The sequence below is a fragment of the Myotis yumanensis genome, unplaced genomic scaffold (genome assembly GCF_028538775.1).
Source record: "Myotis yumanensis isolate MYYU_CA2020_CCGP unplaced genomic scaffold, mMyoYum1.0.hap1 SCAF_10, whole genome shotgun sequence".
In the NCBI taxonomy this organism is placed as follows: domain Eukaryota; kingdom Metazoa; phylum Chordata; class Mammalia; order Chiroptera; family Vespertilionidae; genus Myotis; species Myotis yumanensis.
The window spans coordinates 18,069,177-18,141,265 of record NW_027223761.1 but is presented as its reverse complement, the minus strand read 5'-3'; the positions used below and the strand labels follow the sequence as shown (position 1 = coordinate 18,141,265).

At 39.2% G+C, this 72,089-nt stretch overlaps 8 protein-coding genes across 8 annotated transcripts; 1 reads left to right on the top strand and 7 right to left on the bottom strand.

Annotated features, from left to right (window-relative positions):
- Positions 1 to 7,305: 7,305 nt before the first annotated feature.
- On the top strand, positions 7,306 to 8,969 carry LOC139017893 (olfactory receptor 4S2). Its single transcript, XM_070426506.1, has 2 exons — positions 7,306 to 7,376; positions 7,989 to 8,969. The coding sequence occupies exon 2, from the start codon at positions 8,034 to 8,036 to the stop codon at positions 8,967 to 8,969; it is 936 nt and encodes a 311-aa protein (XP_070282607.1). The 5' UTR covers positions 7,306 to 7,376; positions 7,989 to 8,033.
- A 6,942-nt stretch (positions 8,970 to 15,911) lies between these two features.
- LOC139017892 (olfactory receptor 4P4-like) lies at positions 15,912 to 16,838 on the bottom strand. The gene has a single exon (XM_070426505.1). It carries the CDS (start codon positions 16,836 to 16,838, stop codon positions 15,912 to 15,914), a length of 927 nt encoding a protein of 308 aa, XP_070282606.1.
- An 8,697-nt stretch (positions 16,839 to 25,535) lies between these two features.
- On the bottom strand, positions 25,536 to 26,462 carry LOC139017891 (olfactory receptor 4P4-like). The gene has a single exon (XM_070426504.1). The coding sequence runs from the start codon at positions 26,460 to 26,462 to the stop codon at positions 25,536 to 25,538; it is 927 nt and encodes a 308-aa protein (XP_070282605.1).
- A 7,073-nt stretch (positions 26,463 to 33,535) lies between these two features.
- Positions 33,536 to 34,465, bottom strand: LOC139017890 (olfactory receptor 4C16-like). Its single transcript, XM_070426503.1, has one exon. The coding sequence runs from the start codon at positions 34,463 to 34,465 to the stop codon at positions 33,536 to 33,538; it is 930 nt and encodes a 309-aa protein (XP_070282604.1).
- Positions 34,466 to 44,818: 10,353 nt separating this feature from the next.
- LOC139017889 (olfactory receptor 4C11-like) lies at positions 44,819 to 45,993 on the bottom strand. Its single transcript, XM_070426502.1, has 2 exons — positions 45,093 to 45,993; positions 44,819 to 44,820 (listed from the first exon to the last, which is right to left on the bottom strand). Coding segments are annotated over exons 1-2 (903 nt in total).
- An 8,463-nt stretch (positions 45,994 to 54,456) lies between these two features.
- Positions 54,457 to 55,422, bottom strand: LOC139017888 (olfactory receptor 4C15-like). Its single transcript, XM_070426501.1, has one exon. It carries the CDS (start codon positions 55,420 to 55,422, stop codon positions 54,457 to 54,459), a length of 966 nt encoding a protein of 321 aa, XP_070282602.1.
- Positions 55,423 to 63,931: 8,509 nt separating this feature from the next.
- LOC139017886 (olfactory receptor 4C3D-like) lies at positions 63,932 to 64,858 on the bottom strand. Its single transcript, XM_070426498.1, has one exon. The coding sequence runs from the start codon at positions 64,856 to 64,858 to the stop codon at positions 63,932 to 63,934; it is 927 nt and encodes a 308-aa protein (XP_070282599.1).
- Positions 64,859 to 70,290: 5,432 nt separating this feature from the next.
- LOC139017887 (olfactory receptor 4A15-like) lies at positions 70,291 to 71,307 on the bottom strand. Its single transcript, XM_070426500.1, has one exon. The coding sequence runs from the start codon at positions 71,242 to 71,244 to the stop codon at positions 70,291 to 70,293; it is 954 nt and encodes a 317-aa protein (XP_070282601.1). The 5' UTR covers positions 71,245 to 71,307.
- Positions 71,308 to 72,089: the final 782 nt, after the last annotated feature.

Genomic DNA, 72,089 nt, shown 5'->3' with positions numbered 1-72,089 from the left:
CTATTGGTATTTAAAACAGAGGGTCTCACTGACCCCAATATGTCAATTTTTAATCTGTGCTAAAGTAAACTATATACATCCTTAAACTATAACATGCTACCCCCTGCCTATGGTACAAAGTTTATAAATACAATATACCAATACAAAGTTGAAGCCATTAAAAAGAGTTTAATAACAACTAGGCAATAATTGACTCTAGAGTGCTGATGGAATCTATGAGATTTAGAAATGACACACAAAATCAAACATTACAGTCAATGCTTTGCTTGAGAAGGGGTGACAGAGGAACTTTTTATGTGCTGCTGAAGTTGACAAGTTTACTTTCGACAAGTTGCAGGATCCTAAATTCCTGAAATACAGATACTATCTTACATTCTGCTTTGAAATAGTAAGAAGCACTTTCACAAATTTAATTTTGAATTCTAGCCACCTCTCCCTTATCTGTGTGATTTTTGGAAAGTACTGTTTTTCCTCAGATCATCATATTGCTGTTGGGAGTACATCTATCTCCCAACACTGTTGTGAGAATTAACTAGATAAAGTGTATCTCACCCAGTTCATGGGAGGGGCTCAATAAACATTTCAATTATTTTGCCTTTGTTCTATCACTTGTCAACTACAGGTTATCATTCACTTAACCAATAATCAGTAGGCTACCATTCATTTAGTCAATAACCAGTAAATGTGTATTGAATTATTAAAATAAATAACTTCAATGACATAAAAGAGTATATAAGTAAAATATTCAATAATTGAAATTATCATCACCATTATTACAACAACAAGAGCAAGTAAATAGAGATAAGGTAAATAGAGATTCAAGTTTTGAGATGCTTCTTTTTTATTTTATAGTGGCCTTGCCTGGAGTCTTTGGTTAAATTAATTCTTGGGCCAACTTTTTTGGGGAAGAGAAGGGAATAGTGATCATGGTAGTGCTTATGGCTTGAAGCTTATTTGTCCTTTCATTTGGGTTTTCTCACTTTCTTGGTAACCTGTGAACCACTTTTATTCTTAATCAATGCTTTGTCATTTTTTACCAAAAGTTTTGATAATGATTTCTTCTTATTTGAAATTGGCTATCCAGCTAAGCATCAATTACCTGTCACTGTCTCCCTGTCCCTTTACAACATCCTGTCACACCCTCAATAGGGAACTTCTTGAATTTATTGCTTTCATAATCTCAAAACATATTAGTCTATAAAATTCAGAAAAGATCCCTATATTTACCTTTAACTGCAACCAAACTTCTATCTACACAATAAAGACAAAATATATTCCACTGGTATCACACATTCAGGCAGGATCATGGAAAAGAAGGAGAAATAATTCACCACCAGTGCTCTTCTAGTTCAGCTGTCATTTTATCTCTATTCCTTCCTCTCAGTATTGTCTCTCTTTCCTCATTAAAATTCTGATCATTCAACCGCTGCTCAGAATCTATCATTTCAGCTTCTTGAATTCACAGTTCCCTCAGCATAGTTCATTAGCCATTCATAGAAAAAAAACTATATTATTTCAGAGACAATTGACACGGGTTACTCAACCAATATTCACATGAACAATGAGAGGTCAGGTGTTCAGAGAAACAATTTGAAGGCAAGGAATACTTTTAATATCCAAACAAGTCAAATCACAATCTATATTTCTAGCACTATATTATGTTTAGAGATGTCCAGGCTCACATGATTAAATACTTAATAGAAAATACATTCTAAAACTGAATTTCTTTGAGCATTGACTATTCCTTGCAAGTTGTTTTTTATTTACCTAAGCTCACCAGGTGGATTTCCATTAGATCCAAGTTATCAGACCTGCTGCTAGAAAAGAATCTGGATTATAAATAGTATGCAAGTGCAATTTTCTCTGTAGAATTACATTATCTCTCTCCCTCCCTCCTCTTCCTTTCTCCCTGTCTCTAAATGTGTGTGTGTGTGTGTGTGTGCGTGTGTGTGTGTGTGTGTGTGTGTGTGTTTAGGTTTTACTAAGGAAGACACTATTGGATGTTTCTATATAATTTCTTTAATGCTCAAATATTTACTAGAAAATATTTTATAACTGGACTACCAGGTTCAAGGAATGTGAAAGCATATTAAGGTAAATGGTGTATGAGGAGGGTTATGCAATTAACACAGAATGGGAATGTCATGATCCATATGATCCATCGTAAGTTTATCTAGTCTACTTCTCTCTAACACCAGAACACACACACACAGTGATTTGCATTTCAGATGAATAATTGAAGATATGAGTTATTAAAAAAAGAAATAAGCTAACATGGAAATGAAAGAATAATGAAGGCTGGAAAACAGGATTAGAAGAAGCTACATGGAAAAAAATCAGAAGGGTTTATGTGGTTCAAAAGTACTTTTAGTCTAATTAAAACTGGGAAACTTAAGCAAAAGTTTTAAATTTTCTGGGATAGCTTCTGGTATGTGTCCAAGGCTTTTTTTGTTGTTATCATATTGTGTCTCACAAAAATAGTATGAAGTTATGTATCCCTATTGGAAAAATGGGGAAGAAAAATCTAAGATCAGAAAAATAAACAAATGTCTTGAGGTTGCTCTGCTTAGAAGGACCAGAGGGAAGATTTTAAACCAGTTCAGGTGTCTCCCAAACGTCATATTTTAAACATATTTGTAAATGACCTAAAGCAGGAAACATTAAGAAGTTGATGTAGTGATCATAAACTGCACTTATGTTAGCTTCAAGGTAGGTGGTGGAATATAATGATTAAAAGTATGACACCTGGAGGTGGACTGCCTGAAGCCAAATGATAGCTCCACCACTTTCTTAACAGTTTTATTGAGATATTTTTGACATACAAAAATTGCATATATTTATGGTGACAGAAGAAGGTTTGACTTTGGGTGGTGGGCACACAGTGCAATATACAGATGTATCATAGAATTGTACTTGAAACCTATATAATTTTGTTAACCAATGTCACTGCAATAAATTTAATTTTTAATTGCATATATTTAATGTGTACAGCTCAATGTTTTGACGTATGTATCATGTGAAATAATCACAATTAAACTACTTAAAATATCTATTGTCTCTACATAATTGTGTGTGTGTTGAAAAGAGTTAAGCGCTATCCTCTTTGCAATTTCAGGAATACAATGTGGTATTGCGAACTATAGTCACCATGCTATATAGTAGAACTCTCTGCTTTCCACATAACGGAAAGCCTGTACCCTTTTACCAACATCTCTCCATTCCCCACAACCCCTAGGCCCTGGTAACCACCATTTAACTCTCTCCTTCTATATCATTTCCACATATCAGTGAGGTCATACCGTATTTCCCATTCTGTGTCTTGCTTATTTCACTTAACCTAATGGCCCCGAGCCCCAACATGATGTCGTAAATAGCAGAATTTTCCTCTTTTTTGAGTCTGTGTATGTATCACATTTTCTATGTCCATTCGTTAGTCAAGGACAATGAGCTTGCAGCCATACCTTGCCCGCTGTGAATAATACTGCAATAAACTTAGGAGTGCAGATAGCCCTTCAAGATCATCATTTCATATCCTTGGGATACATACCCAACAGTAGGACTAATGGATCATATAGTAGCTCCATTTTTTATTTTATGAGGAAACACCATACTCTTTTTCCATAATGATTGTATTAATTTACATTTCTTCCAGAAGTGTACAAGGGTTCCTTTCACTCCACATCCTCACCAACACTTACTATCTTTTTTTAAATTCTTTATTGTTTAAAGTATTACATATAGTATTACATATGTCTCCTTCCCGCTCCCCCACCATTGACCTCTCCTCGGCCACCCCCACCCCCCAGCACATGCCCTCACCCCTCTAGTGTCTGTGTCCATTAGTTATGTTTATATGCATGCACACAAATCCTTTGGTTGATCTCTTCCACTCCTGCCACCCTCCCCTGCCTTCCCTGTAAGGTTTGATGCTCTATCTTGAGTCTTTTTAATAATAAGCACCAGTACTCTGACAAGTGTGAGGTGCTATTTTTCATCTAGCTTTATTGAGATATAATTAATATATAAGTTGAGGGTATACAACCTGTTAATTTGATATATTTATATATTGCAAAATAATTGCCACCATAACATTAGCTACCACCTCTATCACATCACGTAATTGTCATTTTCTTCTTGTGGTGAAACATTTAAGATCTACTCTCTTAGCAGTTTTCAAGTATATAACAGTATTAATGGTATTTCAAATATATTAATACACTATAGTCACCATGCTGTATATTAGATCTCCAGAGCTTATTTGTCTTATAACTGGAAGTTTGTACCCTTTGAACACAATCTTATTTTCCCCAGCCCCCAGCCAATGGTAACTACCATTCTTCTCTGTTTTTATGAGTTTGGCTATTTTATATTTCACATATAAGTGATATTATTCAGTGTTTGTTTTTCTCTGACTTATTTCACTTACCATAACCCCTGCAAGGTCTATTCATGATGTCACAAGAGGCAGGATTTCCTTCTTTTTCATGGCTGAATAGCATTCCATTGTTATATAAACTTTTTTTTCCTTATCTTTTGACAGAGACTTAGGTTGTTGCCATATCTTGGCTATTTTGAGTGATGTTGCAATGAACATGGAACTGCAAGACTCTCTTTGAGATCTTGTTTTAGTTCCTTTGGATAAATACCCAGAAGTGGAATTGCTGAATCATATGGTAGTTCTATTTTTAATTTTTTTAGGGACCTCCACGCAGTTTTCCAGAGCAGCTGCACCAATTTACATCCTCGTCAACAATGCACAGGGGTTCCTTTTTCTCCACAGCTTCACCAACACTTATCTCTTCTTTTTTTTGATGATAGTCATTTAACAGGTGTGAGATGCCATCTCATTACAGTTTTGATTTGCATTTCCCTAATGATTAATTATTTTGAGCACCTTTTCATGTACCTGTTGGCCATTTGAATGTCTTTGGAAAAATGTTATTTGTTTTTTGGTTATATTTTGGATAAAACCCCTTAGCAGATAGATGGTTTCCAAATATCTTCTCCCATTTGATAGGTTGACTTTTCATTTTGTTGGTTGTTTCTTTTGTTATGCTTTCAATTAGAGTTATAAGCCTAAATGCAAGAATTGATTGGGTTTTAAAATTAATAAATAAAAATAGCTTTAATATTTTTCAACAAATCAAAAATGAGTCTGGAAATTAAAGCTCATTTTTAGTTCTCTGGTGTGGTTCTGCTTGTGGAGGGAGACTAGGGGAAAGGCGTTCCCCAAGGTCATTAACATTTTGCTTCACTTTCTTTATATAGACTTTATAAAAGTAGAGAAAAGACCATTTGTTGCCAAAGATACTGTGAAACGGCAGATTTCAGTCGGTGAGAGACAAAACCTGAGTAACAAAGACTTGATTTCTATCAGCCTTTGACTTTTGGGGTCAGGAATTCTCTGGTAGTAATTACTCACAAAGCAATTCCTAAGGCTTCATTCTTGCTTTATTTTGGACAGCTGCACCAACATTACCTCAGAAGAGATAGGAAAATAAAGCAAGACTCAACCTCTGGACAATACTGGTGAGATTTTCTTTCTTCTAAAACTGATCTAAAAAGTTTGTGGAAAGAGGGAATTCAATCAAATTGCTATATTTTGAAAACCTGTAATATAATTGCAAGAACCTTATTCTCATAAATAAGGGGAGAATAAAGTTATTGAGATAATGATTAGATAATAAAGTGAATCTAGACATGTCTATGAGATAGGACAGCATGGTTGTGAATAAGCAAATGCCAATAATTTCAAAGGAACATGAGGCATCATGTTTGAAATGCTCAGAAAGTGGAGGAAAGAATTCTTCTAGATGAGTCTTGATTTGAAGAGAAGGAAGAATTCTTCTAAGACCTTATGGTATGGACAGTGGGGGCACAGTTCCCAAGCTTGTGTTTACACACCCAATTTCTTCTAGATGAGAACCAAGCAGCATAATTCACAGTTGTCAAAAACTGATACTTGAGCTCTCTTAAATCGAAAGATTTTCTCAGTAGAAAATATTCTTCTTTTTTAAAATTCAGAAAGAAAATCCAAAGAAGGATGAGCATATAAAAGCAGGGGGAAGTGTTTGAGTCTGAATTTGAATTTGAATTTCTATTACTATTACTATTATTATTATTATTACTATCACTATCACTATCACTATTACTATTATTATTATTATTACTATTACAAGAGAAGGCACATCTGTAATGACTGCTCTACTTACTCTTATATACAGACCTGAGGAAAGCCAGCCTGTAGTTTCCCCAAAACTGGACATGCCAAGTACAATTTTGCTGCAAAGGGGCAGCTGAGGGCACTGAACTTGACAGATCTTGGGATGTCATGCCTCAGATGGACAACATTTCTAATGACTACCTAAGACAATCCATACTAAACAATAACTAAAGGAGTCACTTCTGTGGCTTTGCTTGATGAATATCTTGCAAGCCCCAGTGAGTCCAAACTGGTGCACATACCCCCTTCCACACTTACATTCTAGTGACCTCACTAGAGTACCTGAAATTCCACCACTGAAGATTTATCTATTTAAAGTAAATATTGTCTTCTTCCTAAACCCCATTAAAGTATCTTTGAGCGAAGATCTCTTCCAGAAATACTTAATTCATGTTTATCATTATAATGCAGAATTAATGATTATGTACAAGTATATAATTATAGTGGGAGACCTAATATAAACTAGCATAAATTGAAAGTTTAAAAAGGATGCATGCAGAGATTCAGACAACAGTGTGGTGGTAACCAGAGGGAAGGGTGGGGGGGTTAGTAAAGGGTAAAGGGAGTCAAATACATGGTGACGGAAGAACATTGACTTTGGGTCGTGGGCACACAATGCAATGTACAGATCATGTAAATAGAAATGTGCTTGAAATCTATTATTAACCAATGTTACCCCAATAAATTTAATTTTTTTAAAGGTGATCTTAAAAAAAAAAAGGTGCATGAAAGAATGCTGAGGTTAAGGGCAAAGTCCTTCCTTTATTTCTTTGTCTTTTTGTGTGTGTGTTATTGTTGTTTTTTTCCAGTTCACAGACAAATGCTTAAAATACCAAGTCTCAGTGATTCCTGTGGAATCCTCAAACACTGGGTTTGAAGACAGAAATTACCTGAGACTTCACTTCCCTTCCTTTCAAGTCAAACAGGCCCTGATCTCTCTCCAGAGGGTTTTTCTGTGGCTTTATCTCCTCTTCTCTCTGCCTCCTTATCAGGGTGTTAAGGCTATTTCAGGCTGACAGAATATATTTAACTTTATGGTACGAAGATAGATGATAGTGAAGAGAAAACCTTTCCATTTCACGGATGGGATAACAGAAGCCCCATGAAGCTAAGGGATTTCTCTGGAATTACAGCACCATTACCTCAGAATCAGGTTTGTATCATGTTGGCCCTCTTTCTATGGCACCGCACCACTCTTCACTATAAGAACTTGATGGCAAAGAGGGGACAGTAAATTCATATACACAAAGATCAGTGTTTCATAAGAAGAACAGCCTGTAGAAGTCACCCTTTCTCCACTACTTGAAACCCTCATGGATGTATTGGGGGGGAGGGGCGGGAAATGTGGGCATGTGTTTTTGTTTCTGTGTCAAAAATTAGACAAACTTTTCCAGATATATAATTGTTACCATATCTCCAAACACAAAAGTTGTTTCAAAATTAAGCTGGCTGCCTTCTACAGAATAAGAAGTAAGTACATTTTTAGAAACAGATCAAAATAACCTTAATAAAGGGTGAGGGAGGTAAGACTCTTGACCAGATGTGTGACTTAGAGGCTTTGCACTATCTCCCTGGAGTTGGTTTTCTCATCTGAAGTGAAGGAATGGACTGTCACGCTCAGGTAGGGTGCTCACACTCCAGTTTCTTCCTGTAGGCCTGCCAAGCAGCAGTAATAGCCATTCTTCTATTGTCAACGACTGTGATTATTTGTTTGTTCGAGTGAGAAATACTAACTCTGTTGGTCTCTGTTATGTTTCTCTTTCAGGTAACTGAATCGTCTCTTGGGACCTTGGTCTGCTAGACTAATTCAATGGGAAAAAGAAACAATGTAACTGAATTTGTTTTCTGGGGCCTTTCTCAAAACCTAGAGGTGGAAGAGGTTTGTTTCGTGGTGTTTTCTTTCTTCTACTCCGTCATTCTCCTGGGAAACCTCCTCATCATGCTGACAGTTTACAAGGGCAACCTTTTCAAGTTTCCTATGTATTTCTTTCTCGGCTACCTCTCTTTTGTGGACATCTGTTACTCTTCAGTCACCGCTCCTAAGATGATCGTCGACCTGTTAGCCAAGCGCAAAACTATCTCTTACGAAGGGTGCATGCTGCAAGTCTTCGGGGTTCATTTCTTTGGTTGCACGGAGATCTTCATCCTCACGGCAATGGCCTATGATCGCTATGTGGCTATCTGTAAACCCCTACACTACATGACTATCATGGGCCCGGACAGATGCAATAAAATGCTGCTGGGGACCTGGGCAGGTGGGTTCCTACACTCCATCATCCAAGTGGCCCTGATAGTCCCACTACCCTTTTGTGGACCCAATGAGATCGATCACTACTTTTGTGATGTCCACCCGGTGCTGCAACTTGCCTGCACAGATACATATGTCGTTGGTGTTGTTGTGACAGCCAACAGTGGTACCATTGCTCTGGGGAGCTTTGTTATCTTGCTAATCTCCTATACTGTCATCCTGGTGTCCCTGAGAAAACAGTCAGCAGATGGCAGGCGCAAAGCTCTCTCCACCTGTGGCTCCCACATCGCCGTGGTCATCATCTTTTTTGGTCCCTGTACTTTCATGTATATGCGCCCTGACACTACCTTTTCAGAAGATAAGATGGTGGCTGTGTTTTATACCATTGTCACCCCCATGTTAAACCCACTGATTTATACGATGAGAAATGCAGAAGTAAAGAATGCCATGAAGAAACTATGGGGCAGAAAGGTTTTCCGGGAAGCTAATGATAAATAGTTGGAAGTAACAACTTACGCTGGATACTCTTAAACCTCATCATCTGTACAATGAAGACAATAATAATCTTATGGGGTTTGGGGGAGGAAAAATGAGAGAATAACACTTTCTACAAAAGTAAGGTATTGTGTGTCATCGTTATTATTATATTTGTCCTAATATTTCATAATCAGACAATTTTCTAAAATATTTAGGCCAGAGAAATCTTATTTAAACTCAGAAGCTCACCATGATTATACTTAGCACCATTATTTTCTCCCCATTTTTACCTTTGTGACACTTTCTTTAAAGAATGAGAGTTTATTGTGAAATTCTTAAGGGTGTTTTCTAGTGTTTAGAACTGTGATTGGTGTATACAAAGCACTCACTGTGTATATGTTGTATGAATGAAATGATACGTGGAAAATGATAGAGATCTAAACTAAAGCATATTTATGTAAGTCCTCCCAAACAGAGTGAAAATTAAACCTAATAATGTTAGAATGGAAGGGGATTTGTCTGCAGAATGTAAAAGAGATAAAACTAGGGCTTAAAAATAAAATACTTGGGCCTTGGTCAGGTAACTCAGTTGGTTAGAGGGTGGTCCCATATGCCAAAGTTGCAGTTCAATCCTGGTCAGGGCACATATAGGAAGCAGCCAATGAATGCATTAATAAGTGGAGCAACAAATCAGTGTTTCTCCACGCTCCCCCCCCCCCCCCCACTTATGTCTCACTCCCTCCCTCCCACTTCCTCTCTGTCTCTAAAAAAAAAAATCATCAATTTCAGCCTCTGGTCTTGGGGAAAAGCTTTTCCTTTATCTAGGACTCATTTTCTTTACTCAAACAATAGAAAAATTGAAAAAAATTACCTCGAAGATCCCCCTTTTAATGATAACATCCCATTAATATGTTTCTTCTCACTCTAATCTTCACTTATATTGTCACCTGCTGTCCCTATTAATGTAAAGTGACTAACAGAAAATAAATAAAGAAACTGAATAAAAATTATCCATTTGTAAGAATAGGTGACTGTCACTCAACTGACAGGATAAACACAATTTGCTGAAATTCAAATTTGGGAACTGTATTCTCTCCAATGTTTGGACCAAATGGCTCTACTAAAACCTGATTTCCAGCTATGGATTCCAGAAAGACTCATTCTGGACAGACAAACATGTCTTTCTTATGTGAACTGATACTTGCCCTAGTGCTACATTTCTCCTTCACACAATCTGAGCTTTATTTTTCTATAGCAAATGACATTAATTACCTCTGCAATTGTTTCATTGTATTTTCCACAAATCTGATTATTTAAGTTACTGACTATACCTGGGTATATGTTTATGCTTGTGGAGTGTGTGTGTCTGTATGTCTATCTGTGTGCACATGTGAACTTCATATAAAAGACTGTGAATAGTGCTTTAAAAAATTATCTCTGATGTCAATGCATTCATAAAATTAAAGATAAAAAATTATATATCAAAAGGCAGTCAATCCCAATCAGAGGATCCCAGAGTCTCCTGTTGGTTCCTTGGAACGAGATGACCAAGAATCCTGAGAACTCAGACTCTGCACAGTTTCAGCGGGGTTGAGTCTGGTCAACAACACCATTTTATTTCATAGAAATATAATCACACCATCGACTGCCAGCTTTACAGTTTTAAAACCTTGTTGTTACAAAATGGAAGTTGGGACTTTGATTAGAGCCTTCATTGATGAAAACAAATGACAGCCTTTCTCATTTTCTAGATGAATAAATTAGCTTTCACATAGTAGAAAAATTAAAGTTGTGTCTCCCTGCATTTTCTAATCAGTGATTATAGGATAAAATATTTTAAACATGTTTCCATGCACTACTCAATTTAATATGTAAAGAGAACTTTGATGTGCATGTCTTCATATGGCATCCCTTTGCTCATTTAAACATATCCAGGAGGTTAAAACATTTATCACAAGTCAGAGTCACCAGAATGTCACCATTTGTATAGTACCTGAGAGGGAAAGCCTCATTTTGACAATGTTCTGTTCTGTCCAGCTCCTGCATGGGGACCAACTGTTTTTTGGATTTTTGTTTGTTTGTTTGTTTTGTGTAATGGTACCTCATCACTTTAATCAAATCTTCAAAATAGTCTTTATTCTACATTTTTAGTATAAAAAAAATCTGCAAATCGAGTACACAGAATAGAGAGATACAACACTGAACTTCCATAACAGTCAACAATATAGAACATGTACAGAACACAGAATCTCAATTTCAGCAGAGACTAAGATAACACTTCTATTTTCCATGTGAAAATAAGAACCTCATGGAGTACATTGGAACCTACCCTGAGGTATGCAATTAAGCCTAGTCAAGCCCAACCTAGATCAGCTAAACCCCAGCTTCTCCAACAACACATGAGCAAGAATTAAATGCTTGTTGTATAAGCCAAAAGTTTTGAAATGGCTTGCTACATGGCATTATTGAGCTGGCTGATCCAAGAATATGATCAAACTGTAGAAGTGGAAATCGGCACAAGTGGAATGAGGCACATTCTTAAATTAGTAAAACCTCCAGTGTATTTAGTGTTGGGTATTTTGAAAGGAGCAGTAGAAAAAGCCAACGCAGAGGGAATGGACATGGAAGAGGGCACTTAACCTTGGTTATGTACCTAAAGCACAAATTCCAAATACCTTCCTACACAGCCAATCTCCCTCCCACTATTTTGCCCATGGAAAGCACATGGGAAAAGAAGACACAATATCAACCACCCTTGGGTAGATGCCTGTTCACCCCTCCTTTGTTGATAAATTATAAGAAGAGAGTTAACAAAAGACTAATATGAGCCATGTTCAAAAAGCCTGTCTTCTTTGGAGAGAAACCAAATATTAAATTTGTCACAATAAGCCAATTTAATTCATTATGTGGACATTTAATTCATTATGTGGATGAAAAGGGGCCACATACTAACCTGACTAGTTCAGGGAAGGCCTGTGTGGCAGCCTTGCAAACCCTAGAGACCTAAAGTAACCAACCACAAAGGATGGTCTGAAATTAAAATTTTTTAACTAAAAGCAGTTGATGGCAGGTGGCCATGTCCTAGACAACTAAACCTGTTTGTTGTCTTTTGTATCTATGATAGCATATCATTGGAATGTCAGGGTAATTTGTAACTTCCCTTTTTCCGGACCCCTCAAGGCACAACCAATGCACCAGGACACCAGGATGGAGACCACAAATTTCTTCATTGTTATTGTTATCATGTTAATTTATGACTGTTAACTATCCTGTACCTACCTATGTAAAAGAAGCATGTGTCTATCATTTTACTTTTTATCCAATCCCAGAGGTCTCCCAGCTTTGCTTTTCTCCCGCCTCCCTAATCTATCACTAGTGGATTTCATGTAACCCACTTACATCTCCTCCCTTGATTATAATGTATAAAAATAGGTGAAAAAAACGCCATTCTCCTGAGCATTATCTCCATATGTTGAGATTCTGCTTCTCAGCAATTATTGACAGATTGGCTCAAATAAACTCAGAAAAATTCTTTACAGGTTTGAAAGTTTCTTATGTTAATAACTAGAGGCCCAGTGCATGAAACTCATGCATGGGTAGGGGCCCCAGGACTGGCCAGCAATCAGGGCCAATCAGGTTCCCTGCCTCTCTGCCTCCTCTTTCCCTCTCTCCCTCAGTGCCCCACCGCCATTGCTGGTCACTGCCATGTTCCATGCCACCCCCTGGTGGTCAGCACAAGTCATAGCAAGTGATTAAACTCCTGGTCTCCTGGTCGAACTACCGAGGGGACACTTTGCATATTAGCCTTCTATATATATATAGATAATTTCTTTATTATTTTTTTATCCTCACCTGAGGATATGTTTCCATTGATTTTTAGAGAATGTGAAAGAGAAAGGGAAAAACAGAGAGAAACATCAAAGTGAGAGGAACACTTTGATTGGTTGCCTCCTGCATGAGCCCTGACCTGGACTCCGGCCAGGGAGGAGCCTGCAACCTAGGTACATGCTCTTGGTCAGAATTGAACCCAGACCCTGCCATCGACAGACAAAGGCATTATCAGCTGAGCCAAACTGGCGACGACAGGATATGACATTTCTTAGCCCTCCAGCAGCGGACCTTCTTTCTTTTCACCAGGAGTGTGATGAGAAACCCTAGATCACCTTTTTGGATTCTCATTACCCAAGTTACTAAGAATATTACCAGTGGCATACAGGGAGCTTAGCCAATGAGCGGTCAGAGAAGGTGTTTACTCTGTAGTTCACACCATTCGCCAGCTTGGCCTCCCCGGCCCAGGCCTGACGCCTCTGGCCCAGGCATCAAGCCTGGAAAGGGGACCCCCATCTCCCCCCGATCACTGGCTCTGCCCTTGCCCAGGCCTGATGCCTCGGCCAGAGGTACCAGGCCTGGGCAGGGGACCCCCAGACCCCTCCGATTGCCAGAACCACTCCCCGCACAAGCCTGACGCCTCTGGACCAGGCTTCAGGCCTGGGCAGGGACCTCCATCTTCCCCCAATCACCGGCTCTGTCCGCCGCCCAAGACTGACGCCTCTGGACCCGGCTTCAGGCCTGGGAAAGGGACCCCATATCCGCCCAATCTGCCCTCACCCAGGCCTGACGCCTAGACCAGAGACGTAGACCCCCATCACCCTCCGATCACCTGATCGGCCCCTTGCCCCGGCCTGACACCTCCGCCAGAGGTATCAGGCCTGGGGAGGGACCCTCATCTCCCTCCCATGACCGGCTCTGACCTCACCCAGGCCTGACACCTCACCAGAGGTGTCGACCCCAATCAACCACCGATCACCAGATCAGCCCCTTGCCCCAGCCTGACTTCTCCGCCAGAGGTATCTGGCCTGGGCAGGGGACACCGATCTCCCTCCCATGGCCAGCTTCGCCCTCGCCCAGGCCTGATGCATTGGCCAGAGGCGTCAGGCCTGGGCAGGGGACCCCGAGACCCCCCCGATCACCAGATCCACACTCGCCCAGGCCTGATACCTTGGCCAGAGGCGTCGACCCCCATCACCCTCCAATCACCGGATAGGCCCCTTGCCCAGGCCTGATGCCTCCAACGGAGGTGTCAGGCATGGGCAGGGGACCCCGATCACTGGCTTTTGGACGGCTTCTGGGGCTTCTGGGGCCAGCCTGCAGCACAACGGGTGGCAAGCAGGCAGGCAGCTTCGGGGGTCACACACGGGGGCCTGGATGGCAGCTCTCGCACTGGCAGCTGCACTGTCCCGCCCTGCCTGCAGTATGCACATTAGCCGCCATATTTGTTGGCAGTTAATTTGCATGTCGTGCTGGTTAGCCAATGGGAGGTTTAGCAAAGGTACGGTCAATTACCATGTTTGTCTATTTTCACATAGGATTACCATAGAATGTGGCCTACATACACATCAATAATGGGCTTATTAAAATAAGCATCAGAATAAGACACCTGCCCATACAGCTATAGACTTTTCTGCTCATCTTCACCTTTATGAATTGAATAATTCCAACAGGAGGTATTTGCCATAAGGTCAACATCAAAATTAAACCCTGACTTGTTCTACTTTTGTCTTTATTTCCTTCTCAGTATACATCATTATTTTTCTTTCACCTCTTTGGCTCTAAGCTCCTTACTTTTTCAGGCAGTACACATGTGAGGATATTTTTGGAAGAGAGAAACTATTGTCAAAACCTTCATCAACCTATGGATAACCTCTGCAAATGCCATCCTCACCTGAACACTTGGATTCCTGATGCACAGAGGACAATAATACATGAAGTATACACAATACAATTTCTTAGTGGGGACTGTGGGGGTGAAGAGGATGAGCATGAGGATATATAAGGTCTGTGTCTCTCATATTTGAAATCTTGGTGCCCCCACCCTCTAGGCCCAGTTCCTCAGGTGTACATTGCGCTAATGGACAACCCTAGATAAAGTCAGAAGTTCATTCCAATTCACAAAGCTGGAGGATTCTTGCATAAATTAAGGAACCACATCAATGTACCAAAAATGATGTTGGCCTACTCCTGTTTTCAGTTTGCTATACCTGCTTCTTTGTTCAATCTTCTTTATTGCTTCCTAGTATCAGAGCCTGCCTGAGTGGAAAGGGGACAGATTTGCATTGTTTTAGAAAACTTCAGCATATGCCATTTGCATAAGGAGCCCTGAGGATTAACAAAATGCACCCAGGAATATTCGTCCCTTTAGCATTGTGCCCTCTTAAGCTCAAGGCCTTACACAGGATGGAACATTTTCCATGTTGCTCATTTATAAAGAGCATCAATTTGTACACTCATGGAGAATTTTAAAATGAAGTCATAAATACAGTCAAAGAATTACATTGTGGGATTGAAAAAAGATGGTCATCATCCCACTTGAAATTCCCAATTACAGGAACACACCACTGGTAGGCTACAAAGAGCTAATTACAATTACTTCTGTAAGTATAGTGCAAACAGTATAATTACATTGCATTGCACCATTTTAGAAGTGTGATTTGTTAATGCAAGGAGTTAAATATTAAGCAACATATGAAAGCATTTTTATTGCAATGGAAACTCAAAAAAGAAAGTGTTTAGGACCTCCATCTATCTGTGAAAGGTGTCGCAGTCAAGATATCTGTTTCTGGAAGCAGGGCACAATTACCAAACCATACAGTCTTTACAATTTTCCCTGATAAAAGTGCTGTCATGCTCACTATCTCTGAGATTATGATGGGCAGAATATCCCAAATGCCCGACATAAATTCCAGAATGTCAGAGCTTCAGGGGACCTGGAGATTGCCTGATCCACTCCGTTGAATTCAGGCTTATAAAGGTGAAGGAAGAGAAGGAAAGTGGCTCAGGGACTTGTCTCTTTAAGCCTGAGACCTTTGAAGGCAGCATGCCAGCTCTGGGCAACTGCTGTATTTGCTGACATTAACAATTCTATACATACAAGGAGGCCTGCAATGGGCTCACACACCACAGGCTTCATTTACTTTCCAATAATTTGTCTCGGCACCACACTTTCCTCATGGCATTCTTCATGTCCGTGTTTCTCAACGTGTAGATGAGAGGGTTAAACATGGGGGCGAACATGGTGTAAAACAAGGCAAAGACCTTGTCGTTACTGACAGAATCGGCTGTGGGGACATAGGTGAAGATGACAGGCAAGAAGAACATGAACACGACAGTGATGTGCGAGCCGCAGGTGGAGAGGGCTTTGCGGCAGCCCTCGGAGGAGCGTGTCCTCAGGGTGGACAGGATGATGATGTAAGAAATTACCAAGGCAAAAAAGGTCAGAATGCACAGCACCCCGGTGGTGGAAATGATCGCAATAATCATCAGGCTTGTGTCGGTGCAGGCCAGCTTCAGCAGGGGGAATACATCACAGAAATAGTGGTCTATCTGATTGGGGCCACAGAAGGGAAGTTGGACAATAATCAATACATGCAGGATGGAATGGATAAATCCCCCAATGACAGAGGCCATCACAAGGACATAGCACGCCTTTCTGCTCATGATGACCATGTAGTAAAGGGGTCTGCAGATGGCTACGTAGCGGTCATATGCCATGGCCACCAAGATGAAGATCTCCGTGCCACCAAAAAAATGTGCATAAAACAACTGGGCCATGCAGCTGTTGTAGGAGATAGTACTCCGCTGGGCCAGTAAGTCTGTGATCAGTTTGGGGGCCACCGTGGAGGTGAAGCAGACATCCATGAAGGACAGGTAGCTGAGGAAAAAGTACATGGGCTTTTCACTGAGGCAGCTGCCCCTGATGGTGACAAGAATGAGCAGGTTTCCTGAGAGAACAGTAGTATAGCAGAGTGAGAAGAGCACAAAGCAGGCAACCTTTGCATCCTCACCACTAAATAGTCCCAGGAGGACAAACTCTGTGATGTTGTCCTGTCCCATGGCTTCTGTGGGTTTGACCAGATAAAGGGAGGAAGTTAATATACCTGAAACACTCAACTTTCTGAAATTATTGACTTAAAAGTCACTGATCTAGTCAAGAAATGTGCATTGATCATTTATTATGATGCAATCACTATAATTGGTGCTAAGGTTAAGCAGTGTACAAAATATGATCTCTATCTACAAGTACACTGAAGTTCATTAGGACAAACAGCAGGTAACAATAAAAAACAAATAATCAACTAATTGCAATTATGATAAGTCCCACGTCCCACATGTACCATGAACACAATGAATACCTAAAAGATGTAAAGTCTTTTTTCTGAAAATTTTTGAGATCCAATTTTAGTATTATAACTTAAGAGTGATTTTCAAATTTGTTCTTCAAGAGCTGTGACATCACTATAATTCTCAGTCCTTTCCAATGACTAAACCTGTGCTAAATCCTGAAAGTTCAGTATTGTCCTTAGACTTCAGTGAGCTCATAATTTTAAATATTAGACATCTGGGTGACAATTTCAGAAAGTGCTCATAGAACCTTTATACATTTTCCGAGGTAAAGGCCTTAAGCAAAGCAAAAGAAAAACCTCATAGACACAGACAACAGTGTGGGGATTACCAGAGGGAACGTGGGGTGGAAGGAGGGAGAAGAGGGTGAAGGGATGTTAAATGGGGATAGAAGGAGATTTGGCTTTCGGTGGTGAACACACAATACAATATACAGATGACACATATGTAGAATTGTACATCTGAAGCCTATAGAACTTTATTAACCAATGTCAACCCAAAAAATTCAAGAAAAGTTTTTCTAAAAAGAACCTTTTCATGAACATATTTTTTAAGTGGGGGGAGAAAAAGAGCAACAAGCAGGTCTTTGGGGGGGAGTGTTGCTGCATTGTAGGGACTTTTAATGCATTTACCGCTTCCTGAAACTGACCTAATTTCCCAGTTCACTTTCCAGTCTAACCCAGGAGTTCTCACCTTTTTTGTCCTTCAGTCACCCTTTCTGCTGCTTGCTTTTAGGACACACTCTTGAAGGAGCAAACTGCATCCAGAAATCCTTTTTCACTCCATCCATTTCACCACCTTGCAGCTCCTTGAATTGAACCACTTTTTTTCCTTACCAGGCTTACTGCACACTCATTGGCCCAAGTCCTTGGAATATTTTAGTTACAAGGAAGTGTTTCTTTGGTGCAAAATATTATACATCATCTCTTACTTCCTCTCTGCAACCTGATCTGAAATATATCACAAAATTGCTAAACTCAAAGCTCAGTTTTACAAAAAATTAAATCCTACACATTGATTAGCCTGTTTACGAAGGGTTATAATGTTAATTGAAAAATGTCTTTTACTTCATCTGAATTCCTATGAAATTGTTTTAGAAAAATGAACATTTGGCATGAAAAGATAATTTTAATAGGATTTTAGGGAGTTCATGGATTTTTTGTTTGAATTCCATCCATCAACCCCAAGCAATTCCCTGTGATCTAAATTCTTGCAAAATCTCTGGAACTATCACAAAACTCCAATTGCAATTGTCCTGAGCTGTAGTACAATTTGTTTAAAATAAACAATTAAAAGTTCTTTTTAACTGTGCGTTACCTATTGTAGCCTGAAAAATAGAACCCCTTACTTGAATATAGAATTATATTTAAATATATAAAAGGATTGCAATCATAAAAAGATATACCAGGTTTATGGTTAAGGAATAGCAATATAAAAAGATGTCAATTCTTCCCAAATTAACCAATACAGTCAATAATTAAAACAAAAATTCTGACAACATTTTTTGTAAAATTTGAAAAGTAGGTTCCAAAATTCAGAAACACTTCATATTCAGAATAGCTAAGCTAACCTTTTAAAGGAAGACAGAAGAAGGTAGGCATTCCTCCTCAGAACAGAAATATGTTATCAAGCTATGGCAACAATAGAGTTGTTAATAAAGACACAACAGTGGACTTAAAGGCAGTCAATAAATCAACACATAAATATACTGGAATTCATTCCATGTTTAAGTTGGGATTTCAAACTGATGTGAAATAATGGACTTATTGGTAACTGATGTTAGGACTTTGAATCTCCTTCTAGAGGAAAAAATATATTCCTCAAAGGCACAAAAAATTATGTTCTATATGGCTAAAGATGCAAATGTACCAAGTAAAATAAGAAACATATTTAAGAAAAATTTAGAATGGGTTTATATCTTAAGTAGGAACATTTCTTTAAGCAAAGCACAAAAGGCAAATTTGTAAAAAAAATATATATATATAATACGTCTAAAATTTCTGTGACAAATTACATCTGAATCAAAATTTTTAAAAGTGGCAAAATGGGGGTATTTATGAATCCTGTAAATCAATAATATATAACTAAGTAACCCATTTTTCTAAAACAGCAAAAACTTTGACTAAGCAATATACAGAAAGGAAACTCCAACTGGCCAAAGCATATATAAAAATATTCAGGGAAATGCAAACTAAGAAGTAATGAAATACTATTCCCACTTATCAACTTCATAAAAGTACAATTTTAAGTCTGTTCATATCAAACTTTATGAGCAACTGAGCAAAACTATCCACAAAGCATTCAGAAGTGTGTTTGTTGAAGACTCATTTAAATTTGGAAGACAGAAGTGATCTAAATACCTGACAATAGAACAGAAATAAGATGTGATATGTTCTTCTTATGGAAAAGTAGACAGAAATTTAAATTTTGGCTCCATATGACACATCAACCATGATACAAATCAATAAGATCTATTTTGAGTATGAAAACAGATTTAGTCACAGGAAAGAACTGAAAATTATAGTGCCCTCATCACCCTTGAAGAACAGATGACCTCAGTGCTATTTTATAGATACATAGATATCTATTTCCTCTCCAGGAAATAGGAATATTAGTTTTCATGGATTCTTCCAGCTGCAAAGAACTAATGTTTTAAAATCAAGTGATATACTAAATTATTTATCCATTAATTTATCAAAGTCATCAATTAGTTTTCCATGTTTTACAGTATTAATTCTTTTTATTATTGCTGTCTTTGTCATTTTTTCAAACTTTTATAGTTTTGTATCATTGCTTTTCTATCTCAACTAGAGTACAAAACACCACTATTTCTCATAGCCTCCTGTCCTAGCATCTAACAATCCCAAGTTTCAAGCCAGATTTCAAGAGAGCATTCCCCTTGTTCATTTCCTGTTAAAACAGACCTCTTAAAATCATTTTGTAAACTATTAAAATGCCAATTTTGACATGAATTAGAAGCCCATAAAAGTTATAAAAGAAATAGTTACCAAGGAGATACATTTTTAGAACACATATTTATGGAAAATATAATTTCCTAAAAAAAAGAAGCAGATAAGGATTGATTATTCCATAGCTTCTCAAAGAACTAACTTTACTTAGACTCAGGCATTCAAAAGCATAAAAGGAAGAAAAAAAAGATGGAAAAGGAAAAGAAAAAATAAGAACTCACATATTGAGTATCAGTTCATTCCAATCAATATCTGAAGTAAAATCCTTGTCTTCTTGAACTCATGCCAAAAGACCAAAAAAAAATCTATTCTAAATCAAATAGATCTCTTAGGGTAGAAAGGCAATGAAAAAAAGTCTCATGCTTTGTATCCAGCTTTCAAATTATATTTAAAATAAATATATCTTGAAAATTAACTTTCTGTATACACATAAAAGGAATGAGCATTACATCACAAACTGCCGGGGAAACGCACAAAGCTCTCATCTTTTTTCCCTCCAACACAGTAATGAGCAGCAAGGCCCAGCTCCCTCAGTGCACGGGGCTTGGAGGCACCTGGGGAAGCTGCAGTCAGGAGTATTTAAGGGCATGAGAGGACCTGGGTGCCATCTCACAGGCAATCCCCGTGGTGATTCTTGGACAAGACCAGTGAAAAAAACTGGTGATTTTAATTTGCTCTTGCTTCGACTTTTCAAGTGTGCTGTCAAAGAAATCCTTTTAAATTGCTTCAAATATGTGATGTTAAGTATTAGATGTAAGCTTTATGGTCAGTGACCAAATGGTCTTAAAAGTAGCTTCATTACTTTCTATGCAGAAATATACCCTAATACACCGATTATATTTCTTAAGAGCCTCCTTTTGCTTCCATGTCCAAGGCTAATATTTATTAACTAGAGGCCCGTTGCACGAAGATTCGAGCAACAGGTCTTCCATCCCTTGGCTGCCAGCACTGGTTTTCCTCTGGCACCTGGGACCCAGGCCTTTGGTCCAGCTGGAGCATAGAAGCCAAGTCTCTTCAGTCTTCAGTCGTCTTCAGTCTTCACTCTGCGCTTGCATATGCAAATTAACCCGCTGGCAGGGTCTGGCGGCGGCGTCTGACGCTGCCTGCCCCGCTTCCCCGGGTTCCCGATTGGGGCCTGCACCCCACTGGCTGTGTCTGGCGCTGCCCACCCCACCTCCCCAGGTCTCCAGTGACCAAGGCTCCAGTTCCTCCTTGAGCAGCGGCCAGCTCGGGCAGGATGCTTGGCTTCCTCCGTCACCGGGGCAACCCAAGCCTCCAGCTCTGTGGCTGCTGCCACCTTTGTTGGGTTAATTTGCCTACTTGCCCTGATTGGCTGGTGGGCATAACGGAGGTACTGTCATTTGCATGTTTCCCTTTTATTAGTGTAGAAGAGGCCCAGCTCACAAAATTCATGTGCAGGTACGGTCCCTTGGTCTGGCCTGTGATCAGGGCCATCTTCCACAGCTGCCCGCAGCGGGCCATGTCCCCCCACCCACCCCCTGGTTCCCCATTCACCATTAGGTAATCAGTGCCTGATGGATGGGGGGAGGGACCAAGAGGTGGTCAGTGCACCTCATAGTGACTGGTCCAGTGGTTGTACTGGTCATTCTGCCATTAGGGTCAATTTGCATATTATCCTTTTATTATATAGGATTAGAGGCCCAGTGCACAAAAATTTGTGCACTGGAGGGGGGATCCCTCAGCCCAGCTTGCCCCCTATCACATATGGGAGCCCTCAGGGGATGTCCTACTCCCTGATCCCTGCTCCCCTTTGGGAGCGGGCCTGGGCCACAGTCTGGCCTCCCTTTGTGGGAGGCAACCGGGCTGATCAGGGGAAGGAACCAGCCCCATCACCCCACTGTTGCAGCCACTGCCAGTCACCGCAGTCACCAAGGTGTTTTCATCAACACGGACTCCAGTCCCTTTACCATGAAAAAATGACAACTTCTTTAGGCATTTTCAAGATGTGTCTTTCATAGGATATGACATTTCTTTTTTTCTTTCTTTTTTTATCCTCACCTGAGGATATGTTTCCATTGATTTTTAGAAAATGTGGAAGAGAAAGGGAAAGACAGAGAGAAACATCAAAGTGAGAGGAACACTTTGATTGGTTGCCTCCTGCATGAGCCCTGACCTGGTCCCAGGCCAGGGAGGAGCCTGCAACCTAGGTACATGCCCTTAGTCAGAATTGAACCCAGGCCCAATAGTGGGCAGACCGAGGTATTATCTACTGAGCAAAACCAGCTAGTACAGGATATGACATTTCTTAACACATTGTATGCAGGAAACGTATTTATATGTTTTACTTATATGTTTTACGTTGACTGGTGGTAGAGCGCGGGACACATATTAATACGTTTTTTATAGACTAGTGGTAGAATGCGGGTAACGTATAAATACGTAATCTAAAGTTATCGTAATTTTACTGAACGTTGCCATTTGTGCAAAAAATTAGCAAAAATGGCCCGCGCCACCTGTTGGCGCGTGATAAAAACTACCCACAAACAATGTGTTAACCCTCCAGCAGCGGATCTTCCTTTTTTTCTCCAGGAGTGTGGTAAAAAACCCTAGATCACCTATTTGGATTCTTATTACCCAAGTTACTAAGAATATTACCAGTGGCATACAGGGAGCTTAGCCAATGAGCGGAAAGAGAAGGTGTTTCCTCTGTAGTTCACGCCAATCGCCAGCTTGGCACTCCCGGCCCAGGCCTGACGCCTCTGGACCAGGCTTCAGGCCTGGGAAGGGGACCCCCATATCCACTCGATCACTGGCTCTGCCCTCGCCCAGGCCTGACGCCTCGGCCAGAGGCGTCAACCCCCATCACCCACCAATCACCTGACCGGCCCCTTGCCCATCTACCTCCCATGGCCGGCTCCGCCCTCACCCAGGCCTGATGCGTCAGCCATAGGTGTCAGGTCTGGGCAGGGGACCCCCATCTCCCTCCGATCGCCAGATAGGCCCCCTGCCCAGGCTTGACAACTTGACCAGAGGGGTAAACCCCCATGACTCTCCAATCACCTGATCGGCCCCTTGCCCAGGCCTGACACCTTGGCCAGAGGAATCAGGCCTGAGCAGGGGACCCCCAAACCCCTCTGATTGCCGGCTCTGCCCCCCACACAAGTCCGACGCCTCTGGCACAGGCTTCAGGCCTGGGCAGGGGACTCCCATCTCCCCACAATCACTGGCTCTGCCCCCCTCCCAGGCCTGATACCTCTGGCCCAGGCATCAGGCCTGGGCAGGGGATGCCCCCAAACTGCTCCGATTGATGGCTCTGCCCCCTACCAAGGCCTGATACCTTTAGCCCAGGCTTCAGGACTGGGCAGGGGACCCCATCGCCCCCCGATCACTGGCTCCGCCTTCGCCAAGGCCTTATGCCTCGGCCAGAGGGGTCAAACCCCATCACCCTCCGATCGCAGGATCAGCCCCTTGCCCAGGCCTGACGCCTCCACCAGAGTTGTCAAGCCTGGGCAGGGGTCCCCCATCTCCCCCGATCACCGGCTCCACCCCCCACCCAGGCCTGATGCATCTGGCCCAGGCGTCAGGCCTGGGCAGGGGACCCCCATCTCCCTCCACCCCCCCCCCATCACTGGCTTTGGGCGGCTTCTGGGGCTTCTGGGCCCAGTCTGCGGCCCAACGGGTGGCAGGCAGGCGGCTTCTGGGGTCGCACACCAGGGCCTGGATGGCGGCACTCGCGCTGGTGGCTGCACTGTCCCGCCCCGCCTGCAGTATGCAAATTATCTGCCATCTTGGTTGGCGGTAAATTTGCATATGGCGCTGGTTAGCCAATGGGATCGTAGCAAAGGTACGATCAATTACAATGTTTGTCTATTATCACATAGGATTACCATAGAATGTGGCCTACATACACATCAATAACAGGCTTATTAAAATAAGCATCAGAATAAGACACCTGCCCATACAGCTATAGACTTTTCTGCTCATCTTCACCTTTATGAATTGAATAATTCCAACAGGAGGTATTTGCCATAAGGTCAACATCAAAATTAAACCCTGACTTGATCTACTTTTGTATTTATTTCCTTCTGAATATACATCATTATTTTTCTTTCATCTCTTTGGCTCTAAGCTCCCTAATTTTTCAGGCAGTACACATGTCAGGATTCTTTTGGAAGAGAGAAACTATTGTTAAAATCTTCATCAACCTATGGATAACCTCTGCAAAAGCCATCCTCACATGAAAACTTGGATTCCTGTTGCACAGAGGACAATAATACACGAAGGTATACACAATACAATTTCTTAGTGGGGACTGTGGGGGTGAAGAGGATGAGCATGAGAATATATAAGGTCTGTGTCTCTCATATTTGAAATCTTGGTGCCCCCACCCTCTAGGCCCAGTTCCTCAGGTGTACATTGCGCTAATGGACAACCTTAGGTAAAGTCAGAAGTTCATTCCAATTCACAAAACTGGAGGAGTCTTGCATAAATTAAGGAACCACATCAATGTACCAAAAATGATGTTGGCCTACTCCTGTTTTCAGTTTGCTATACCTGCTTCTGAGTTCAATCTTCTTTATTGCTTCCTAGTATCAGAGCCTGCCTGAGTGGAAAGGGGACAGATTTGCATTGTTTTAGAAAACTTCAGCATATTCTATTTTCATAAGGAGCCCTGAGGATTAACAAAATACACCCATGAATATTCATCCCTTTAGCATTGTGCCCTCTTAAGCTCAAGGCCTTACATAGGATGGAATATTTTCCATGTTACTCATTAATAAAGAGCATCAATTTGTACACTCATGGAGAATTTTAAAATGAAGTCATAAATACAGTCAAAGAATTACATTGTGGGATTGAAAAAAGATGGTCATCATCCCACTTGAAATTCCCAATTACAGGAACACACCACTGATAGGCTACAAAAAGCTAATTACAATTACTTCTGTAAGTATAGTGCAAACAGTATAATTACATTGCATTGCACCATTTTAGAAGTGTGATTTGTTAATGCAAGGAGTTAAATATTCAGCAACATGTGAAAGTATTTTTATTGCAATGGAAACTCAAAAAAGAAAGTGTTTAGGACCTCCATCTATCTGTGAAAGGTGTCGCAGTCAAGATATCTGTTTCTGGAAGCAGGGCACAATTACCAAACCATACAGTCTTTACAATTTTCCCTGATAAAAGTGCTGTCATGCTCACTATGTCTGAGATTATGATGGGCAGAATATTCCAAATGCCCGACATAAATTCCAGAATGTCAGAGCTTCAGGGGACCTGGAGATTGCCTGATCCACTCCGTTGAATTCAGGCTTATAAAGGTGAAGGAAGAGAAGGAAAGTGGCTCAGGGACTTGTCTCTTTAAGCCTGAGACTTTTGAAGGCAGCATGCCAGCTCTGGGCACCTGCTGTATTTGCTGACATTAACAATTCTGTACATACAAGGAGGCCTGCAATGGGCTCACACACCACAGGCTTCATTTACTTTCCAATAATTTGTCTCGGCACCACACTTTCCTCATGGCATTCTTCATGTCCGTGTTTCTCAGCGTGTAGATGAGAGGGTTAAACATGGGGGCGATTATGGTGTAAAACAAGGCAAAGACCTTGTCGTTATTGACAGAATTGGCTGTGGGGACATAGGTGAAGATGAGGGGCAAGAAGAACATGAACACGACAGTGATGTGTGAGCCACAGGTGGAGAGGGCTTTGCGGCAGCCCTCGGAGGAGCGTGTCCTCAGGGTGGACAGGATGATGATGTAAGAAATTACCAAGGCAACAAAGGTCAGAATGGACAGCACCCCAGTGGTGGTTATTATCGAAATAATCAACAGGCTCGTGTCGGTGCAGGCCAGCTTCAGCAGGGGGAATACATCACAGAAATAGTGGTCTATCTGATTGGGGCCACAGAAGGGAAGTTGGACAATAATCAATACATGCAGGATGGAGTGGATAAATCCCCCAATGACAGAGGTCATCACAAGGACATAGCACGCCTTTCTGCTCATGATGACCATGTAGTAAAGGGGTCTGCAGATGGCTACATAGCGGTCATATGCCATGGCCACCAAGATGAAGATCTCCGTGCCACCAAAAAAATGTGCATAAAACATCTGGGCCATGCAGCTGTTGTAGGAGATGGTCTTCTGCTGGGCCAGTAAGTCTGTGATCAGTTTGGGGGCCACCGTGGAGGTGAAGCAGACATCCATGAAGGACAGGTAGCTGAGGAAAAAGTACATGGGCTTTTCACTGAGGCAGCTGCCCCTGATGGTGACAAGAATGAGCAGGTTTCCCGAGAGAACAGCAATATAGCACAGTGAGAAGAGCACAAAGCAGGCAACCTTTGCATCCTCACCACTAAATAGTCCCAGGAGGATAAATTCTGTGATGTTGTCCTGTCCCATGGCTTCTGTGGGTTTGACCAGATAGAGGGAGGAAGTTAATATACCTAAAACACTCAACTATCTGAAATTATTGACTTAAAAGTCACTGATCTAGTCAAGAAATATGCATTGATCATTTATTATGATGCAATCACTATAATTGGTGCTAAGGTTAAGCAGTGTACAAAATATGATCTCTATCTACAAGTACACTGAAGTTCATTAGGACAAACAGCAGGTAACAATAAAAAACAAATAATCAATTAATTGCAATTATGATAAGTCCCACGTCCCACATGTACCATGAACACAATGAATACCTAAAAGATGTAAAGTCTTTTTTCTGAAAATTTTTGAGATCCAATTTTAGTATTATAACTTAAGAGTGATTTTCAAATCTGTTCTTCAAGAGCTGTGACATCACTATAATTCTCAGTCCTTTCCAATGACTAAACCTGTGCTAAATCCTGAAAGTTCAGTATTGTCCTTAGACTTCAGTGAGCTCATAATTTTAAATATTGGACATCTGGGTGACAATTTCAGAAAGTGCTCATAGAACCTTTATACATTATCCGAGGTAAAGGCCTTAAGCAAAGCAAAAGAAAAACCTCATAGACACAGACAACAGTGTGGTGATTGCCAGAGGGAACGTGGGGTGGAAGGAGGTAGAAGAAGGTGAAAGGACCATAAATGGGCATAGGAGATTTGGCTTTGGGTGGTGAACACACAATACAATATACAGATGACACATATGTAGAATTGTATATCTGAAGCCTATATAACTTTATTAACCAATGTCAACCCAAAAAATTCAAGAAAAGTTTTTCTAAAAAGAACCTTTTCATGAACATATTTTTTAAGTGGAGGGAGAAAAAGAGCAACAAGCAGGTCTTTGGGGGGGAGTGTTGCTGCATTGTAGGGACTTTTAATGCATTTACTGCTTCCTGAAACTGACCTTATTTCCCAGTTCACTTTCCAGTCTAACCCAGGAGTTCTCACCTTTTTTGTCCTTCAGTCACCCTTTCTGGTGCTTGCCTTTAGGACACACTCTTGAAGGAGCAAACTGCATCCAGAAATCCTTTTTCACTCCATCCATTTCACCACCTTGCAGCTCCTTGAATTGAACCACTTTTTTTCCTTACCAGGCTTACTGCACACTCATTGGCCCAAGTCCTTGGAATATTTTAGTTACAAGGAAGTGTTTCTTTGGTGCAAAATATTATACACCATCTCTTACTTAACTCTCTGCAACCTGATCTGAAATATATCACAAAATTGCTAAACTCAAAGCTCAGTTTTACAAAAAATTAAATCCTACACATTGATTAGCCTGTTTACGAAGGGTTATAATGTTAATTGAACAATGTCTTTTACTTCATCTGAATTCCTATGAAATTGTTTTAGAAAAATGAACATTTGGCATGAAAAGATAATTTTAATAGGATTTTAGGGAGTTCATGGATTTTTTTAATTTGAATTCCATCCATCAACCCCAAGTAATACCCTGTGATCTAACTTCTTGCAAAATCTCTGGAACTATCACATAACTCCAATTGCAATTGTCCTGAGCTGTAGTACAATTTGTTTAAAATAAACAATTAAAAGTTCTTTTTAACTGTGCGTTACCTATTGTAGCCTGAAAAATAGAACCCCTTACTTGAATATAGAATTATATTTAAATATATAAAAGGATTGCAATCATAAAAAGATATACCAGGTTTATGGTTAAGGAATAGCAATATAAAAAGATGTCAATTCTTTCCAAATTAACTAATACAGTCAATAATTAAAAGAAAAAATTCTGACAAAATTTTTTGTAAAATTTGTAAAGGTGAATCCAAAGTTCAGAAACACTTCATATTCAGATTAGGTAAGCTAACTTTTTAAGGGAAGACAGAAGAAGGTAGACATTCCTCCTCAGAACAGAAATATGTTATCAAGCTATGGCAACGAAAGTGTTGTTGATAAAGACACAACAGTGGACTTAAAGCCAGTCAATAAATAAACACATAAATATACTGGAATTCATTCCATGTTTAAGTTGGGATTTCAAACTGATGTGAAATAATGGACTTATTAGTACCGATGTTAGGACTTTGAATCTCCTCCTAGAGGAAAAAATATATTCCTCAAAGGCACAAAAAATTATGTTCTATATGGCTAAAGATGCAAATGTACCAAGTAAAATAAGAAACATATTTAAGAAAAATTTAGAATGGGTTTATATCTTAAGTAGGAACATTTCTTTAAGCAAAGCACAAAAGGCAAATTTGTAAAATATATATAATACGTCTAAAATTTCTGTGACAAATTCCATTTGAATCAAAATTTTTAAGAGTGGCAAAATGGGGGTACTTATGAATCCTGTAAATCAATAATATATAGCTAAGTAACCCATTTTTCTAAAACAGCAAAAACTTTGACTAAGCAATATACAGAAAGGAAATTCCAACTGGCCAAAACATATATAAAAATATTCAGGGAAATGCAAACTAAACAGTAATGAAATACTATTCTCACTTATCAACTTCATAAAAGTACAATTTTAAGTCTGGTCATATAAAACTTTATGAGCAACTGAGCAAAACTATCCACAAAGCATTCAGAAGTGTGTTTGTTGAAGACTCATTTAAATTTGGAAGATAGAAGTGATCTAAATACCTGATAATAGAACAGAAATAAGATGTGATATGTTCTTATTATGGAAAAGTAGACAGAAATTTAAGTTTTGGCTCCATATGACACATCAACCATGATACAAATCACTGAGATCTATTTTGAGTGTGAAAACAGATTTAGTCACAGGAAAGAACTGAAAATTATAGTGCCCTCATCACCCTTGAAGAACAGATGACCTCAGTGCTATTTTATAGATACATGGATATCTGTTTCCTCTCCAGGAAATAGGAATATTAGTATTCATGGATTCTTCCAGCTGCAAAGAACTAATGTTTTAAAATCAAGTGATATACTAAATTATTTATCCATTAATTTATCAAAGTCATCAATTAGTTTTCCATGTTTTACAGTATTAATTCTTTTTATTATTGCTGTCTTTGTCAATTATTTGATCATTTTTTCAAACTTTTATAGTTTTGTATCATTGCTTTTCTATCTCAACTAGAGTACAAAACACCACTATTTCTCATAGCCTCCTGTCCTAGCATCTAACAATCCCAAGTTTCAAGCCAGATTTCAAGAGAGCATTCCCCTTGTTCATTTCCTGTTAAAACAGACCTCTTAAAATCATTTTGTAAACTATTAAAATGCCAATTTTGACATGAATTAGAAGCCCATAAAAGTTATAAAAGAAATAGTTACCAAGGAGATACATTTTTAGAACACATATTTATGGAAAATATAATTTCCTAAAAAAAAGAAGCAGATAAGGATTGATTATTCCATAGCTACTCAAAGAACTAACTTTACTTAGACTCAGGCATTCAAAAGCATAAAAGGAAGAAAAAAAAAGATGGAAAAGGAAAAGAAAAAATAGGAACTCACATATTGAGTATCAGTTCATTCCAATCAATATCTGAAGGGAAATCCTTGTCTTCTTGAACTCATGCCAAAAGACCAAAAAAAAATCTATTCTAAATCAAATAGATCTCTTAGGGTAGAAAGGCAATGAAAAAAAGTCTCATGCTTTGTATCCAGCTTTCAAATTATATTTAAAATAAATATATTTTGAAAATTAACTTTCTGTATACACATAAAAGGAATGAGCATTACATCACAAACTGCCGGGGAAACGCACAAAGCTCTCATCTTTTTTCCCTCCAACACAGTAATGAGCAGCAAGGCCCAGCTCCCTCAGTGCACGGGGCTTGGAGGCACCTGGGGAAGCTGCAGTCAGGAGTATTTAAGGGCGTGAGAGGACCTAGGTGCCATCTCACAGGCAATCCCCGTGGTGATTCTTGGACAAGACCAGTGGAAAAAAACTGGTGATTTTAATTTGCTCTTGCTTCCACTTTTCAAGTGTGCTGTCAAAGAAATCCTTTTAAATTGCTTCAAATATGTGATGTTAAGTATTAGATGTAAGTTTTATGGTCAGTGACCAAATGGTCTTAAAAGTAGCTTTATTACTTTCTATGCAGGGATAAACCCGAATACACTGATTATATTTCTTAAGAGCCTCCTTTTGCTCCCATGTCCAAGGCTAATATTTATTAATTAGAGGCCCACTGCACAAAGATTCGTGCAATACGTCTTCCTTCCCTTGGCTGCCAGCACTGGTTTTCCTCTGGCACCTGGGACCCAGGCCTTTGGTCCAGCTGCAGCAGAGAAGCCAGGCCTCTTCAGTCTTCAGTTGTCGTCAGTCTTAGCTCTGTGCCTGTGTATGCAAATTAACCCGTGGGCAGCATCTGGCAGCGGCGTCTGACGCTGCCCAACCCGCCTCCCTGGGTCCCCAATCGAGGCCTGGACCCAGTGGGTGGTGTCTGGTGCTGCCCACCCGCCTCCCCAGGTCCCCTGTGACACAGGCCCCAGCCCATCCTTGATCAGCAGCCAGTGTGGGCAGGAAGCTTGGCTTCCTCCTTCGCCAGGGGCAACCCATGCCTCCAGCTCTGTGGCCGCTGCCATCTTTGTTGGGTTAATTTGCATACTCGCCCTGATTGGCTTGTGGGCATAGCAGAGGTATGGCCAATTTGCATTTTTCCCTTTTATTAGTGTAGAAGAGACTTGGCACACAAAATTTATGTGGAGGTACGGTCCCTAGGCCTGGCCTGTGATCAGGGCCATCTTCCACAGTTGCCCTGCAGCAGGCCCTGCACCCACCACCACCCACCCCCTGGTTCCCCATTCGCCATTGGGTGATCAGTGCCTGATAGACAGGGGAAGGGACCAAGACGTGGTCAGTGCTCCTCATAGTGACTGGTCCAGTGGTTGTTTGGGTCATTCTGCCATTAGGGTCAATTTGCATATTACCCTTTTATTATATAGGATAGAGGCCTGGTGCATGGGTGGGGGCTGGCTGGCCTGCCCTGAAGGGGGCCCCAGATCGGGGCGGGGGGTCCCCAATGTGGGACAGGGTCAGCCTGGGCAAAGGGCCACGGGTGATTTGCAGGCCAGCCACGCCCCTGGCTTTGTCAGGAAGGACATCTGGAAGACATCCATTCTATCTGGTCTAATAAGAATATCACCCTTTTATTAGTATAGATGTTGACGGTGCTCAGCTTTTTCTTAACATGCTTAAGGTCAGACTTAAATGTCCCTATTTCCACAAAGCCTTTCCTCATTATGTTGTCTTTCCTATAACCGTATTTCGTACCCCAAGTTATCCCATCGCACTCCCAGTACCTAAATGACCCCACTTTCCATTTTCACAGGTTTCCATTCTTACACAGAGACATTATCATCTTTTTTTCATCCTAAAGAAGTTCTAAAGTTCCTGGTATGACAAAATTTAATACAGATTTAGTAATCTTAATATAATTTAGTAATTTATAAATAGAAACGGAAGTTCCAAATTTAAAACAAATACTCATGTTGACTTTTCTATGTAGATAAAAATGCAAATAAGAAAATATTGAAATCAGAAAGATTCTTAGTGATCATGTAATTAGAGACTATGATATTGACAGATGGTGACAAAAGGTGTTATCCATCTCTATTGCATTAATATATTTTTCATCCAAATATCTCAGTCTCTCTGAAGTTACTGTCTTTTCTGGATTATATTAAAACTCACTAAAAATAATTCATACCTGTGATGTAACTATTCTGCTTTACCCTAAAATTCTTCCTCTGATTATAACATTTTTTGTCTTTAATTTGTTATTATTTTAAAATTCTCTACCATCAACTACTGTCTCCTTTACTTCTAAACCACATAAATATATCTACCTTAATTTGGGCCACTATGTGACAATCATAATAACTCAATGTTATAAACAAGTTACCATAATTGGTATGATTAAGAGAAAACTTAGTACTTCCCAAAAATTCAAAGGGATCATTTTTGGAGGGAAAAAAAAAGTAGTTTTTAGAAAAAGAATAATGAGTGCAACCTCAATAGCTAAAAGCTTGAAAAAAACAAAACTCCTTCAAAATGTGAACTTTCTCACCATGTTCTGTCACTGTACCAAAAGGATCTAGGTAAACATGAGAAAAATTTAAAATATTCTCCCAAGAACTAAAGGGAGGTTAACTAGATTATATATATATATATATATATATATATATATATATATATAGTCCCTTAAAACATGAAGATCCTACTATTATTTTAATATGATGCTTTCTTCTGAGTCAGGAAGAACAAGCAAGTTGAAGGTCTATGCTCAGACATTCAGAACACAGTGTCTAATAAATGAGACACTAGGAAGGAGAGCCTGCTAAACGATGGACATAAGTACATAATGTGTAAGTATAAACAGAACACTACAAGCCAACATGAAGCAGGGCAGGGAAAACACCAGGTCAAAATCACAGTGACAGTAGGCAGGCAAGAGAGGCAGGGAACAGTGATGGCTGTTTGTTCCTGGGCTGGATCTTCTTCTACTTAAAATTGACTGGAGTCCTAACTGGATAGCTCAGTTGGGTAGAGGTCATCCCCATACTGTAAGGTTGTGGGTTTGATACTCAGTCAGGGTACATAAAAGAATCAACCAATGGCCCTGCCAGCATGGCTCAGGGGTTGAGCCTCACAGTTCAATTCTTGTTCAGGGCACATGCCTAGGTTTTGGGCTTGACCCCCAGTGTGGGGCATGCAGGAGGCAGCCGATCAATGGTTCTCTCATCATTGATGTTTCTATGTTTTTCTCCCTCTCCCTTCCTCTCAAATCAATAAAAATATTTATTTTAAAAATAAATTGGCTGATGAATGCATAAATAAATGGAACAACAAATCAGTTTCTCTCTCTCTCTTTTACTCTCTCTCTCTAAATCAATAAATAAAAATTAAAAATATATAAATAAATATAACTGACTTGACACCACCCAGTATATGTGTGCACATTGCCTTTCTTCCTGAAGAAATTAATTCTAATGCCCCAAGTTAGCATTATATTAACTCCACAATAAGAAGATAATATTCTCTGTAGGCTTCTTCTAGATCAGCCCAAACTATGAAGAAAAATTTGAAATTCCAGTCATCATTTGTCATCTGAGACGAGCTTCTTGCTCCAGAACTTTCTCATGGCATTTTTCACCTCTGCATTCCTCAGTGTATATATCAAAGGGTTGAGCAAAGGTGTTCCAAGTGTATAAAACACAGCTATCATCTTGTCCAGGGGGTAAGTGGTCGCAGGGCGGGTATATATAAAAATGCAGGGACCAAAGAACAAGATGACCACGATGATGTGGGAGACGCAGGTGGAGAGGGCTTTTCTCCTCCCTTCAGCACTGTGGTTTCTCAGAGAACGCAAGATGACCACATAGGAGAACATCAACATGACAAAACTCACTGTACAAATGGTCCCACTGTTGGACACCAAGAGAAGATTGATCACATAGGTGTCTGCACAAGCAAGTTGCAACAAGGGCTGCAAGTCACAAAAATAGTGATCAATTACATTGGGGCCACAGAAAGGTAAACTCAAGGCCAGAAAAACCTGAGCTAAAGAATGCACACAGGACCCCACCCAGGCCACAGCCACCAACACGCCACAGACCCGTTGACTCATGATGGTCATGTAGTGCAGGGGCTTACAGATAGCCACATAGCGGTCAAGAGCCATGAGGATCAGGATGAAGATTTCCAGGCAGCCAAAGAAATGGAATGAAAAGACTTGGACTATGCACTCATTGAAAGAGATAGTAGTGTTCTTCAAAAGGGCGTCCACAATCATTCTAGGGGCTACGGAGGTAGAGAAGCAGGTATCAGATAAGGACAGATGGAAAAGGAAGAAGTACATTGGACTTTCAAGTGTCCGACTGGTCTTGATGGTAGTAATAATCAGAAAGTTCCCCAGCAACGTCCCCAAATAAAAAAGCAAGAAAGTGGCAAACACTATTTTCTTCCTAACAGGATCCTGGGTCAATCCAAGCAGAATGAACTCAGTCACATTATTATTCAGCTGCATGATTTCTTGAAAGAGGACAAGGGTGAGTGTAAGATATTTTATCTGCAAAAATAATAATGATAAAGGAGTTAATTCATGACATAATATGTGATTTTATGAAATATCTTAAGAAAAATAAATATTCCTCATCATGGACATTGTAGCTGTGGTTTCTTACTATGTCATCTCAACTCTTTGAGCCTGAATTTGTAATGACTACTTTATAGGGTCCTATGAGTCTCAAGTAAGCTTGTGAATTTTGTACCTTCGTATAGTACCCTTTAAATACAACTCTCCTGTGGCAGCCTTTGGTGATCATTTTGTGAAAAATGAAATTCTCTCTCCAGTTCTCTAAAGGCTCGCTTTGCAGCTTTTCTTATATTATTACATACTCTGCTGAAATTCAGTTAGCTTCCTTTTTGGAATAAGAATCTTTGGAAACTACATATTCTCTGGATTATATTCTCCGTCATGCCAAACCCAATGCCTTGTGCCATGTAGGTGCTTAGAGTGTCTTTACATTGAACTTTCTCTATTACCTCTTAAAATATCATATCTGATTATTTTAGTACTATTCTAATTAGAAAACACATTCACATCATTAATCTAATGTGGCCTCCTCCTACCTATTATGTATAGTAGACAGATAAACATGCTCCCAACTTATAAATTTTTTTAAAAAACCTGAGATCAACTTTAAATAAGTTAGTAAGTCAGCTCCACACCCTGGAGAAGAAAAGCCCACACAGCCAAGTAAGACTTGGGGATTTGGACACCCAGAGAAAGGATTACCTTAAGCATCTGATGTGTTTTACAAGAATCCTTGGCCTTGAAAGAATGCAGGGAGAGCTTTGACCCTGTTCCTATCTTCCCGACACTGATGTTTATTTCAGGGCTTGTCTTTGTGGATGACCACATTCACTATTTCCAGAGGTGCGTTAACACCTTTCATCTTGGGTTCTGAAAGGAACTTGTAACAAAAATGGGTAACAATGATCTGGAGGCACAACCACACTAGCAAAATAGAACATCTTCTAATAACTTACCTGAACTTTCCAAGCAAGTTTATCCAACTTTAGAATAGCTAAGTATGTTGAAATCATGATAAACAGACCACGTGTTGGGTTGGAGATAATGGGGAAGAGCTTAAAGGAAATAAGCTGGGAAAAGGTGGAGAATAGATGAGGATGGAACACAGAGACTTTCATCCTAAAAGTCCGTTTTATTGCAGAGGCCACAGTGAGAATCAGTATTTTCCTTAAGGACTCTCTTTTAAACTACTCAACCCTCCCTGACTCAGTTCTACTGCACTTCTATCTTAGGGAGAACCCCTATGCTCATTTTATTTCTATGCAAAATTTACCATTCTCTGTGGGAAAATTAATAGATTGTACCAAAAATTTTATCCCTCAAAATCCCAGGTTAAAGAATGATAAAGTCTCCCTCCCATGCATATGACACATTACTTTTCACCTTCATTATAGTTTTTAACCTTAACATTGTCCGGTTTCTCTAAACTTTCCATGAGAAGCAGTTGTTCAGCTTTCCATACTAAATCCCAAATGCACATCAACTGCAAATATGTCCTTATGATACAGTATGAGCAGCATGCAAAGCAGAATGATTCCAGACTGTGATTTACAATCTTCCATTTAAAGCTGTCACCTGGGGATGGAAGAGGTAGCATTCTCTAGCAGCTCTGTCAGGCCCCTACCTCTATTAACAGTTTCTCTAACTTCTAACTAGACATATTCTCCTTTAACTTGTAATACCCATAATGAGGATGTATCTTGCTCAGCTACTGAACATGAAAAGCATTGTGAACTTTTCTGCACTCTGCCATCTCAAGAAACTTTAATAAACCTTCGGCACGGAATTCATTTTTCTCTCCCAACACAATGATGGCTTTTCTCAGACCTAGTGCTCATAAAACATTTATTGAATTCAAAAGGTTGTGTTATATCAAAACTTATTTTCATTCTACTTATTTACTACATTAACAATAAACTTTTTAAAACATGTTTTTCTTTTCCTGTCTCAGAGGAAGTACGAGCAGTATAAGACATATAGAAATAGAAATAGATTTTCAAATCATGTTGGATTGTTCTGTAATAATACTCCCCTGACTATAAAGATGTCAGTCATCTGTCACTTACCTGTTAGAACACTCTAAGTCAGTGTCAAGTATGTCCATCCCTCTTGGAAAGCAGGAAGAAGAAACAACCGTGTCTTAGGTGAAAGAGGAAGTGGAACGTCAAGAAACTACTCTGCTCCCATTGAGTGCCCTTAGCTGTCCCTCCATGCATTAGGAGACAAAAACTCTTCTTGTTCTTATCATTTATTTGCACATATAATCCAGGGAAGGCAGTGTGGTGCCTGAAGCCAGAGGTTCAATCCTTACCTAATTTATCTGTATCATATTTGAAGAAAAAATTTAGAACACTAAAATAGACTGGTGTCCTGTGAGAGGAAGAGAGTTTCTTTAAAGCAGAAACTTTCCCGTGTGCATTAAATATTATTAAAATATGTGATCTAGAAAGTTAGGTTTGAGGTATATGATTATGCCTCTATTAATAAAATGTATATTTATAATAATGTTTCCATCTATATCTACATACCTATGTTAACTAAAGGTGACTTTCAGAGGTTCAGAGAGCCATGAAAATAAAGGATCTTAGAGTATTACATGATATCATAAAGTTCTTCATTCCCCAAAGCTTAGCCTGAGCTCAAAAGCCTAGCCAAGTAAAATAAGATCTTCTGTTTGGAAAATGATCATGAGATGTATCATCTTTACTCTCTTATTGCTGTGTTACCCTGCTATATAAATAGGTGAACTTCCAGAATCTTGAGCCCCAAGTGGATCTGGTATCTTCCAATGGCAGACCTTGTCTGCAGGTACTTTTGCCTACAAGAAATTACTTAGAAGTGAAGAACTAAAAAAAGACAGCCTAATTAAATGTAAATTTACCTTAACCCTATATTGTAATTTAATCATCCAATATGAGCATGTGGGGGAAGGGGAGATAAATAGGTGAGGATTCTTAGGGCGGTGAAACTACTCTGTATGACACTATAATGATGGATGTGTGTCATTATATACTAGTATTTGTCCAAACCCATAGAATGTATAGCACCAAGAGAGACCGCTAAGGTAAACTATGAACTTGGATGATTATGAGGTGCCAATGTGGGTTCACTGAGGGTAACTAATGGACCACTCTGATAGGGGACATTGATGATGGGGCGGGGGGCTATTCAGATGGAGGGGGCACAGGGTAAATGGAAAATATCTGTACCTCCTGCTCAATTTTGCTGCTCAACCTAAAAATGCTCTAAACATAGTCTTCCATTTAAAAAATACAAAGTGATTTATTAGTGAATATATAAACTTTTACACACATATGCCAAATATTTCTCTAAGGTGTAATTTTTGGGGGTAATAAGCTATATTGAGGTGATGACAATAATGTATTCTTTAGGTCAGCCTTAGTTACAGCTGCCTTGGACTCCAGCCCTGCCTTTGGCTCATGAAGCAGGGAAGGGAAAAGTGTATTCCCTGACGTACATGGCAAACTGTGGTCAGCATCACCTTCCAACATGGTCTCTTGGTCTCTGAGGCTGATGCAATGCTTTAATTATGTAGAATGCTTGGTGCCAAAACCACTTCCACACTAACAGGCACTTTTGTCTATCCACTCCCCAGTGATAACTTCTAGCAACCAATGGTTCTTGGCAAGAAGTTTTAGCAATAAATCTTACCATTTAGCTACTGAAAATGGCTCCTACTAGCAGACACAATTCCCCAACATAGTGAGAGAATTCTCTGAAGACATTACATCAGCCATCTTGAATGGCATCTTTATCTCGAGTACCTTGTCCATCACGAACTGTGGCTGAGGCCTCTTTCCTTTTCTCTCCATCCATGAGTACATGCCAACCCTCCGTCCTCACAAAGAACATCTTCCTAAGATCACACTCCTCACCCTTCCACACTCTGAGCATGAGCACAGCACCAACTTCACATTCAAAACCTGTGGGTCCCTTTGAAGTGTCCATGGCACATAAGGGTACCTTGTCAATGTGTGGACAGTTGTTTCTCAAATTTGAGTATTTTGCAGAGGCTTTTAATAAAAATGCTGTGAAGGTCAGCTTTGACCTTGGTGTTCAGCCAAAATTATTTATCAGCCTAAACTTCAGCATTTAAAAGGCTGAAGAGCCCAATGCCTACATTAGTGTCATTTCTGACATCTATGCCTGTCAGGGATATGATGGCATATGTTACGGTCATATCCAATCTGCAACTCCACAATCCATGTGTCCTGTTCTACCAATAAAGTGAATAAAGGATGATTAGGATGGTTAGTGATAAAGGACTACATGTGCTAGAGGACTCTTTCCACCTTTCTTTTTATCTTTAAAATCCCAATAACTTCTCTTTCCTCATTCTCAACCAATCTCTTTCTACTTCACAAAGACACCTTGAAGCAATCAGAAAAGAATTTCTACAAACTTGCATCACATCCTTTGTCCACCCTCCAGCATTTGTGGCCTCATATTCAGACTCCCTTCCTGTTGTGGTAGAATCTTGATCCCTATAAGCTAGCTGTTCTGCGACCTAAACGCAACACTCCTCTTGGAAAAGTTGCTATGGAAAGAATTCTCCCCTCTCTGCAGAGCAGAGATTATTTGACTTGAGCACCACCTCATTGGAAGATCAACTACTTTTGCCATTAATTTTTCCCCTTCATAGTAAAATATGTTGGAAGAATTTGGTATTTTTTCTTATTTATTATACTAGAGGCCCAATGCATGAATTCGTGCACCAGTGGGGTTCCTCAGCCTGGCCTGCGGGATCGGGCCAAAATCTGCTCTCCGAAATCCCCTGAGGGGTCCCAGATTGCGAGAGGGTGCAGGCCAGGCCAAGGGACCCCACCGGTGCACAATAGGGGCCAGGGAGGGACGCAGAAGTTTGGCCAGCTGGGGAGGGACTGCGGGAGGGTTCCAGGGCATGTCCAGCCTGTCTTGATCAGTTGGACCCCAGCAGCAAACTAACCTACTGGTCAGAGCATCTACCTCCTGGTGTTCAGTGCACATCACAGCGACTAGTCGACTGCCCCCTGGTGATCAGTGCACGTAATAGCAAGTGGTTGAGTGGCCTTAGCATATCATTAGCATATTACACTTTGACTAGTTGAACCGATGACCAGATGATGGGACACTTAGCATATAAGACTTTTATTACATAGGATTATTTTTCAATTATGGTTTATAGTCAACATTATTTTGTATTACTTTCAGGTGCACAGGACAGCGGATAGACATTCATATAGGTTACTAAGTGTTCCCTCCTATAATTCAAGTACCCACCTAGCATCACAGGTAGTTACTATACTATTGATCCCCTGGCCATTCAAGATTCCTGTCCTCCAAGTCCATTCTAAACCAATACCAGGCAGGTTCCTCCACCACTCCACCCTAACAAACTTCCTGTGAATATTGCAAATGATCTCTACATTACTGAATCCAATGGCCAGTTCTCAGCCATCGTCTTACGAGATCAGTATTAGATTTACATAACATTCTTACTTTCTGGACATTCTTTATTCACTCAGCTTCCAACTTACCTTAGTCTCTTGGTTTTCGTCCTATTTCACAGGTCACTCCTTATTCTCCTTTCTTGGTTCAGGTTCTTCTCTCTGACTTGTTAAGGTTGTTCTACACCAGTCTCAGTCCTAGGTTCTCTTCTTTTCCTCTGTCTGTGCATATTGCCTCAGTAAATGCATCCAGTCCCATGGCCTTAAATGGCAGAGAACTGCTGAAGACCCACAGATGTATATCTGCATCCCAGACCATGCTCCCTAACTCCAGACTCATATAACTAACTGCCTGTCCAAATATCCACTTTGTTGTCTAATCAACATCTCAAATTCAGAATATATAAAAAACTGAACACCTGCTTACAACCCCTCAACCTTCACACCACCATGACCACCATGCTCCTTTCTCAGTTCATGGCAATTCCATCCTGTCCATTTCTGAGGCCAAAAGTCCTTTTAAGTCACTCTTTACTTCTTTCTTCACACAATCTGACACTAAATTCTGCTGGTTTTCCCTTGAAAATACACCCAGAAGCCAGCACTCCTTGCTATTTTTACCAACACCAAATAGTTTTTACCTAGAGCATTGAAATTCACCTATAACATTCAGCAAAATGTTCCTCTGTGAAAATGCAATGTAAATGCTTGTCAGAGAAACATGTAAAGAGTCTCTAAGTGGGATATTTTATGCTAAATTCTCACTATACCATTCTTTTTCCCAAAAGCTCTGCATGTCTCCCACCTCCCTCTCAACTCTGAATCTGTTGAAGGTTTATTAATGCTAAAGTGGGACACTGCTGGGTGACTGCAGTTCTAAGAACTGGTTTGCCTGTCCGATTTTTGAGCTATTACACTTGCTTCCAGGAATTCCAATTCCTGCAGAATATTATAAGCGATACTTAAACTATTTAAAATGGCAAAAACTGAGTTATTGCCAAAAATGAGAAGTAGCAGAAATTAGAATCCTATATAATAAAAGGCTAATATGTAAATAGACTGAACGGCGAAACAACTGGAACAACTGGAACAACCGAACAACCGGTCACTATGATGTGCGCTGACCACCAGGGGGCGTGCATGGAACATGGCAGGCGTTGGCCACAGCACAATGGTGGAGCAAGTGAGCAGTGGCTCCAGACAAAGGTGGGGCGCCGGTCATTGTCATCAGGGTGAGCCTCTGGTGGTTACTGAAAATTCTTTGCTCCCGCGAGCCATGGTCCCCTCTCTCCCCTGGCGCTCGCACCTGCTGCTGGCACCAGCCTCACTCACACCCGCTACCAGCACCAGAGCCAACGCTCACACCCACAGCCAGCACTGGAGCCGCCACTCACACCCACTGCTGGCACCCAGCACCAGTCCTGAAAGCTCGGCGCCATCAGGTGGTGCAAGCTGCAGCTGCTGGCCCCGATCTCCCCTGAGGGCTCCTCCACTTCCCCCTGCTCCTGAGGGGTGATCGGGGCAGCAGTCACCACTTGCACCCACTGATGGCACCAGTCCCACTAGCATCTGCTGCTGGTGCCATCCCCAATCATTCCGTGCCATCAGCGGGTGCAAGTGGGGCTGGCACCATCAGCATGTGGGAGCGGTGGCAGTGGGCAGAGAGGGGATTGGGAGCACAGAGGATGGGCCGAGACCCACCCCTGTGCCCACCGCAGCCTCTTGGCCCACAGTTCCTTTCAAGGTGCACAAATTCATGCACTGGGCCCTTAGTAAGAATATAAGATTCCTAACTTCTTTTCATCATTTAACAGTCATGTCCTGCCTAGGAGGCTTTGAAGTTTTCTCTGTTCACAAGGTAAGGTTAAAATGTAAAAACCTTTGTCCATCAATGTGTCTTTTTTTATTTCTACTTTTATTTTTTATTTATCTTTATTGCTGAAAATATTACAGATGTCCCCCTTTTTCCCCTATTGACCCCCCCTCCACCCCCATGAAATGTGTCTTTTATGTGAGTAGAAATGGATGTTTCTCAAATCAAAATATACAATCCCTTTCAAAATAAAAAAAATTATCTTGAAGTCCAGCGTCAACACAAATTATTTATGAATTAACATTTCTTATATAACAGGCTCTCAAAGCTAAAATTTTGACTAAACACAACAGCTGTGAAGTTACAAAGTGTGTCCAAATTATGTGTGCCTCTCTCCAAACTAAAGGAAATGATAAACGTAAGTATCCTACAAAGGATATAAACCAGGTCAGAGTGTAAAGTGGGAGAGTGGTTTTGAGAATAGCTTAGGGGAAATCACCCCAAAGTGTGTGTGTGTGTGTGTGTGTGTGTGTGTGTGTGTGTGTGTGTGTGTGATGAAGGGGGATTACAGAGTGCTATTCTGAGAACCTAGCATGTTCCTCCATATTGCTCAGCCCAAGGGACTGAAACTCTAGGCAGGAAGAGACTGTCTGACTTACAGGTGGATTCGGGTGAGGGTGGCTAGTGGATATCAGCCTACATCAGCAGTGTTTCTACATAATAGCATTCCTAGGGCAGAGATACATGATCCTTTCCCTGTGGAATGCCATAAAGGAGCCATAGGAGGTCTTCTAGGAACCAGCCCAATAGGGCCACTTGAAATTCCAAGTACAGTATTTTGAAGATAACCACTGGCATTCTAAGAACTAAGCAAGAAGTCAACAGAAATCATAACAGACATTTTCCTCCTATGTCAATGGTACTAGGATTAAAAGACCTACAAAAAGTCCCCAAAAGGAAGGGGAATAAAAAGCTTTCAACATTTGCCAGGCAGCCCAGTAACAGTAAGCCACTTGTTAAGATACCTGGTCATGTAAGACCTTAATGTCCCCTGACTGCTTCTCCCACCTTCTCTAATTGAGCCCATATCTAAAATCTAAGGGAATCTGGGCTCTATATTACCTAATAATGAGAAGAAAATTTCTGAAGCTTTCTGAGTTTTCACTTAGGCACAGATAAATATTTCCTTACACCATAGTAAATTTGAAGGAATAATGAGAGATAAAAATTAAAGTTTCATTTTGAGTATGTCTTGGTTACTTAAGAATCAATTGCACTTAAATATACTATTCATACGACCAGATTCAAATGCTTTCAAAACAGAACTGTAAGACATAAAATTAGGAAAATTGTTCACTCGGAAGAAGCATGAAATTAAATTGCCACTTGTGAATATGGTATTGAGAGCTCTGACAAATGTCCCATCTGGGACTCAAATTTTTATCTGCCACTGCTTGTCTAAACCAGAACTATTGGGAAGCTTTGGTGAACATAACATTATGTCCTCAATTGATGGAAATGCTTTACAGACTTTTGAGTTCATTGTGTTCCTTTCTCATTAGCCCATATGACTAAAAATAATACGTTCTGGTGCCAATTTGATGGTAATTATAAACTTGAGTGCTGAAATGGCATGGCAGTACTTGATTAGGAGGTGGAGATGGTAGTGGTAGTGTGTGTGTGAAATATACATATAGATTATGTTCTCCTCAAAAATGAAAACACACACTTTATTTTTTATTTCAATTAATGTTATATCTTTTTAATACATTTTTATTGATTTCAGAGAGTAAGGAAGAGGGAGAGAGAGATAGAAACATCAATGATGAGAGAGAATCATTGATGATAGAGAATCATTGATCGGCTGCCTCCTGCACTCCTCCTGCTAGGATCGAGCCTGCAACCTGTGCATGTGCTCTTGACCGGTATTGAACCCAGGACCCTTCAGTTGACAGGCTGATGCTCTATGCACTGAGCCAAACTGACTAGGGTGAAAATACACATTTTAAAACATTCTTATATAAAACTAAAAGAGCAGAGTTAAGAAATATTAGACCTGACTTTTGATCCCAGATTCTTCCAAAAAATCTGATTTTTCAGTTTTGAGATAGAAGAAAAAAGCTTCATTCCTGTCTTTCCTGGTACCCAAATAAACTTAATAGCCCAGGAAGATCAATGATAGAGGAATATCTTGAGATTTCATTTTTCCTTCAAATGTTCACATACTCAAAAAATGATGCTCAAGAAGTAAGGAATGCCCTAACCGGTTTGGCTCAGTGGATAAAGCGTCTGCCTGCGGACTCAAGGGTCCCAGGTTCGATTCCGGTCAAGGGCATGTGCCTTGGTTGCGGGCACATCCCCAGTGGGGAGTGTGCAGGAGGCAGCTGATCGATGTTTCTCTCTCATCGATGTTTCTAACTCTCTATCTCTCTCCCTTCCTCTCTGTAAAAAATCAATAAAATATATTTAAAAAAAAAAAAAAAAGAAGAAGTAAGGAAGATAAAGCTCCTTCTCTCACATCTGGACAAAATCTCCACTTTCCTTTCTTCTTTTCTCTCTCTTCATCATGCATTGCTCTCTGTCCTCCCTTCCCCGCTGTACCCTTCCTCTGCCAAACTCTCTTACTGTCTCTTTCTCTCCTTTGTGAAGAGCACTGTGAAGACCCCAAAGAGCAACTAACTGGCTGGTATTGCCTACCTCATCCAAATATAACATTCCTCCCTTGCTCACCACTCACAAAATTAATTTTGAGAGATTTTCCAGGGACATTCTAGGTTCTCACTGATGTTTGTAGCTTTCATTGGAGTTAGAGGGTTCACCAATGTAGATACCCCCAGGGAAGTAGGCTCAAGCACAGATTTCCAGAGCAGCATTTTCTCAGACATGTTCTCTTATCTTCAGGTTGTCAAGACAGAAATCTTGACTCTGCAAGTGTCCAGACATTCAGTAGGACAAGAATGAAACCTATAAAAAAAATGGTGCATACACACACAGACTTACTCTGTCATTAGTCAGTACTTTTCTTTCTGAAGAAAAATTTGTATACAAAGCCAAATTACCTACTGAGTATGGTCAGATGCTGATAGAAATCAAGTAAGGATCAGCATAGATTGTTCAAAATAATTATGTACTTTAAGTAGTAATCATATTCTAATGCAATCTTCTCAGATTTCTTAATTGTTTATTTCCCAACAAGAATATTTTGCCTTTCCTATCCATGAAACAAAACTAAGCTGTTAAGGCAGTATATATTAGAATCCCCATACATCATTTATCAACTGGAGTCATCCTTTGCTACACCATAATTTTTTCATGGCGTTTTTCACTTCTGCATTCCTCAATGTATAGATCAGAGGGTTGAGCAAGGGTGTCCCAATTGTATAAAACACAGCCACCATCTTGTCTATTGGAAATGTGGTCGGTGGGCGTGTGTATATGAATATACATGGGCCAAAAAATATGACAACCACAATAAAGTGGGAGGTGCATGTGGAAAGGGCTTTTTGCCTTCCTTCTGCGCTGTGGTTTCTCAGAGAGTACAAGATGACACCATAGGAGATAAGCAGGATTATAAAACTCAGCATGCAAATGGCTCCACTGTTAGAAACAACTAGCAAATTTATCACGTAAGTGTCCATGCAGGCAAGTTTCAACAAGGGCTGCAAGTCACAGAAATAGTGGTCAATCACATTGGGGCCACAGAAAGGCAAGTGCAAAGCTAGTACTATCTGTGCTGAAGAGTGGATACAAGATCCCACCCAAGCCAGAATCACCAGCACAACACAGACTCGCTGGCTCATGATGGTTGTGTACTGCAAAGGCTTACAAATGGCGACATAGCGATCAAAGGCCATGAGGAGGAGCACAAAGATCTCCATGCAGCCAAAGAAATGGGCTGCAAAGACCTGAGTCATGCACTCATTGTAGGAGATGGTCTTCTTCTGAGAAAGGGCGTTCACAATCAATCTGGGGGCTGTGGTTGTGGAGAAGCAGGCATCAGCAAAGGACAGATAGAACAGGAAGAAGTACATGGGACTGTCAAGGGTCCTGCTTGTTTTAATCGTCACTACAATGAGAAAGTTCCCCATCAGTGTCGCAAGGTAAAGCATCAGGAAGACCCCAAATACTGCTTTCTGCTTTCCTGCATCCTGCGTCAACCCAAACAAAATGAACTCAATCACACTATTATTCATCACCATAGTAGTAGCTGAAGAAGGTAAGGAGCAGTTGACGCAGGTTTAATCTGCAGAGAGAAGAAAAGACGTGTCATGTTGAGGAGATTAGTGAGCTGAACTCTGAATTCCTTGTTTCTGCTCCATCCTGTTACCTCCAACTGCCTTTAATCCCCCATGAATCTTTGTAACTCTGTGATGTCCAGGCCTCTCCCAGATCTACCTGTTGTTCAGAAACTTATCACATTGGACCAAAGTGTCTGCATTTGGGGAATAAAACAAATAAACGTCCTTTAAAAGGCTTGATTCCTACCAAGAGTGAGAACTGCACAATTTGTACTTTTCTTGGGCAAGTGACTTAACCTCTTTGAAATTCAGCCTTCCTGTGGAAAAATAGAGGGCAAATACTTGCCCTGCCTTATTCCAAGTTTTCCTAAAATTTAAAAGATATATATATTATACCCATACATATGCACACACATACACACGCATATTTCGTGTATTATATATCTTATCTATGAGCTTTGAAATCTGATCAACACTATTCCAATATAATGATTGTTCAGTTCTCTCATTTTTGTATCCATTATCCCAGAACTCTTTGGGACACTGGTGAAATATGCTTTATTTTAACAGTCTTTTACCAATGCCTCTTGTGTAGCTTCACTGACTGTCTTGATATAACAAATGTCTGGACAATTCTTTGAAGTTGACATAATTTGGGAAACTTTTTTTTCCTGCTTTTTCTTTTCTTCTGTTAATCCTCACCCCAGGATATTTTTCCATTGATTTTTAGAGAGAGTGGAAGGGAGGAGGAGAGATACAGAGAGAAAAACATCAATGTAAGAGAGGCACACATCCTGACCAGGGCCAGGGATCAAGCCTGTAACCTAGGTAGCAACCTAAGCACGTGTCCTTGACCAGAATAGAACCGAACCCTTCAGTCCACAGGCCAGTGCTCTATCCACTGAGCCAAACCAGCCAGGGCAGGGAACTACTCTTTATTTACTCTACTCTTGAATTTATCTCATTAGAATATTGAGCCTCTCTGCTGATGAATTTGCCCTGACATAAAATTTCTAATATGCCTATAATCTAAGTAGTGTTTTTACTCGTATATATTCCTCTTTACTCTGAATTCCCTTTGATAAAGAATTCAGCCCTACCTGGTTTGGCTCAGTGGATAGAGCTTCAGTCTGCAGACCAAAGGGTTCTGGTTTGATTCCCATCCAAGGCACATACCTCAGTTGCAGGCTCCTCCCCGGCCTGGGCCCTGGTCAGAGGGCATGCAGGAGGCAACCAATCAATGTGTTTCTCTCACATCGATACTTCTCTGTCTTCCCCTCTCTCTTTCACTCTCTCTAAAAATCAATGGAAAAATATCCTTGGGCGAGGACTAAAATAAGAAGAAAGAAGAAGATCCCATAATCCCAATATACAATTTTATGATTTTTTTTATTTCAAGCCCTTATTCATCACATATATAGTTTGTATGATTAAAATCATCATATAATATCATTTTGTGTTTTCATGTTGGCTTAGAATTGTTTTAACATTTCTTACCATGCTATTATATTTTCCATAGTTAATTGTCAATTTAACAATGTTAAAATGTATAAATTTGTCCATTAAGATACTTACGTTGCTTCCAGTTGTCACTCATAAATAACAATTTTATAAACAACTTTAGAATAATTTCCCAAGTATGATAGTGCTCCCCCAAATGCTAGATATTATCATTGCTATTGATAAGAATTAAATTTTTCAGTATCTTATACCCTTTTATTAACAATATTTTTACTATAGAATAATCCATGATGATGATAAAATATTTAAAGAAGAAGAATGCAAAGGAAAAGATTAAAATCTCTCCCATAATTATTTGAATCTATAATCTTAGTCTCCAGAAATAACTCCTTTTGATTTTTTGTATGTCTTCCAGAAAATTTCTATAAAGTTATTTATATGTGTTTATTTATATGTCCTTTTTTTATGGTAGTATGGCCATTATTTAAGATTGAATATTTTGTAGAAAAGCTGGTGGTGCACAAGCAAAAACAATCAAACAAACAAACAAACAAAACAAAAGCAGGTTATCTCATATCTTGACATTATCTTATTATCTGACTGACTTGGTTAATAGGCATTTTTATTATATTTATATAAATTTTTATTAGCAGACATATTTAATATTTTAATCCTTTTTCCTTTGAAGAATGTTTTACCTTTTGTCAGCTCACTTTTTGTGATCTTGATTACCTGGTATAGATATTAATCTAGAAAAATCACTTATTTCTTGGCCTGTGGGCATCCCAAAAATGATGTCACAGTGGCTCTGACTTGTCACCTCTTTTCTTAAAGTATCAGAGTGCTTGCTCCCAATTAGTTTCAGAGGGGCACAGCAAGATTACATCCCCCTCAATACGGTCCTCTGCTGTCATCAGTGCTGTTAAGACTTCATATTTTAGAGCAATTTTAGGTTCACAGCAAAATTGAGAGACAGCTACAGAGATTACCCATATGGTCCCTGCCTCCACACACACATGACCCCCAAGCACACACCACTATCAACATCCCCACCTGAGTGCTGCTTCTGCTATAATTGATGGATCTACAATGACACATCACAATTACCCCAAATCCATAGTTTATCTTGGGGCTCACCAGGGTGGGGTATATTCTGATCTGGATAAATGTGTAATCATATGGGTCCATCATTATAAAAACCTACAGGGTATTTTTCACTGTCCTAAAAACAGAGTCATTTTTATATTCACAGAACATAGAACATAATTCCTTTCACACAATACCTAATACTGGTACTTGATAAATTCTAAATAAAATGTCTCACACAAGTTAGAAGAAGGAAATAACACTTTGATTGAGCTATCTATGTGAGTTTTCAATGTTATATTTATTAGCTCATATCAGACCGATATTTCATAAACGTCGGTATTACAAATGGCCAATCCTAGAATTCTTTAAGCGAATCCTCGCATGGGTCCTCTCTTTCTAAACAGAAAGGACACAGTTTCAGATACGCCCTCTTCTCCTACTCTTTCTGTCCTCTCCTCCTTCTTACCTCCTCATCACCTCTTGAAAATAAAAGGCTTTAAAAATATAATGAATCATGAATGTAATAAAATGGTTACTATGGTTTTCAAATGCAGTTGCTGAAATACTGACCATGGCTTTCAGAGCCCTCTAACTCTTGCCAACTCTTTCTTCCCACTTTTTCCCCCAGTATTTCTCCTTATGCGTGTTTCAGCCAAGCCTGGCACTGCCCAGACCATCTGTTCTCTGAATTTTCTATTTCCCACAGTGGCTAGCAGACCTCCCTCAACTGTAACCTCCCTCTCCATAGCTACCTGTATACAGAGTGCCTAGCTGAATGCCATCTTCTCAGCAAAACATTTCCTGGTTTTACCAGTTGAATCACTTTCTTGCTAATGGCCTTCCAATGTTAAAGAGTGTGTGTGTGTGTGTGTGTGTGTGTGTTGAATCATGCTATCCTAACGGTAGCCGTTTTCTCTCTTTTGTTTTAATGTCTTTTGTTCATTTGATTTTACAATATCCCACAAGGCAAGTTCACATTGTCCTATTTTGTGAACTTTGGGCTAAGCTGGGAGGCAGAGGTTAGCAGACAGCAGTCAGAAAGGAGCCAGGTTCAGAACTCAAGCTTTTGTGCTCCATGGCAATTCCCTGACATCCTGCAAACTTCAGGACAGGCAGAGAAATCAGCATTTTATATGTATATGTGGAAACTGATAGTGAGGAGGGATAGAGAGGTTAGAGAATGATGGCAGAAATCAGAGCCCAAAGGGGGAAATGTGCATGTGGGGAAACGAAGGAGGAAGGGGAATTAAGGGCTGAGACAGAGGAAGGAAAACCCACAGTGCAAAGCGAGCATAAACCCATGTTAGAGATAAAGAGTAATTTGCCCTAGGATTTCACTAGACAATTTTGCTTTGCTCTCTCCCACTCCTCATATTACCCCTTTCTCCAACCCCAGAAAGAGGATGTGATTTTGGGCTGTAAGTGGGGTGACAGTGGATCCTATACAGCCAACATTATTATCATTAATATTAGAACAATTGACATCATAATATTGTAGAATCAGAGTATCGATCAGTATCAATGCATACTGATTGCCTATTATCAGTATGCACCTCTATGATTTTCCTGTCCCTACGCTTTGCAAGTCAGAAATCTGCAGGTATAAGATACTACACCTCTACTCCCTTCGATGTACCCCGTTTGCAGTAAGAATCGGGCCTAAGACAGTGCTGCCTCAAGCAGAAGCCAGTGAAAGTTGGGGAGCCCTGGCGCGTCAGAATCTTCTCATCACGGTCGGGAACATATTCCTGGAACTCCAGGTTTTCCAAGAGACAGAACTGCATGATGGCAACTACCCTAAAACCCAGTCCTGAGTGGGAGGCAAGAAAAGAAAAATGGTGTGGTGCGGCTTGAAGACTCACCTTTAAAAAAAACAGGTGATATCCAACAGAGAGCTCACAGTTTTCACTCTTCCAGTTCTGATCTATTTTACATGTGTTTGCAACATGCAAATTGTACTTCAAATGGATCTGCTTGGCTTTCTGTTGCAGGATCTATGGGGAGGGGACATACTCCATGGATGGCCAACTCTTCCTAAAAAATGTGAACTAGACTCTCCAAAAGGGTCTGGAACACCCGCAGAAAGTTTCTTACTTCTACTCTTAGAACTTCTGAGAATAAAAAGGAAATATTCCCACTACTCTGTGGTAGAAACTTCTCAAAAGCCAAGTCTAGTACTCCAAAACATTCCCCTGCAGAGCACATGAATTAAAGAATTCTTTTTCCTTCATGAGATATTTATAGGTATTTCATCAAAGTTCACAAATGCCAGCCTCTGGAGAGATGAGGACTCCACCCTTCCCACCCAAACCTGACGGATTGGCTCAGTGAGTTAATCAGCTCAATTAATCCTGGATCACAGCAAACCATGGGGCCAATTCATCCCAAACAAGGCTGTCAGCGGGCAGATTCTGTCCTCAGAGCTCCCCTCCCCTCCTACTCTGCCCTAAGGGACTCTTCCCATTTCAGTTATCAAATGCTCCACCCATGCACCCTGCTCTAAGGAAAAACCATGCTTTCTAAGTCACATTGAGGCATAGACTACTAAAAGTTACCAAAGGCTCTGTCCTTCAAGTCAAATGTTTTCTAATGGCAGACAAAGCTCTGAGCCCAGGAGAAGGTTCAAACAAATAGGATGTAGTTGCATTCTAGCTCCATCATTTGTTTCTTGACTGTAGTCAAGTTTCTTCTCCAAGTTTCCTATTCTAGAAAATGTTATCATTAGAAATAATAATTATGACAAGTCATAATGATATTGATAAAATATAAGTAATTACAATGAAAACTATTCATTAAAAGTTCTATCATTTCTAAAATAATGTGAAGTAGGTAAATCAGTAGGTAAAGGAAGGAAGAAGAAAGAGAAAATGAAAAAAACTTTTTTACATATTTTATTTATAAATTGATTTCTTAAGAATAATTTATATACAATAGATACACTATTTTAAAAGAATAGGAAATGAGTTTAGACAAATGTATACACATGTATACCTGTCACCACATGGTAGGAGTTTATCGATTTCATTCTTCTATTCAAAGAAGCATATTTTAGCTTTTTGTGTTCTCTTCATATTTATATATTTGTTTGTCTTCTGCTCTTTATTATTTTGTTTTATTTTTAATAGTCAATGTTTTTATTTAGCACAATGCTAGTAGTTGCCATCTTTCTTGTTTTCTGTTTTCTTAATTAAATTTATGGAGGTGACATTGGTTAATAAGGTTATATAGGTTTCTTTTTTTTATAGACACAGAATTTATTTTTTAACCAAATAAGTAGCATAGTGAATTCTTATTTTTTATTTTTTATTAAATTTATTGGGGTGACATTGGTCAACGTAATCATATAGATTTTAGGTGTGAGGTTCTCTGAATAAGATTATAAAGGTTTCAAGTGTACGTTTCTATGACACATTGTCTGTAAATCACATTGTGTGCCCACCAATCAAAGCCAAATCATCTGTCACCATATATTTGACCTCCTTTACCCTTTACTACCCCTGATCCCCTACCCTCTACTCTGGTAGCCACCATACTGTTGTTTGTATCTATGAGTTTCAGTTTTATATCCCACATGTGAATGAAATCATATGGTTCTTAACTTTTTCTGTCTTATTTCACAGCATGTTATTCCCAAGGTCCATCCATGTAAAAGGCAGTATTTCATCTTTTCATTTGGTTTTATTATACAGTTCCTTCTGAGAATAGGAAGGCAGTCTGTTCCAAGTCTCCCAGCTTCTGGTGGTAACCTTTGGAGTTCCATGGCTTATAGATTCATCACCCCAATTTCCACCTTCCTCTTCAAATGGAATTTCCCTTGTGTGCATCTGTCTCTGTGTCCAAATTTCTCCATTTATAAAGACACCTTTCATATTGGATTAGGGCTCATCCCAATGACATTACCTTAAATTGATGGTCACATTCACAGGCATTGGGAGTTGGACTTCGACATCTTTTGTGGGGATGCAATTTAATCCATAGTAAAAAGTGCTCTTCAAAAATTCATAATTTCCCAATTCCACACTCCAGAAGGAACTGTTAGTCCCTTACATATTCTTCCAGGTTTTCCTATGTAAAAAACTGGATCATTTTCCATCATTTCTAAAATTACAGCAATGTAGCACAGATTCCTAATAAAACTCTAAATTGGAGCATAATCTGATTTACTTAGCTAATAAATTTAAAGTTATGATGTGCTTTTATGACTAATTTAGCACAATGTTTTTTTATATTTTTACTTCTTACAGGTCATCTGTTTGAATTATGTGTGATGAACTAGAGATGTTATAATAATTACAAGCTCTGATTGGCAGTTATAATTATCTATGATGACTATAAAATGAATAATGAAGTAATTATTACTTAATTTCAATAGTTTAAGGTCCTAATAAAAGACAAACAACAAAAGGAGGGAGCTTTTTGCTATGAAGACAGGAAGAGTGAGCAAAATATCATAAGAGGAGAAACATATCAGTTCAGGGAAACATGGAGATGATCTCCATAAAAATTACATTATTATTAGATCAAAAAGTTGTAAGAGGTAAAATTATGGACAGATATTGGGCAACCATGAAAGCCAGGTCATGCAATTTTATTTTGTTTTATTTTGCATAAGCAAAGAGAAGATTTGGGAACATGAAAAAACAGGAAAGGAGGTCTTGACAAAATGTATGTATTGGGTCAGACCAATACCACCTCAGAGTTTTATTATTGAATTCAATCATTATTTCCTAACACTCTTGCACTATCCTAACTCTCTCATCTGAGTGACATCCCAGTAGTAGAGAATGCTATTTCCCCTTCTTTAATTCTAACTTTTACCTGCTGAAATTAAAGCAGTTCAGATATATTTGATACTAAAAAATCTTCTTTTTTCCAGATAGACATCTTCCTCTATTTCCTATTCACCTATATTCCTGAGTGTTATTAAATATATATTTAATTGAATAACACAATCCTAGATTATATATTATTCTTATATAATCTCACTCAAACAATTTTCACTTTCGTTATTTTATTTGACCTGCACATTACTTTGCAAGGTAAGTATGCCTTGTTCTTTCAATGTACAAAGTTTGACCTGTGATACAGAAAGTTTTCTAAGCACTCTAAAATTAGAGTGGTATGCTAGTAGATAGCCTCTCTCTCTCTCGCATTTACCATTCATGTCACATAAAACATCAAGCCCTGATCACATAGATAGCACCCTAGAAAAGAGAAATCCTGAGCCCTCCTAGAAGGACGCCAATAGATGCCTACATTTTCTGTTCTGACTCCAAAATCAATACTGTAAACTGCATAGTGAGGCAAATATCAAAGTAGAAAATAGAAACCTAAATGAATAATAGAAAGAAAAGGAAAGAGAAGAAAATGACACTGAAGTTAGAGCAGGGGAGAGGAGAGTGAGAATGAACAGACCCAAGGAAAAAAGAGTCAGGGGGTAGAATACAGAAAGACAGAGAGAGGGGAGAAGATATATATAGGAGGATAGTTTGATCCAAGATTTCATCACAGAATTCAGTTTCTTTCTCCATGACCCACTGTAATATCACTAACCCAAAACCAAAGAAGGGGTATAGCAAGGGTTCTCAAGGATCTTGAAAACCCAGCTGTGGAAAAAGTACTGCCTCATCTTATACTCTGCCCAGAATCTCTTCAAGTGGTGGGCTTCCCCCAAGACAGAAACTTCTGCCAAGCTGGCCTCAATGCCATGTACGGTTTAATGGCCCCTCTGTGAGCAGAGATGCTTTTGAGAGTGTTGAGGCCAGGAAAGACTTAGGGACCCTGGACCACTCTGATCCTTCATTGCTGGAAACACTCTCAGCAGCTCCATCCCACCTGCAAGTCACACTGAGTGTAGACGCCATCAGATCAGTCTTATCTTTCATTGCAAACCACCATTATTCTAGTCCACATTTTCCCCATGGCATTTTTCACTTCCTTATTTCTGAAGGTATAAATCAAAGGATTGAGCAAGGGCGTTAGGATGGTGTAAAAAATTGCAACCATTTTGTCAAAGGAGAAAGCAGATGGGGGTCGGGCATACACAAATATGCATGGGACAAAGAACAAAACCACAACCGCAATGTGAGATCCGCAGGTGGAGAGAGCTTTCCACTGCCCTTCAGCACTGTGGGTTCTCAGAGAGAACAAGATGACACCATAGGATATAAGCAACAAAGAGAAGATGATGACGCAGATAAACCCACTGTTGGCCACCACCAAAAGGCCAAAAACATGGGTGTCACTGCAGGCCAGTTCTAGTAATGGGTACAAGTCACACATGAAATGATCGATAACGTTAGGGCCACAGAAGGGCAGCTGGAAAGTAAAGAGAATTTGTATCGTGGAATGCAGGAAGCCTCCTGTCCAGGCCACCCCCATCAGAATGCCGCACAGCCTCCAGGTCATGATAGAAGAGTAATGCAAGGGCTTGCAGATGGCCACATAGCGGTCAAAGGCCATGACTATGAGGACAATCACCTCCACCCCAGCAAAGAAGTGTTCAGCAAAGAGCTGGGTCATGCAGCCTTCAAAGGAGATGGTCTTTCTCTCATAGAGAGAGTCCACAATCATCTTTGGGGCAATGACGGTGGAGAAGCAGGCATCCAGGAAAGACAGGAAAGCCAAGAAGAAGTACATGGGGGAGCCCAGGAGTGCTGGGCTGCTGCTGATGGTCACCACAATTAGCAGGTTGCTCCCAACAGTTGCAATGTAGCCGAACAAAAATATAACAAATACCATTTTCTGAACATTGGGATTCTGTGAAAGCCCCAGGAGGACGAACTCAGTTACAACGCTTTGGTTTTGCATGATTTCCAAGGAAAAGCGAAATGCTACCATATAAAATCTGCAATTATGAGAACAAGAAAAGTTCATCTGGGACCAGTTTATGATACCATCACAGCACAGTCATCAAGTTGGTGCATCTATATGAAAAGCTGATTATGTGCTTCTGTCGTAATTGAGAACACAAAATTAGAAATTTGTTAAAGGTGGTAGTGGGAGGTCAGACAGAATTCAGCAGGAGATAAACTATCAAATACTTCAAAATGGATAGAGCTTTAATATAGGAGAAGGGAAGTATTCACATATGGTAGGGATGAAACACCGTTTTTATCTCAACTGCCAGCTCTGATCATTTAGTAGTGGTTTCCCAGAGTGAATTGTTGAGGAAGATTCTGAAGGTGCATCCAAATTCTAAGGACAGAGAACTGTAACTTATTGGTCATTAGTGTGGAATGCAAGCAGGGATGATTTGCATGCCACTCCTGATCAGGAAACTACTTTATCTACAAAGAGAAGAAGAAATAACCCCCAGTTTATGAGGCACTTGAAAAATCATAACTACGTTTCCAATTAGTTTTTATTTATTTTCATTGTTGAGAGTATTACAGATGTCTTGGGCCTTTAAGATGAATTAGTTCATTCCCTAGAAAAAAAGAAAGATCTATGTAAAAGTGCCTATTCTATACTTACACGTAACAAGTAAGCATGTATTGAGTTGTGTTCTTTATTCATCATTTAAAATAAGAACAGATGTTTATGATAAATAATAATACCTACTTAAGATTATTGTCATGGTGACTAAGTTAAATAATGCAAAGAAATCAACTATTTAGGAAATAGTCCATGTTATATCTATTACCACTATTTTACTGGTAGGCAATTCACACTTAAAGAGGAGAGGTCAAACAAATTACAGATGCTGGATCTGGAATTTAAACAGAATCTCTGGCTCCAACACTTAAGTATTCCTATTGGATCAACAGAGAAAGAAGCAATAAGTTTTCTTTTTAGCAAGAACTCAAGAGCAGGGCTGCCCTTCCTACTGTCTCCATCCACCCGTAAAAATCAAAGCCTTCTGATTCCTCTGTTCATGTTTGAATGAGAACTCTTGATAAAGGACACAGAGTACATGATATAGATTCAGAAAGTAATGGTCCAATTACTACAGATACAAACTGGCAACAACCACATAGGTAAAGAATAGGAACAGTATGTTGAATATAGCTATAGAGTCTTGAGACTTTTTAATTATTTACTAAATAAATACTGTGTGGCCCAATCTGATCAAGTACAATTTGCCATTTATATGACTTTATTGTAAGGATGTTCATCTATAACCTACCTGTTCATCTCACAGGATTATGATGAGAGTCAAATTGGGAAAATGTAAAAGTTGCTTATAATAAATGCCCTCACCAATTGTAGTCACTATTCCCTCACTTAGCAAACCAGCCACCTTATCCAGCGAAAGAGTCATCCAGATAATTACTCCAACTTTTGACTTTGTTTTTCATAGCCAAACAACAGTTTCCAAGAATGATTGTGTCCTCACCTGTACATATAACAGAAATTTGTAAAATGTGTGTGTACATATACATATAATCTGTTAAACAGATGAGTAAAATAATAATGTTTACTGTGAGAATTAAAAATAATCTGATTTTGGTGAAATCCACTTAGAGCTAACAAAAACAATTTACAATAAATATACAATTGTGTATACTAATATGCATCTTTATACTTACTTTTAAATGACCGTCTCCATTATACTCCCAGTGTACTAGACATTCTTAAACAGAGCCTGCACTATGAACACCATATTCAGCTACAAGTTGTCACCAAGAAAACAAGAGTATAAAGCAAACCTATAAGGTCATTGGATCAGCCAACAACCATTTATTTAAAAGTAAAGAATATCAATACATGAACCAGCAGTTATCAGCTTATCTTAGAGTCAAAGCCGGAGAGACAATGAAATAGAATGAGTAAGAACACCAGCTCCAATAAACAAAACAGAAACAGACTCTTAGATATAGAGAATGAACTGAGAGTTGCCAGATAGGAGGGGAGCTGGGGACTGAGTGAAAAGGGTGAAGGGATTAAGAAGTACAAATTGGCAGTTATACAATAGTCATGGGGATGTAAAGTATAGCATAGGGAATACAGTCAATAATGTTGTAATAACGCCCTAGCTGGATGGATAGAGCATTGGCCCGAGGACTGAAGGGTCCCGAGTTCAATTCTAGTCAAGGGCAGGTAACTCAGTTGCAGGTTTGATCCTTCGCCTACAGAGGCAACCAATCGATGTGTCTCTCTCATATTGATGCTTCTCTCTCTCTGGCTCTCCCTCTCCTTCCCACTCTCTCAAAAAAAAAAAAAAAGGCAAAGAAACCTCAAAGGCTATAACAAGATCATGTCAAAATAATAATAATAATAATGATGATGATGATGATGATGTTGTAATAACTATGTATGGTGCCAGCTGGGGGTTCACTTCATAAGTTATATCAATGTCTAAACACTGTGCCCTAGCTGGTTGGCTCAGTGGATACAGTGTCAATCTGCAGACTGAAGGGTCCCAGGTTCGATTATCCCTAGTAGGAGGCATGCAGGAAGCAGCCAGTCAATGATTCTCTCTCATCATTGATGTTTCTCTCTCTCTCCCTCTCCCTTTCTCTCTTAAATCAAAAAAATATATATTTTTTTAAATAATTAAGAAATATCTAACCACTATGTAGTACAAAACTAAAATTATATTGAATGTCAATTGTGATCAAAAAATTTTTTAATTTCAAAAATAAAAAAAGAACATCAGTTCCAGATTAGTACAAACATAGGTTCAAATCCATGCTCTTCTACTTAGTTATATTGGGATGGAAATGTTACTTAAACTTCTCAAAGACTCTAATTCTACTTCTGTAACTGGGTAAAATAACAATGCGAGGGTTCCTATGAGAATCAGATAAGGCAATACACATAAAAACCATTGATGCAGCCCTAACCGGTCTGGCTCAGTGGATAGAGCGTTGGCCTGCGGAATGAAGGGTCCCAGGTTCGATTCCAGTCAAGGGCATGTACCTTAGTTGCGGGTACATCCCCAGTAGGAGGTGTGCAGGAGGCAGCTGATCAATGTTTCTCTCTCATCGATGTTTCTAACTCTCTATCCTTCTCCCTTCCTCTCTGTAACAAATCAATAAAATATATATATATTTTAAAAGCCATTGATGCAATTAGAAGCACAAGAGAAAATTCACAATAGTGAGAACAAGCTCCTAAAGACATTGACACAGACCAGAAACAACAATTGATATTTCCTCCTAATTCCTGCTTCACCATGACCAAGGCTGATAAGTATTTTAACTCATCCTCTTATTATTTACAAGTATAAAATATTTTTGGTAACAGTGTAGATGTGGTATTGTTTCAGTGTGCAACACTTTTAAATGTCCTTAATAACCCATAAATAAATTATGGTGGCCCTCAAACCCAATTTTTCTCAGGTAGCTTCACTGAACAAAGAAAACCAAATAGGGTGAGGAAGTAGAGAGGAAGACCAAGGCTCTATATTAATCTAATAATTAATTCGTAGGCTCCCCACTTCCCTTATCTGGGGATTTTTCAAGAGTAATACTCATTTAGAATTAAAAGATTTCTTAGATATGAACAAATCAACCCCCAAATTTTTCAGATAAAAGGAATTTCCAAAGTTCATGTTAAAACTTTAACAAAAGAGCCTAGACCATTTTGCTCACTGGATAGAGCATCGGCCTGTGGACCGAAGGGTCCCAGATTTAATTCCGGTCAAGGGCATGTATCTGGTCGAATATCTCACATCGATATTTCTCTCTGACTTTCCCTCCCTCTTTCACTCTCTCTAAAAATCAATAAAAAAATATCCTCAGGTGAGGATTAAAAAACAATAATAACAAACTTTGACAAAAGAGAATACAATATCCTCATAGTTTATGATAACAAGATTCATGATTTTAAGTAATTTAAAAGGTAACTGTCCTAAATGTAATGTGCTGCCTGGACTGAACCCTAGAACAGAAAAGAGACAGTAGTAGAAAAATTATGACATGTCAATAAATATGCTGTTTCATGAAGAGTAATATATCAATATTCATTTCATTGTTTTGACAAATATACATATGGTAATAGAAGATGATATCATTAGAGGAAAACTAAGTGAGGAGTGTACAGGAACTCTCTTTACTATCTTGGAAACTTTTCTATTAATCTAAAATTTTGCAAAAATCAAATTTTAATTAAAAATAATACAACAATTGCTTAGTTCCTGCTATTGAAAAGCTAGCAATTACAGCCTCATCGTCCCCTAGTGTCATTGGAGAAGCCCCTGAGCCTCAGCACCCTTTCCCATTGAACAGCCCTGTTCCAGCTGCCTGGCCCACAGAGTCACATCAGACAATTACAAGTGTGCTTTACAACATATAATTCAAAAGGACGATGTGAAATATTAATAGTAGCATTATTTTTAAACAGTGTCTACACATACACAAAGAACTGGAAACTTGAATCCATGAGAAGGATAAAATGTTTTAAAATCATGCTTTTTAAAATTATATTACTTCTAAAATTGCAATTAAACTATTTCATGTAATCCTTTTGGAAATATTTTAGCAGATATTTTCAGGATTGGAAATATATCTCTACTCCTTTTTCTAGAACCCAGCACTAAAAAATTATTCTAAAGGTGAAATGAGGTATTGTCGTTTTATAATGGACGATGATGCATGTATTTTATGATAGTAAAAATTTAGAAATAGCTACAACGTTCAATAATAGGAAGATGTTTATGTAAATCAGACTACTACAAATTAAGATGCTGTGAATAAAGTACTATAAATGATAGGACATAGTTGGTAAAACACATTTATAATATATTAAATGAGAAAAAATTATGATAATGCTGCTTATTTGAAAAACATTTTAATATAATTTTAAAATCTAGAAAAGAATATATGAAAATAGAGTTATTTTCAATATGTATCTTGATATGATTATGAGTCAACATTAAAAATCAAGGTTAGAACCCACAACACCATACTTTCCATTTTTTTAAAAGGGATATGGGCTTTGAGGATAATTTTATTATCTCCAGTATAACTAATTTTCATAGGTGTAACCAACAAGCTAACATAAACTTTTATACTAAAAATTGTAAACTAATGTAAATCTTTCATAAATAGCCATATCATTGGCCCAGCCCTTGCCATCCTTTATACACACTTTGATATCAATTTGAAATTCATATACTTTTAGGGTTAGGCCCGGCTCTCAGGCATAGACCCAGCCCTTCCGGATTAGGCTCCGCTCCTCAGGGCTAGGCTCAGGCCTTTGGGATGAGGCCCAGCATTTCGGGGCTAGGCTGGGCTATTCAGAACTCGGTCAGCCCTTCGGGACTGGGCTCTCTTTGGGATTAGGTTCGGCTCTTAGTGGTAAGCTCGACTCTTAGGGCCAGGCTCGGCTATGGAGGACTAGTCTCTGCTCTTCAGGGCTGGCTGGGCTATTGGAGAGTAGGCTGGGCTCTTCTGGGTTAGGCTCCATCTTTAGGACTAGGTTTGGCTCTTCTGGACCAGGCTCCGCCCTTCGGAACTGTTCCAGCCCTTCTGGTTAGGCTTGGCTCTTCGGAATTAGGCTCAGTCCTTGGGGACTAGCTTGGGCTCTTTAGGGCTTTGTTGGGATCTTTGGAGCTAGACTCAGGTCTTGAGGACCTGAGGTTTGCCTCTGAGGCTCCAAGGCTAGGCAGACTCAGTCTTTAATAATGTCACACTGCACATTGACACATCACCGGCTTTTTGCTTCTGTTGGCAGTAGCAAATTACAATGAGTCTAAAGGGTCTAAGCCCCTGACTGGCCTGCAGGGAACAGACACTCATTCTAACCAAACCGCTCCCCCCACCCTCACCCCCACCCCCCACCCACCATTCCTTCTGCATTCCATCATGAGCCTGTTCCCATACACTAAAAGGTTGCAGGTTTGATTCCCAGTCAGGGAACATACCTAGGTTGCAGGTTTGATCCCTGCTCAGGGCACTTATGGAAGGCAACCAATCGATGTTTCTCCCTTACCTCTCTCTCTCTCTCTCTCTCTCTCTCTCTCTCTCTCTCTCTCTCTCATTAAAAAAAAAATATCCTCGAGTAAGGATTTAAAAATAATAATAATAAGATATTTTTATCCTCCAAGCAACCATTTTTATCTACTTGGGGGAGATAATGTCCCCATTTCAAATGCATGTGTTAGAATAACCTACTTATTTTTTAAAAGGGAAATAATTTGTGTTTTTAAACCTAGACCTAATTAAAATTCTATCTGTGCTCTAAACTACACAAATCTATATCCTATTCTTCTCTTCTGTATCACCCAATTAATAAAAAAATTTCATAATACTTATTGCTAACAAAATCATATTTTCCATTGATTTGTTTATTACCCATCTATTCCTCACTGGATCTAAGCTCCAGACAAAATACAACCCTTGTTTGTATTATTTGCTATTGTGTACCCAGCTCCCAGAACTCCCTGGCACATTATAGGCAATGAAGAGTATTTTTCAGTAAAGGAAATAAGTCAAAATTTCTTAAACTTAATTGATCATGGAGCCATTTTATAAGTAATAAGTATTTACTAATACAATATTAACACTATAGTGCTAATCAATATTAACACTATGGAATAACAGGTGTTATCCTCAACCATGCCCAAGAAATATCAGTCTTCTCAATGATCAAGTTGCTTATTTTTTTCTCAAAACATCTCTCTCACTTACATGTCACCTTCTTTAAAATTCAATCATTTGAATTTCTTTTCTTGACCTCATTGCAGCCCACATTTTATGAGGCCCATCAAGGGAAATACATCTATGGAAATGAGATCAGATGACTTTTCCCTGACATGAGAAAAATTAAGACAGTGCAAGTGACCTAGGAAGTGGAGGTCAAGGGAGAGCTGAAAGGAAGAATGTGGCCCCCAAAATAAGGAGAGAAAGTCTCAAGGACAATCTTCAAAATGTGGCCAGTGATCAGTTCTGTGTTTTGATATTTTCACATCATACTAGCAAGGATTGGTGTTTAGTGGGAAGATTAGAGGAGGCAGAGTTAAAAGAATGACTGTATTGCTTAGCTTTATTGAGGCTCACTTTTTTTCTGTATAAAATAAAGACCTATCTAATAAAAGTTGTTTCTTCATTAAGAGAGTGAAAATATGTTTGCCTCATAGTTGGCCTTGAGCAATAGTTAGCTCACTCCCCTCACTTAATACTTTCACTGAGTTAAAAGTCAAAATTAAACACCAATAATGAACTATCAGAAAAAGAAACTAAGAAAGCAATCCCATTTACTGTTGCCAACAACAACAACAAAAAATAATAAGGGACCTAGGAATAAATTTAACCAAGGAGGTAAGAGACCTATATTTGGAAAACTATAAGACATTGAAAAAAGCAACTGAGGAAGATACAAATAAGTAGAAGCATATGCCATGTTCATAGATTGGAAGAATTGAAATAATTAAAATGTCCATACTACCAAAAGTTATCTATAGATTCAACACAATTCCTATTAAAGTACCAATGACATATTTCACAGATCTAGAACAAATATTCCAAAAATTTATATGAAACAAAAGACCCCAAATAGCCTCAGCAATCTTGAGAAAGAAGAACAAAGTTAGATGTGTCACAATATCTGATATGAAACTATACTACAAGGCCATTGTAATCAAAACAGCATGGTACTGGCAAAAGAACAGGCATATAGATCAATGGAACAGAACAGAGAGCCCAGAAGTAAACCAAGGAATGTATGGTCAATTAATATTGTCTACGCTTTTTGCTAGGTGCTTTCAATAACTTTTAATGTTCTTTACTGAGGCCTCAATGCTCATGTACATAGGTCCAGGATATGAAGTGGAAAGAACAGTGATAAATCCCTAAATTGATTATTCTAGAGTATTTTTCTCCAGAATCTCACTGTTATTTTTCAAAGTCTTCGTACATGTGTTACTTGAATGAAATTGGCTTTTCCATAGGACTTTGATCTCAGGACTTCTTTTATTGATTCATTTATTCATTTATTCATTTTTATTGTTGTTAATCCTCAACTGAGGATATTTTTTTCCATTGATTTTTTAGGAAGAAGGGAAAGGGAGAGAAAGAGAGAGAAACATCAATCTGACAGAGATACATCGATTGGTTGCCTCCTGCAAGTGCCCCAACTAGGGCCAGGGATTGAACCTGCAACTGAGGTACATGCCCTTAACCAGGAATAGAAGTGGTGATCCTTCAGTGCCAGGGCAAGACTTCTTTTATTTTTGCTTAGCTTCTTAGATGGCATATATGGGGAAGAGGACAGTTGGTGAGTGAGAGAATCACTGGTGATTTTTTCCCTTTTTTGGCACTATGTACCTACCAAAAGCAAAAAGAAATACCCCCCTTTTTTTCTATCAATGCTCTGCAAAATTTGTTAATTTTCTTTCACAATTTACAATAGATAAAAGCCTCCCTATTTATATACATCATCATGTTCTTGACATTTGAACAGCCTAAGTTACTCTCTTCTTCAACAAACTCTTCATGGCATTTTTCACCTCTGTGTTTCTCACTGTGTAAATGATAGGATTAAACATGGGAGTGAGGATTGCAAAAAACACAGTCACCAACTTGTCCACAGGGTAGGTGACCACCGGGCGCATGTAGGTGAATATGCAAGGCACAAAAAAGAGTATAACTACGGTAAAGTGGGAGACACATGTAGAGAGGGCTTTGCGCCGTCCTTCAGAGCCATAGGATTTCAGAGAGCACAGGATGACTATGTAGGAGATGAGCAGCATGGAAAAAATAAGCAAGCACATGGCCCCACTGTTGGCGGCCACTACCATTCCGAGCCTATAGGTGTCGCTGCAGGCAAGTTTCAGCAGTGGAAAGAGATCGCACATGAAGTGGTCAATAACGTTGGGACCACAGAAGGGCAAGTTGACCATGAAAAGAATCTGCACAGTGGCATGCAGGATCCCCCCGATCCATGCCACCATCATCAGGAGGCGGCAGAGCCCCTGCCGCATGATGGTCATGTAGTGAAGGGGCTTGCAGATGGCCACATAGCGGTCATAGGCCATGACAATAAGGAGGATGATCTCTGATCCTCCCAGGAAGTGTTCCACAAAGAGCTGAGTCAGGCAGCTACCCAAGGAGATGGTTCTCCTCTGGTAGAGCAGATCGATGATCATTTTGGGGGTGGTGACAGAGGTGTAGGAGGCATCTATGAAGGACAAGTAAGTGAGAAAGAAGTACATAGGAGCTGAAAGTGTAGGGCTGAGGGAGATGGTAATAACAATGAGCAGATTGGCCAGCACTGTAAATAGGAAAATGAACAAAAAGACAATGATGAGTATTTTCTGCAAGTGTGGATTCTGCGTGAGTCCCAAGAGAATAAATTCAGTCACATTGTTGGTACGTATAAGGTGATCCATTCATAAATTACCTACAAAGAGATAAAGAATGATGCCTATTAATCTGCATAGTACAGAAACAGGGTAGTTACTGTTATGGTGGAGCATGCCCTTGGCACCCCTCACCCTACTAATTGTTTCAATTCTTTCTCGCTTCCTCCATAATGCTTTCTCTCTTCAGTCACCTAGTACCTGTCACCTAAAAAATAACTATAGGGCAACATTGGATGTGTAATTTACTGAGAAAACAGTGAGCTCTATATATGTGATCTGGATTCTCCTCTAGTTCCAATTCTATGATTTTGCTAAGTCAGTTCAGTGCCCTGTGCTTCTCAGTCTTCCTCTATGTCTGTGAACTTACAAATTGTAACTCTCAGATGTATTTCACAAGCTGTAAAGTGCTGCACATAAGTAAAGAATTATTTTCTCTTTTAGAATTTATATTTGAACCCAAAGTTCTAACTATGGGGGGGAAAAAAACAGGGTCAATAAGCATCTATCACAAACAGGAAGGTAGAATGTATAAGTGGCTGGAAGATACACCCTCCCTGGTACCTACCATTATACATATGCTATTCATGTGTGTTTCCTCATTGTGCCTGTATAGTGGCTGGCATAATTTCTGCCTGGCATGATACCTATTGGATGATGAACAGATGCTTGGTAAATTGCCACCTTCTTTCTTCTCCATGTGTAAGAAACCTAGGAATTCAAGGGTTCCCATTCTCCTGCTCTATCATTGCTCTCTACATTACGAGAAACATAAATAAGCTTTTTAAAGGAAGATGCAGTCCAGCTTAACAGTTTCTGGCTCATTTTATAAAGTATGAAAATATTAAATGCCTCTGGGAAGGAGTATATGCCTGGGTCATTTTACCTTCAAGACAATTATAGTGTTTGTTAATTAAATTTTAATTCTTTAAAACTCTGTTTACATACAATTTTAACATAGTCACATTCAGTAAATTTGTGGCTTCAGTAGACTTGGAAAAAAACAACAACCCTTGGATGGGTGTTCAATATATGAGGATCTATCATCAAAGGAAGTCCTTATTTTCAAAATAAAAAAAAATAAAACAGATATCCTAAGAAACACCAATCAGAAAGGATATGTGCACCCATATGTTCATAGCAGCACAATTTACCATAGCTAAGATTTGGAAACAGCCTAAATGCCCATCAACAGATGAATGGATTAGAAAACTGTGGTAGATCTACACAATGGAATACTATGCTGCTGTAAAAAAAAAAAAAGGAATTCTTACCATTTGCCACAGCATGGATAGAACTGGAGAACATTATGCTAAGTGAAATAAGCCAGTCAATGAAAGAAAAATACCACATGATCTCACTCATTTATGGATAATAAAGACCATTATAAACTGATGAACAAAAATAGATACAGAGGCAGAGCAGCATCGAACAGACTATCAAACTATAGCGGAAAGACTGGGGAGATTTGGGGGAGAGGAGGGAAGAGATCAACCGGAGGATTTGTATGCATGTATATAAGCATAACCAATGGACACAAGATACTGGGGGTAGGGGAGGCCAGGGGAAGGTCAAGGGGGGGAAAAAAGGAGACATATGTACTACTCTTTATAATACTTCAAGCAATAAAACATTAAAAAACACAGAAATTTAATGCAAAGAATAGAAATATTCTGCTGGCTAAGACAAAGTATTATACATATACACTCACAAGCATATAAAAATCTATTATTTACTGTAAGTACCTAATACACTTTTACTCATTCAACAAATATTTATTAGACAATTACTATTACATATTAATGTATATTCGTTTGTTCACACAAAGTCATAAAAAGTGTCCCTGTCACATGCCATTGGTAACCCCTCCCAACAGTTCATTACCAAACAGCAGCAGAATATCCATTCATTATATGAATGATTCTCCCTACTCCTTTAAGCTTCTGCCTTATGCATTTTCATGCTTTCTTCTCCCATCCTCCCATAACACCCATCATCCCTCATCCCTGGTTACAGGAAGATATTCCATTACTAACTGAAAGAGGAAATTTGGGAACATAAATTTCCCAAAAGAAAGAAAGTAGAAAATATAAATATAATAAAATGTGCTCTGCAAATAGAGATAGAGATAGAAATAGATAGAGATAGATAGAGATAGAGATAGAGATAGAGATAGAGATAGAGATAGAGATAGAGATAGAGATATTCCTTTCCTTTTAAAAGGGAAATGGATAAAGAGGCTTATTTTTTAATTACCCAAAATGAAAATCTTACACATATGTGAAACAAAGCACAGTAGCCTTATTGACTTCCCTTATTCTAGGGTGGACTCCCCAACAGATCAGAAAAGAGTATAGTGCACATAGTAAAAATATATATAATTAATTATATATATTTATATATATAATTAATTAAAGTGATTTAGAAATTACTCTGTCTTTTTTATTTACTCTTACAATATTCTATGAATGAACCCTAAAAGAAAGTATTTTAAAGAGAAAAATCATTCGACACAAATATGTTCAACGCAATTATTAAGAGCTATAGAAAACTAGAAACTGCATGGAACATCCAACATTAGAGAAAGAATAAGTAAAATATAGTACATCTCTTTGAATAATGTATAGCTTTTAAAAGAGATGTTTTTAATTGTGCAATATAATAGGAAAATTCCTAGTTTGTAATATTAAGTGAGGAAATTTTTAGGTGAAATTTTGAATATATAATGTGATTCTAAGTAACTTAAATATATATCAATTTTTAAAAAATATTTTAGTTCTAAATTGGTCATATTGTACTTATATCTTTCCTGATGCCTGACATGCTGAAAAATATATTTAAACCTCATATTTGGTGAGGATAGGGGTGAGTATATGATTTCTAAGACCCATTTAAACCTGAAATTCTATAATTATGTGATTTTCGGGCAGGGAGGCAAAATCTCACCTACGAACTTGTCTCATATAGCTCTGTGGCCAGGGCGTCAGGTAGCTGCTAGTTCACCAAGAAAGAAGTAAAGATGTACTAGTAAGCTTAACAATGCCAACTAGCTCAGCTACAGTAAGTGTCTCTGTTGACTTAATAACGACCTTTGGAGAAGACCTTCCTCTTGAGCCTCATAGGAGTGCTGCCACACATCCTGTTTGTAGGCAAGTTCTGTGACGTTTTTAGTGATGGCTAATTGGACCTCATGGGTATTTCACCATCATTAGCAGATCTTGCCAACAACCCAATTATTTCACATAACTTAAGTGACCTTTGAGAACTTTGAACGCGTTCCCCTTTAATGTGTATCACCATAGATGAAATAAGGCAACCCAATGTTTTTTAACCCATTGTTTTCTCTCTTGCAAACATGGTTGCTTTGGTCTCTGGCTTGCTCTTGCATTGATATCATCTAAACATTTTGGAGAATTAATAAAGAAGCTATCAAATAAGGTATAGTTGTAGTATTATCACAACCAGGTAAAATCCACTTGTTCCTTTTATAAAAATTACTCCCTTATTTCTCAGAACCCTTTATTTGTTCATTCATCCACTGATTTATTTGCTTTATGTCCAAACCTTCATTGATTTCCTTGCTAATTCAATAACCATTTATTTTTAAAAAAAACATATTTTATTGATTTTAGAGATGAAGAAAGAGAGGGAGAAACATCAATAATGAAGGGAGAGAGAATCATTGATCGGCTGCCTCCCGTATGCCCCACACTGGGGATTGAGCCTGCAACCTGGACATATGCCCTGACCAGGAATCAAACCATGACCTCCTGGTTCATAGGTTGATGCTCAACTACTAAGCCACAGAGGCTGGGCTCAATAACCATTTCTTAAGCCCCTCATTTGTGGGAGGGGCTGGAATGGGTTCTACAAGGGAGGATGCAGAGACATGGGCCTGCTCTCAAAGACCTCCTTGTGTATGATATGAACAACCAACATTCTAAGGAAAAAGAGAGAAGACTTTGACAGTGTCAGAGAGATGCACTCAAAGTATGTAGAGAGGCCACATAACCAACTGCAGATGCCCAGGATGGCATAGCACTGCACCATGTCCTTGGTACTGGCATGCTGACTTAGGCACTTCAACATTTTGCATGGAAGATAAAATGAACACAGAGATTAGTGTTCTCAATGCCTAATCTTGAAAGAACCACCTGAGTTTCCTTTCACTGTTGGAAGCAAAAGACTATTTCTGTGTAAAGAGATTAAGAATTTGGAAGCAATGAGGCTCCAATTACTTTCTATGTTTTATCAAGTAAGATCATCTCCACTCTTGGAGAGAGAGAACTCCTTTAGGTTTGATTGCTCTCAAATGTGATGCCAGAAGCCACAACTTCTACCAATAACCATAATGTTTATAGAAAATCAGAAATGCATTCATTATGTAAAATGAAACAATCTATTCCCAAAATGTTTAATATTTATTGTACTTTTTTAAAGTGTATCCAGAGGGTTAATTTAATGTAGACAGACTCTGGGGCTCACTGTGATACAAGTGACTTAAATCTGCATTTCAACCACTGAGGGAGCATAATTTATCTAGAGTTACAGAATGGGGTTCAACAACTTTATTTTTCAGTCCAAAATTTGATCGTAATATACAAAATCCACCATATGCTACCAACATAGTGTGAAATTAACAAAGTTCATTTCTATAGATTTATCCTCAGCTATGAATACATGCTTAAATTTTTAATTAAATTTATTGGGATGACATTGGTTAATAAAATTATATAGGTTTCAAGTGCACATTTCTATAATACAATCATCTGAATATTGCATTTGTGTACCCACCATCCGAAGTCAAATCTTCTCTCATCACCATGAGCCCTCTTTAGCCTTTAATCTCCCCCACCCCTCTTCCTCCTGCTCAATATGGTTACCACCATACTGTTATCTGTAGCTATGAGGTTTTTGTTTGTTTGTTTTTCGTTTGTTCATTTGTTGCTTTCAGTCTTATATCCCACATACGAGTAGAATCATATATGGTTCTAAAATTTTTCTGTCTGACTTTTTTCACTAGCATGCTCTGAAATTTTAAAGTAATTAACTTGGCTAAGACATTTATTTTTACTGTTATATTAGCAATTCTTTAACTGTCTGAATTTTTAATTTTCAAATTTTACTCTTCTGAACTAAAAGGGTCCAGGTTTTAAGAGGCCACATTTCTACACAGCATGGAGGTACCATACTCCACAAATAAGAACCTGAAATAAAGCAAAACAAAACAAAAAAAATGTAGTCCACTAAAGAATCTTAACACAGTATGATTATCTACATAAGGGATTAATTCTCTTATACAGTTCTCTTGCTCTCTAAGGGCTATAACATATTCCACTTAGATAAAGATTAATATATATGACTGTTTCAGAATAATTAGGCTGAATAACTCAAAAGAAATAATTTTTTAAATGTAATCACTGATAATGAAAGTATTCCTTGATTCTGTGAAAGAATAAACATCATGTTCTGTATGAGGGACACAGTTTACTTCCAACTAAGGCCACATAGTTACTGCAAACTGTCCTCATGGCATTTTTCATTTCTGCATTTCTCAGGGTATAGATTATGGGGTTCAACAGGGGAGTTATGAAAGTTAAAACCACAGTCATGGATTTATCAATGGGAAAGGTAGAATTGGGCCTTGCATACAGGAAGATACAAGGAACAAAGAATAAAATGACAACGGTTATATGGGACGCACAGGTGTAGAAGGCTTTGCGTTTTCCTTCCAAACCATGTGTCTTAAGGGAGTGTAATATGACCCCATAGGAAATTAAGAGGAGGAAGAAGGTGACAGTGCAGATTGCTCCTCCGTTAGCTATCATAGAAAGTCCAATGAGGTAGGTATTGGTGCAAGCAAGTTTCAATAAGGGATACATGTCACACACAGAGTTGTCAATTTCATTGGGGCCACAGAAAGGGAGCTGATAAATAAAGAAAAATTGAACCAACGAGTGCAGAAAGCCTCCAGTCCAGGCCATCAACAGCATGAGCACACATACCCGCCGATTCATGATGATCAAATAATGAAGAGGTTTACATATGGCTACATAACGGTCATAGGCCATCACCACCAGAAGAATGACTTCAGTACCAGCAAAGAAATGATCTATAAAGACTTGAGTAATACAAGCCTGGAAGGAAATTGTTTTTTTCTCATAGAGCAAGTCTACAATCATTTTGGGAGCAATGGCAGTAGAATAGACAGTATCTATAAATGATAAGTAAGCTAAGAAAAAGTACATGGGGGAACCCAATAATGGACTGGACGTGATGGTCACCATGACAAGCAGATTGCCCACTACTGTCACAATGTAGATGAGTAAGAATACAACAAATAGAACTTTTTGCCCCTCAGGGCTTTGTGTGAGCCCCAGGAGAATAAACTCCGTCACATTGTTCCTACTTCCCATGTGTTCTTCTGAAGATGTGGACCTCAGGTGTCAGAGGCTGCAAAGAAAAGGGCCAATAATGAATTTAAGAGGATCACAAGCTTTATGTCAAAAAATGGAATTCCTTATTCAACAATTTTTGTTCCACGGGGCCTCACACAGGGTAACTCCTTAGAAAATGAGAGTTTGGAATCTCTTCCCACAATTACTCTATTCATTTTCCCTTCAACTACATTTCATTTCTTGCTTCAACTACAATGATGAGAATTCAGAATTCTAACTGGCAGGCAAATGTGAATGGGCCTATCAGTGATATGATCTACTGAACAATAGGAAAGCTGCTTTCTTCAGAATATCTCTCACAAAGACTGAATTTTTTGACATCATATTTCACATCCTGTTTCCGTGAATGCTTCTTGACATTCTGAGATCTACCATGATCTCATCTCTAATAACTTTACTTATGTACTTACATAAAGTAATACCTAGTGTGGAAGCATAAAATTATAGGCTGACATTTAGATAACTGCCTTTCTGAGTTACTTTACTTTTTACAGTAGTGAAAGAACCAGGCACATCATGAGCGTTTATTAAACTTCATTTTATTACACTGAATTTTAAAACTCATAAAAGAGCAACATTCAATGTAAGTATTAAATTATTCCTAACCAAGAAAGTATAATGAAAGCAATGTTGTTGTTTTTTTTGAGAACACACTCGCCACACACACACACACACACACACACACACACTTAATTGACATTTATTACAACCTAGGTTTTTGGAGGGGAAAAAATGGATAATTCAAAAAAATGTCAATGGCTACTACATCGACATTTTTCTTTACCAAATTATTTATAATTTAT

Excerpts from the sequence above, each read along its gene's own strand:
- LOC139017890 (XM_070426503.1), bottom strand. The coding sequence starts at position 34,465 with ATGCAGCTGAATAATAATGTGACTGAGTTCATTCTGCTTGGATTGACC.
- LOC139017888 (XM_070426501.1), bottom strand. The coding sequence starts at position 55,422 with ATGGTAGCATTTCGCTTTTCCTTGGAAATCATGCAAAACCAAAGCGTT.
- LOC139017886 (XM_070426498.1), bottom strand. The coding sequence starts at position 64,858 with ATGGATCACCTTATACGTACCAACAATGTGACTGAATTTATTCTCTTG.
- LOC139017887 (XM_070426500.1), bottom strand. The coding sequence starts at position 71,244 with ATGGGAAGTAGGAACAATGTGACGGAGTTTATTCTCCTGGGGCTCACA.
- LOC139017892 (XM_070426505.1), bottom strand. The coding sequence starts at position 16,838 with ATGGGACAGGACAACATCACAGAGTTTGTCCTCCTGGGACTATTTAGT.
- LOC139017891 (XM_070426504.1), bottom strand. The coding sequence starts at position 26,462 with ATGGGACAGGACAACATCACAGAATTTATCCTCCTGGGACTATTTAGT.
- LOC139017889 (XM_070426502.1), bottom strand. The coding sequence starts at position 45,993 with ATGGTGATGAATAATAGTGTGATTGAGTTCATTTTGTTTGGGTTGACG.
- LOC139017893 (XM_070426506.1), top strand. The coding sequence starts at position 8,034 with ATGGGAAAAAGAAACAATGTAACTGAATTTGTTTTCTGGGGCCTTTCT.